Raw genomic sequence first — 72089 nt, forward strand, 5'->3', positions numbered from 1 at the left:
TAAGCATATCTCTCTCTTAAGGAGTCCTTGCTTATATGCCTATATTTAGGTTGTACCCTCTTTCTGTGCATCTTTCTTATAGGCAGAAGATTCCTGTTTTGGAGCCACTCAGTCCCAGATACTCAGAAGCCACTTCTCAAATTACTACACAGGGGCTTAATATTACTTATTACCAATAGCTCAGGCTTATTATTAACTAGCTCCTACATTTTAAGTTAACCCATATTCCTTTTTTACACTCTGCAACGTGGTGGTACCTTTTCTCAGCACAGCATGTCCATCTTGCTCACTCTGCATCCAGTTGGTATCTCCTGACACAGCCCTTCTCCTTCCCATTATCCTTAGTTTGGTCACCCTATCTATACTTCCTGCCTGGCTTCATACTGACTCATCTCCAAATTCTTGTCCATAGTGAAGTAAAGAATCCCAGTTTTGTTGTGGGAGGTTGCTTGTTTGTTCCCAGCTGCCCAGAACCAAAATAATCACACAGAAACTATATTATATAAATCATTACTTGACCAATCACTTAAGTGTATTGCTAGCTAACTCTTATATCTTTGGTTAACCAATTTCTATTATTTTACCAGCAAGGTTCTGGTTGGCAACTCACATCTTTCTCCTCTGGCAGCTCTATGGTGTCTTACAGGCCCCGCCTACTCCTAACTCTCTCTCTCTCTCTCTCTCTCTCTCTCTCTCTCTCTCTATATATATATATATATATATATATATATATATATATATATATATCCCAGCCTGGCTATATTCTGTTAAGCCATGGCCAAAGGCAGCTTCTTTATTAGCCAATAAAAGCAACACATATACAGAAGACTTCCCACACCACAGCTTCACTCTGCGGCTCAGCCCTGTTCCCTCTCCCTGTTGCTAACAGATCAGCACTGCCAGGCCACAGACCTTCATTTGTGAGTGTGTGGTTGATGCAAGTAGATCTCATGTGTAGAATTGTGCAACAGCGCCATCACCAGGGTGTAAAACTGCTCCTGTCGTTATGTGGAACTCCGCCTTACTGACCCTTTGTAGTCCTAGTGACCTGCCTCATTCCTGCTGGCAACCGTTAGTCTGCTCTTTGTCTATATAGCTTTGTTACTTTGATGTTGTTAAATACATGGAAACATGTGATAGGGATCTTTTCCATTATGTTGTTGTTTTATATTTTAACAAACTTTATTTTTAAAAAATAAAGCTACGTACAACCTTTTATACAATTCAAGCCTAAGGATTAAGCAGTGAACCTTCAGTATAATAAATCCGCTTGTACTGAGGGTTAAAGAAGTCATAATGTTTCACCCTTGTAAAAATGGCATAGAGTCCAAATCACAGGTAGGATTCTCAATGATTCTCGTGTTTTCTCTTACACAGTGAAAGTTTGGTCAGTTTTAAGATAAATCCTTCCATGGGCACTGTGCTCAGCTCCTTTATCACGGAGGTCCATGGGCTCACACAGTGAACCAGCTGGCCACAGCAGCTCTTTTGTTTTCCTCTCTGGCTGCTGTGCTGCAGCCTTTGAATCCCATTCAGGACCCCAGCTGCTGTGGACAAGCGGGCAGTTACCACCCTTTGAATTTGCTCATTCAGCGGGAGCCAACCACAGAACACCATGACCTAGATCCTTGCTGCTCTAGGCTGGATCATAATAAAGGCCTGACTTGTCGAATTGAAAGGATGCAGTGCCTGTATCAATAGCAACAGTGATGGGCCCCATGGTTGCCACAGCCATCGTGAATGCCCTTTCCCTTTGGGGAATGTCCCAAATCCAGTGCCATTAACCCCAGAAAACTTGGATCTGTAGTCACAAATTTTATTCTTTCCTTCAGGTGGCTGGAAACTCCCTGTGTTTCGATCTCTGCATTCTTTAATATATATTTTTTATTAGCTTTCTTGTTACTGTAGGAAATCACCTGGTAAAAGCAACTTAAAGAAAGAAGAGTTATTTTGGCTCTGCCAACCAGACTGTACCCTGGGACTTTGAGCCAAAATGTCACCCACAGGCTGGGTATTCGAACTGTTTATCCCCAGCTAGTGGTGCTGTTTGGGAAGATATGGAAGCTTAAGGTGAGGGAGCCTTGGAATAAGTGCATGAGGGTGGGGCTCTGAAGTTTTATATCCTGGCCCACTTCCCATTTGCTCTCTGCTTCCAGACTGCAGACACAATGTCACCAGGGTCTCTCCCTCCTGCTGCATTTCACCTTCAAAGCACAGAAATGAAAGGCATGCGCATGTGACTTCACTGCTGAACCACTGAATGCTTTCACCAGAACCCCTGAGGGCCTTCACCAGAATAGCCCGTGAGGTTCTGCTCACTCCCCAATATCAGCCTGCCCTTCTGTGGACACCAGTCCTGTCAATGCTCCAGACACTCTAAAAACCCGACAACCCGTCTCCTTGGTTCATCGCTGTAGGCATGTTGCGGGAGCTCCTTCTGCTCCTTCAGCCAATAGCCGCTGAGATACCAGCCCATTGGGGCGTGGTCTCTCTTTTTAAAAATGCAGCCACTTCCCTCCTCTGCTCAGGCTCTGGCTTCGGGCTCTAGGCTCCCTTCCTGATTGCGCAGAGGGCTGTTGTCTGGGACGGTGATCTGTAAGTTTTTCCCCTTTAAATAAATAACCATTCTATTAATCATAATTCCAAACTGGTGTGGGATTGTTTGTGATTTACGCCATCATAGGCACACAGCTTGGCTTTCTCTGATCCACTAATCTGGGCCCTTAAAGATGTTCAGTCTCTATCCTGAAAGTCATTTGTTGCCCACCTGTCAGTGGGTTCTGGTCCTGTAACGGAATAAGGTACGGAGCAACAGGCAGGGAGGCAGTGGCCCAGACCCAACGTGAACAAAAAGTAGAGTATTGAGGTCGCACCAGGAGGAAGGTCTAAATGACAAAGCGCAGGAGGGAGGTTGTCACGAGGATTTTGTCATATCTGAGGAGAGAGGTTGAGCATCCAGGGATGAGCAAGAAGAAATGGGAGCAGGAATGCCCACAAGATTCACAGTAGTGATCATTCTGCTTAGATCTGGAAGGCGACTTTTGTAGTGGCCCAGCAAACTCTGGTAAAACCAAATAACTGGCTCCTATATCCAAGGAAATGAGATAGCCTTACCAGCTAGCATTACCTGAGGCTCCTTAAAGGTGGTAATGATGGGCCAATGATCCCTGGTCCCAAGCAGTCAGAAATAATCAATCCTAGGAAACTCACCAAGCTCGAATTCCATGTTTAGGACCTTGTGGGAGCAGAAGCAGGGCACAGAAACTGGAGCCTCTCTGAACACTTGATTTCCAGTGTGCTCCCTCTTTTTTGACATGGGGGACCAGGGCAATGTGACAGCCATGGATTGGCGGCAAGCTCTTGCCCAGTGGCCCAAATGAGTAGAAAGGACATCACTCCTTTGTTTAACTTACCCTGTAGTTACCCCAGAAACAAGGGTACAGCTAGCATTTGATATTTAACCTGACCGCATTTGAATGTTGGGGATTTAAGATCCTTCTTTTATTAAAGACCTTGAAAGTTACTTTTCTACATCTGAGCAGTGTGGGGTCTGCCCTCTAATCCTCGAGGCTTTTTTTCTCATACTGGGTACTGATTGAAAATTAAAGTGAAGCTTAAGATATAATTTCCCTTTCATCACTGCCTGACATGAGGTTTGCATAGTTAGTCATGGTTCCTGATAAACTGGAGGAAAATAAGGCCAGATTTTCCTCGGCATCCTGGGTATCCTTTTGGTTTTGTCAGAACCAAGTGACTCAGGAGTCTCCTTTTCCATTTCTGCTGGGAGACAAGCATCATAAAGCCGTGGGGGATTATCTAAGTGGGTTGGTAATGGGGTCAGTTGGTGTACGGGTTGGTAATGGGGTCAGTTGGTGGATGGGTTGGTATTGGGGTCAGTTGGTGGATAGGTTGTAATGGGGTCAGTTGGTGGATGGGTTGGTAATGGGGTCAGTTGGTGTACGGGTTGGTAATGGGGTCAGTTGGTGGATGGGTTGGTATTGGGGTCAGTTGGTGGATAGGTTGTAATGGGGTCAGTTGGTGGATGGGTTGGTAATGGGGTCAGTTGGTGGATGGGTTGGTAATGGGGTCAGTTGGTGGATGGGTTGGTACTGAGGTCAGTTGGTGGAGTTGCCCCCAGCACCAGCAGGCTTATGCTCCTACCCCCAACACAGAGAGAGTCAGCATGCACTAGGGTTGCTCTCTAGATCTACTCCGTGTCTTCAGGCAACACAGCAAAAGCCATAGTGACACAGATGTCATGCTAGGTTAGGTCAAGGCGGGAGATACAAGAGTCAGATAGCTCCCTGGGAGATAGACAAGGAAAGACAGACAGACAATAAACAACTTGGCAGGCTCTTGGTTTCTTCACCCAGAGGACATCTCCCATCTCCTTGCTGCTGATTAGTCCAAGCATATGCTAGGCTGGCTCACCTAGGCCAAGAGTCAGTCAGCTGCCTCTCCTTCAGACAAGGTGACCAACCCCAAATGGGAGAGAGCATCCCACCACAGGCTACCAAAACCTATAACGAACCCAAGTCCTCTGGATCCCCTTCCCACCTGTGGAAGCCTGTCTTTATGTTCTCTCTCTCTCTCTCTCTCTCTCTCTCTCTCTCTCTCTCTCTCTCTCTCTCTCTCTCTGTGTGTGTGTGTGTGTGTGTGTGTGTGCTTCTCCACATGGAATAAATTTAATTACTTTCTGTGACTGCAACTTTTCCTGCCCTTTAATTCTTTAACAGCAAGGAAATGAACTGGACCCAGTACCTCTAGACTGCATATTGGGGGGTGGGGCATTGTCTGAGATTTCTTCTGAGGATCAGCAACTTATTAAGCTCAGCATAACCCAAGATAGACTGTCAAAGAGAGGTGACTGTTGCGTTGTCCGGGGCTTCTTCTTTAATCCCAGAATGGAGACTCCCCCCAGCCCCCACTGCCATCGAGATGAGTATTATGAAATCCCCGGGCTGGTAATTGTGTTTCTCCATTTTCTCTGACGGGGAGAGCCCCCTTTGGAAGATTTAACTCTAAGATCTGGGTATCAGAGAGAAAGATTTTTTTTCATACAGTTCTTGTTGAAATACCACACTGGCAACCTCCCCACTGGGACTTTTGGGGCTAATGACTGACAGCCGGCTCTAGAGAGACTCCATCCTGAGCTTTATTCCCATTGAGATTCAAGTTTTGCCTTCATCCTGTTTATCACAGTCTCTGACAATCAACTGGCATTCCATCAGCAATTCATTTATCTCTGCGTCCATCACTTATCTAACTCAGAATGAAAGGCGCTATTAACAAAGGAGCTAAAACTATTTAAGATTTCTTTAAACAGATTGAGACGTTTGCTGCTCTAGATGCTATCTGCCCCTTAATCCTGAAACTTGCAACCAGAGACCACATAGCGCCCCCTTCTGGCCTAAATGCCACTTGAAACACAATTCTGAGAAACTAGCTGTGGGAACCGAATTAATGGAGATGTTTTGGAGAATACTCTCATATGGTATTGATCCATCTATATCATTCCTGAGTTTTAACAAATCAACTCAAAATGTATCAAAGACTTTAGTGTAAGATCTGAAACTTTGAAACCACTTGAAAAAATGTAAGGAAAAACTTCAAGGCACAAGTATGGGAAAGAACTTGCTGGATATGACTCTTGAAGGCCAGAGCTGAAAGATGGGATGATATTAAATCCAGAGGCATCTCCACAGCAAAGGGAACAGAAAGGAGTATTTGCTAACTATTCGTCTGACAAGGGACTAATTGCCACAATACACAAAGAACTTTTTTCAAAAATCCAATAAATAAATAGACAAAAAAAGTTCTCAAAAGAAGTATAGCATTCAGTAAATATCTGAAACTATGTCCAGCATCCTTAGTCAAGAGGAACATGCAAATGAGAGCCCATCAGTAACATGGCTACTGTAAAGAGAGCAAAGGAGCATGGGTAATGACGTGGAGAATTGTTGGTGGGATTGTCGATGAAGGCAGTCACAATGGAAATCAGTTTAGAATTACCTCAAAAGCTTAAAGATAAAACTGTCTTATGACCCAGCTATCCCACTCCGAGGTGCATGCCAAGAGGAATCAAAGTCAGCATAGTGCATCCATACATACATGTTTAATGCAGTACTTTTCACAGTCATCGAGTTGTAGAATCAACTTAGACATTTGTAACAGTTGGATGGATGAGGAAAACCGTGCCTATGCACACAACAGGGTACCAATTAGCCATGAAGAAGAAGAAACTGTCATTTCCAGGAAGATATATGGAACTGGAGCCCATCATGTTCAATGAAATTACCCAGGACTAAAAATACAAATATCACATTTAAAAATCATTTCTGAAATCTAGAATTAAAAGAAGAGCATGTGAAATTGGGAGCAGGTGGGCCTGGAAGATAAAGAGGGGACCAGAGAGAAGGAAGGTAGAGAGGGTAATGGGGGATGGACATGATGAGACTACATGGTACACATGCATGTGACTGTCACAATAAGTTCCATCAGTTTGTACAATGCATAAATGCTAATAATAAGCGAAACTATTAAAAGTTTTAAAAGACGCCCTGTGAGAGTTCGAGGCCAGCCTGGTCTACAAGAGCTAGTTCCAGGACAGGCTCTAAAAAAGCTGCAGAGAAACCTTGTCTCAAAAAACCAAAAAAAAAAAAAGAAAAAAGAAAAAAGAAAAAAAAAAGACACCCTGTGGGTCCAGAAGATGACACTCAAGCACCTGCCCCAACCCATGGGCCAGGACAATCAGTGCTATTGCAATGAACAAGTCATGGGCCACGTGGCAGCAAGTAAAGGAATAGAAATGGATTAATTTAAAATGAAGCTATCAGATGAGCATTTATAATTAATAATAAGTCTCTGTGTGGTTATTTGGGAATGGGTTAGCAGAACAGAAAAGTTCACACCACCGTGGAGGATAGATGAGTTGGCCCCAAGGGCATGAGCTTGGAAGAGCTGTCCCTGCCCCTCACCTGGGTAGTGTGGGAGAGCTGGCCCTGGAGGCCTGAGAGCCTGTGAGTTGGCCCCACCTCTTGCTGGCCGCAGCACTAAGGAAAGTTGACCCAGCACCTCGCCTGGGCAGCAGAATTGAGCTTGCCCTGGCATGGGCACAGGAGAGCTGGTCTACTCCCCACCTGGGCGAAGCAAGAAAGCAGGCTCTGGTGGTGTGGGTGAGGGGAGCTAACCCTAAGGTCTGAGAGGGAGAGCTGGTCCTGCCCCTTGCCAGCTGTCACAGGAGGAGAAATGGCCCCACTCCTCACCTGAGCAAAGCAGAAGAGCTGGCCCTGGTGGTGTGGGTGCAGGAGAGTGGACAGGCTGTCTAACTCAGCTACAATCCAGGCCCAGATTCGGGGCTTTGAGTCGGTCCACCCTGACATCTACCCCTCCATGAACTGCTAGACCACGTGAAGGGTCCGCTCCTGCAGAACCAAAGCGGAAGAATGTCCATGATACAGGACAACAGCAGGACATCTGAGAGGAGTTCGGCTGAGGATCCAGTATTGATAGTGTAGCAGAAGCCAGATGCCTGGAAGCCGTCCAATGACTCATTACGATGAGCATTTGCAAGTAAAGCTTTTGGGGGAAAAGGGTCTACTGTGTGGCATGCCATGATACACCGTGGAGGCTTCCGTAGTAAGACTTTTTGCTTCTTTGATTTGTTTTTGGGGTGAGGTTGCAAGGGCAAAGGGTGAAAATGGTGGGGCAGGGAGATGAGTGGGATTGGGGTACATGATGTGAAATTCACAACGAATCAATACAAAGTTAATAAATGAATATAAAGAGATGATGAAGAAGCCGATGCATACAAAGCACAGCTCTTTGGGGGTCACTGTGAGTGCTAAAGCTGGGAGCTGTACTTCCCCAGCTGTTAGGACACAAGCCAGTGAGTCCCACCAGTCACTTCCCACTCTCTGTCCTGTAGATCATGCTTTTCAATCCGAAGGAGGCAGATTGAGTGTTGGAGAACACAGGAGGCTGCTGTCCTTTATCTCTGAAGTGTACGGTTAGCCATCTGCATACACACTTCTCAATAAAGCCTTTCATTCTAAGGCCAGATGGCTTCCATCCCAGCGCCTGTGGATTTGGAGCTGGCCGAGTGACAGGACTGACTCCGGGAAGCTTGTCTTCAACACTCAGGAAGGGTCTTCTGTGGTGGGGGAGAGGGGGCATGGAACACAGCTGTCAGTCAATCTCCCCTCCTCACATTGCTGAGGTCCGGGTGTGCTCTGTCCTAAGTTATCCCTATTGTACATAACAGCAGTTGCCAGGTTATGTCTCATCCCAGGAGCATTATTTGATTCCATTTTGGATTCAAACACAGAGGCACAATGAAGACCCGCTCGCTTGCTGAACACATAATCACCTTTTGTCCACTATTACCCATGAGGCACAGACTCATAATTTAATATCACAACCTAAAGCAAGTTGAGGAGAAAAGAGTTTATGTGGCTTATAGTTCCATATCACTGTTCATCATTCAAGGAAATCAGGACAGAAACTCAAACAGAGCATGAACTTGAAGGTGGGAACTGATGCAGAGGCCATGATGGTGGTAGTGGTGATAGAGGTGGTAGAGGTGGTGGTAGTAGTGGCAGCGGTGGGGGTGGGGTACGTGCTGGCTTGTTCTCCATGACTTCTCACCCTGCCTTTTTTGTTTTGGTTTGGTTTAGTTAGTTTGTTTTTTTGAGACAGTGTTTCTCTATAACTTTTTGTGCCTGTCCTGAAACTCACTCTGTAGACCAGGCTGGCCTCGAACTCACAGAGTCTCTGCTTCCTAATGACTAAAGGCATGTACCACCACTGTCTGGCTCACATTGCCTTCTGATAGAACCCAGGCATTGTTTGTTTTGCTCTTTTTACTCTTGTCTTTTAGGGGACCTACCACCCAGCTCCTAAGTAAATCGCACATAAAGAAGTCTTATTCTTTCTTATAAATGCCTGACTTTAACTTGGCTTGTTTCTAGCCAGCTTTTCCTATCTTAAATTATCCCATCTATCTTTTGCCTCTGAACTTTTATCTTTTTCTATTTCTGCATACCTTTCTTTATTTCTTTCTATTTATTCTCTCTGCCTGACAGCCACACCTATCCTTTCTCTTGCCTCTCTATTGGTCACTCAGCTCTTTATTAGAACATTAAGTGTTTTAGACAGGCAAAGGATCACAACTTCACAAAGTTAAACAAATGCAATATAAAAGAATGCAACATATCTTTGCAACATTAAAATAATTGTTCCACAGCATAAACAAATGCAACATATTTTAAAATAATATTCTACAACATTTCCCCCTTTTGTCTAAGTGAAAAGAAAGGTTTTTACTTTAACATAGTAAAACTACATACAACAAAATGTTATCAACTAAGAATTACATTTATAATATTCTGTCCATTTGGAGCTAGCATAGTCAGAGAAAATAATGTATTATTTATCCTATCTTAGTGAATCCAAAGTTTCACACCTAATTTACTTTCTATCATAAGGAAAACTGTAACTATAATTATCTAGTCTTCAACTGCATCGAAGACCCCCAGAAGGATGTAATATTGCCTAACAACAGAGACACCTTGCTGCCTGGACAGTCATCCAAAGTTCCTCTGCAATGCTGGGGCATCCATCTTCAACCTACAGGCCTAGAGTATCTGGCAGACTTTTCAGGGATGCAGAAGGTATAAAGGATTACCTTGTATTGGCAAAGTTCATCAGTCACTTAGCTCTGTGTCCTGCAGGATGTCTGGAAGACTCTTCTATGAAGCACAGACCCTGAAAGACTGACCCACCTTGTTTTGCAAATTCAGCAGTAAATTTTCTGTGGGTCTTGCATGTCCAATTTATACAGCATACTGTCAAACAGTCAAGGCAAAAGCAGTTTCTTGTCCAAATGGCTAATCTAGCTACAATGAAAGCAATTCCATATGGAGTTTCTTCAGTATCCGTCATTTTCTCTGAAGTAAATTGGTACTGTCAGTAGCAGATGTGTCTCATTGTGTTGGAAATTCCCAAGTAAATAAAACATTTTAAACTCTATTTGAAGTCTTTGAAGACCATCTATCCAAAATATACCTGTTTAACCTGAAAAACACACATAATGTGACTATAAGTTTGATTATTACAGATTAACTACTAACCTCATTTCTAATTTATACATTGCATTTTTAAATGAACTGCATAAGAACAATACCCCAAACAAGAGTATATATATATATATGTATATATACATATATGTAAATATATATGTATACATATATGTACATGTATATATGTATATATATACAGTTTAGGAAAAAATAACTTTAAATTTGTATCAATATACCAAAATCTATGCCAATCCAAAGTATCTGAGAATAATAATTATCTTTTTATCCTATATTTCTATATTCCCCTAAATTATAACAAATATCCATAACCTACAAAATAACCAAAAGCCTTCCACAATCCAACTTTTGGGACTATAGATGTCATGTTCTCTAGACTGCTTTCTGTGGTCTGTGGGTGAAGCATCTTTAAGGATCCCTGAGAAAATGTGAGATAATGTCCAAGTCCTGGGAAGACCTGTGGTAACCTTTGTTGATAGGTATCACCTGCCAAATTTCAGGAGGTCTCCCTTGATCAGACCTGATCCATGTTATTCCTGAATGAACCAACAGCCTCTTGTTTCCTATGGAAACAAAAGCAAAATCTCTTCTCCAAAGCATTTTTAATTTCCATTTGACAAATTTTCTGACTTCCATTTTAAAGTTAAGACCTCCATAAAGTTTCTAGTTTGGCTCAGTTCTGCAGTCCTGCTCACAATCCCATGTCTCCCAGCAGCTATCTCTTGCCCATCAGGAATAAAAAAAAATTAAAATCAACACAGTACTAAACAGGATCCAGACTCCTTGTGTATTTTCCATTTTTTGTAGCTTTTTTTCTTTTTCTCCTACTGTCTCTTTAAAGACTTTACTTTATTATTTTTAATCTATTTATTTTGTTGACTGTCTATACCCATTTGTTTCTTTCTTAAGCCTACACACATTGTAAAACACATTGGAACCTGTTTACAGGTTTTTCCAACTGGATCTGTTTTACAATGTATCTTTGAGCCTCTTTTGTCTGAATGAGCAAAACACTACAGGATCTCTGCACAGTTTTTGTGGCTGGCTTAGCCCACTTCTCTGGTCAGGAAAGCCAAGCCTAAAGTTCACAGTCCGGTCAGAGGTTTGTGACCAAGAACTACATTAACTCTTCCTAGATATGGAGGCTGGCACCTGTGTTGCCACAAATGGCTTTTACTTAGCTTGCCGTTTCTAGTTTCTATTTAGTGCTGCTGGCTGAACATCAGCACTTCTTAAAGGAGTTGTGTCCTTTTTCTTTCTTTTTTCTTTTTTTTTTCTTCCAGCTTTCTTAAGCATGGAATTTTGGCCCCACATTGGGTGCCAAGATATTGTTTGTTTTGCTCTTTTCACTCTTTTGTCATTTGGAGGGCCCACCACCCAGCTCCTAAATAAATCACACATGGAGTCTTATTTTTTCTTATAAATGCCCACTCTTAGCTTGACTTGTTTCTAGCCAGTTTTTCTTATCTTAAATTACCCCATCTATCTCTTGCCTCTGGGATTTTATCTTTCTCTACTTCTGTATACCTTTCTTTACTTTTTTTTCCCCATGACTTGCTGTGTAGCTGGGTGGCTGGCCCCTGATGTCCTCCTCTCCACCTCTCTTGCTCTTCATGTTCTTCCAGATTTCTCCTTCTATTTATTCTCTCTGCTTGCCATCCCCACCTATCCTTTCTCTTGCCTTGCTATTGGCCATCCAGCTCTTTATTAGACCATCAGGTATTTTAGACAGGCAAAAAAATTACAGCTTCACAGAGTTAAACAAATGCAGCATAAAAGAATGCAACACATCTTTGCATCATTAAAACAAGTGTTCCACAGCACAAACAAATGTAACACATATTAATCTTCTACAATACCAGGGCCATTTGCTCAGGCGTGGCCCCTCCCACAATGGGCTGAGCTCTCCCACATCAGAGAATACCCTTCAGGGATTGCCTACAGACCAATCTTATAGAGACATTTTCTTAATCAGGGCTCACTCTCCCCAGATGACTCTAACCTGTGTCAAGTTGCCATAAAATTAGCCAGCATATGCATAAAGGACCAACATGCAGAGAACGCCCAACTTGCTAGGGCTTCAGTTTGTTTTGAGAGAACTTATCAAATGACCATTCATTTGCCCTTATATTTGTCCATCTATATCTGCTGTCTGTCTACTCCTCCCACCCATCTGTCTGGATTTAGTTCTGCCCTTTGCCTCTATAGCATCCACAATCCTCTACCATATTTTTAAACATTGATTAGAATCTGAGGCTCAACACAACTCTGGCCTGGGACTCAACTCTGTACCAACACCTCCAGCAGTATCCATCAGCAAATCCCCACAGAGATCCCCTTTGAATCTCTACCAGCTTTCTGTTTGCTTCTAGTCCAGCCTCTTGAACTTCTCTTCAACCCTTTGTAGCTATTCTATAAACACACACACACACTTTGTGTAATGTGTGATCTGAGAATTAATTAGTAATTAAGATTGGACTAAAAAAAAACCTGTGTTTTGCTTGGCCAGCTATGAAGGGAAATTGGGACTATTTGGCAAATTAGAGGCAGTAAAACTGATTTACTTTGTAAATTAATTGCTGCGTAATCTGGCAGTGTGCATACATTGTGTAAAGACATAAGCATGTCTGATTTTTGTCAGCAGGCTCATAACTGGCATGCTGGATAACATTACCACTTGACGCATTTCTGTGGGCATCTTCAATTGCTCACGTCTAGCATAAAATAGAAGGGTCCAGGTTGCTGATGACTCCAGGCCTCTTTCTATTCCCCAGCAAAGCACATCAGGTTGTAACCAGGTACGTGACATTACTGTTGAGATAATCTTCCTATTCTAATTTCTTTTGTAAAATTAAACTTTTATTTTAACCTTTTATTCTTCCATCCCAGAACAGTAGTGGGGTTACAAAGTTTCCTTGGCTTGTCTTTCATCCTGATCAAGAAACACAGGGGGCTTTGATGATCCAGACATCCCATGGTTTTCCAGCAGGCTTGAAGTAAGTAGGATCTTGGTATTCTTCTGATAAAGGTAAATAGGTTGTAGCTCAATCATTGAAAGAAAGCAGTCCTAGCTAGTCCTGACTCAGAGCCCATAACCTCCCCCGATGGCTGTGGGCATCCTTAGGCAGAACGCACTCCTGTCCCCGCCCATGACAAGGATATGCTGCCTATAGAACTTGTCTGGTCGGCAAAGGTACTCATCACTCCGTGCTTCTTTCTTGGAAGACTCAGTGCAGATCTCAGAATGGTTTGAAATCCTCCCTTCCAGGAACACCACTGTTGTGGCTTTGGGAGAGACTCCAGCTTCTCTCTCTCTCTCTCTCTCTCTCTCTCTCTCTCTCTCTCTCTCTCTCTCTCTCTTTCCTGCCTTCGTCTTCCCCTTCTCTCCTTTCTTCCTCCCCCTCCCCCTCTCCACGCTTCCTAGAATAAAGACTGAGATGAAAGAAATGCCTCAGGAATATCTTTAATATGGACTTGCACACATTTCTGAATTTAATCATGGTGTGTGTGTGTGTGTGTGTGTGTGTGTGTGTGTGTGAGTAGCATTATTTAAACCCCAGCTGTAGAAAAAGAAAGCCCAAGAGCATTTGGAGTACAGACACATGTTCTAATCCTGTGTGGCTAGGCTCAGGGGTGCCCCAAACATGCTGCTGATGGAAACTGAGGACAGGAAGGGGGTGCTCTACTGCCTGGTCTCAGGACTAGAGGAGTATGCTGACAGAGATGTCCCGAGGTTCCGGTACTGTCCCTCTTTCCTTAGGAGCACATGAGAAACTTGCTTTCAGCTTCCCTGAACTCCTTGGATGGAGCCCCAGGAGATGGATTAAGTCAGATCCCCAGGACCTAATTAAAAATGAGGCTAATATTTTGCTATACTACTCTCTGCCTCAAATACAAGCTGAGCGAGGGGGAAATTAGCCATAAGTTAAAACCTTAAATTCTAAAGCCATTTTACAATAAGCTGATCCTGTAAAAGTTAAGTATAATAACCTAACCTGCCTTATGTATAGGCCTTTATGACTCTTTACCAGGATGGGTAACTATACAGAAAAACAAAAGAAAGAAACTAGGTCTTATGGTGCAGATCAGGATTGAAACCTTCTGCTATACATATCTGCTGTCTACAGCATGCCACCTAGAGTGCTTGAGCCTTCAGGAATAACCAGAGCCCATGCTACCTTTCCATAAGCCCTCAGCAATGCAACAAAAAAGACTGGAAGCTTTTTGGGCTTCCATCTCCTCCCTGACTTGCTCTCCATCTCACGAGGACTTCCCCAAACCCCAGCTCTCTAACTGTATTTTGCAGTAGGCACTTGTCGTCCTGTTAGCTGAGTCATACTTTTCCCGAACACCAGGCCTACTGCTCCGTCTCTTTCTTTTTGCTGCCAAAGATGATTCTAAAACTTACTAAACCAAATAACTAAACTAGCCCAAGAACCTTCCATAATTCAGGAATCTCAACTGCTGAAGACTCGGGAACTGAGACTGGAGAACCCACCCTTGCCTATGATCACCTTGCAGGACTGAAGATACTCAGGACAGACTGACATACAAACAAAAGAGTCTTGCAGATCTTCCAAGAGCTAACGATGTTCCCTCAAAGAGAGAGATGTGAATATCTTACCTTGATGGAGCTGTGCCACGTGTGTTCACATTTACTTCTATGTAATCATTTGTGTGTTACTTTATGTTGTGGCACCATAGGATGGAGCTCAGTTTGTCTCTAAAGTTCCCTAAAATAACTGAGTTATTCTAAAATAACAAATCCGTGGCCATCTAAATACCCCTTTCATTTATTATCTCTATATGTTGAGATGATAATAATGTCATCTTGAGATACCTACTGTGATGGTTAGCTTAATTGTCAACTTGATAAGCTAGAGTCACCCATCTGGAGGAGGGGATGTCTACAATGAAGTATGTTCTAGGTGTGTCTGGGGTGGGTTGTCTTGATTGCCTCAATTGATGTGAGGAGACCTACTCTGAAGTTCCTTCAGGTAGCAGCATGTTGAGGAACATGAAGGAAGCCTTGCCTTCTTTGTTCGATCGGCCTTCACTATTGCCGGCGAGTCTGTCTACTGTGGCTGCTGCTGATTTCCCCACTCATGCTAGAACCATGTTGGGATTTTTTGGCAGGGGAGGGCGTGGGGTGCTGATGTTGGCTGAATCCTTCAAACATTCTCGGTTAGACTGGAAGTACTGAGGCACATGGCATCGTGGACTGAGAAACTGCAGGGCTCTCAGCCTCTCCAGTGTGAGGGAGACATTGTTGGGCAATGACACACCCTGTAGACCAATTTAATAAATCTTCTTTTAACCCATGTTAGTCCTATCAGTTCCGTTCCTCTAGAGAATCCCAACCATAAAATTATTTCATTGCTAACTGTAATTTTGCTACTGTTATGAATTATAATGTAAATATCTGATATGCAGGATAGCTGATATGTGACCCCCACAACGAGGTCACAACCCACAGGTTGAGGACCACTGTTATAGGCTCTGCTATTCCTACAGTCTGAAGATTGGAATTGTGACTTAGCTCTTTTTAATTAATAAACTGAATCTCAAGTCGGTTTTATCTGCAAATCTATCTCTATCAAGCTTTATCTTGGTGTGTTACAAAACAGCTAAAATTTTAGAGTTTGTTTTTCAAAATACTAACATAACATAACATAACATAAGTGTGGAGGTCAATGCTAAAGTGGATGGAGATCCAATATGTTGACTCCTATGCTGAGTCAATAAGGTACCAGGAGACTGATGTGTTTCTCAAAGCATCCCAAAGCTTTGATGAACCATCTGTCTTCTGGATCAGAGAGGCTACAGAGCCCCAGATGGTGGACTTTATCCAGGGTACAATTCTATGAAGAGGAAAGTCAACACAGGAGGACATGCCCCCTGTGCTTCCAAAGGACACAGCATGGTCACTAAACTTTTAAAGGAAAAACAATTAAGGCCTTATACAAGACTTCAGTTAAACCCTGTATATGAGCAACTGATACACTAGATAGAATAGTCACAGAGCCCTCAACTATCAATCAAAAAGGCTACCGTTATGCACGTGTTTTCAGGTGAAGCTATCCAAGTTTATCCGCGTTGCAACCTTACGTCAAGTCTTGCTGTTTCATTATTTCTGGCAGACATTTGTGCTCCATGGTTGGGACCTTACACAATAGTCCCTTTAGTCATTTCCACTGTCAATCAGTTTCTTACTATAAGTATTCGCTTGCGGCATGGAAGCTGGCCAGCCTCCCCACCCCCTCCCGGCCTCTCAGGCAGACGCCATTATGATGAATGAATGTGCAGTGGACAGGCAGGAATGACGGGGAGCGGAGCAGAGCATGTGCTGTGGGGGGAGGCGGAACTGGAGATGTGATATGTGCAGAACAGGTGTTGGGGAGGGCTGAGGTTGACGGTGGAGCGAGTCATTGCCTGTGAGGGCTGGCAGGGTGGTGTGCAGCAGCCTGCAGCAGCGTATGCAGACACAGACTTGGCCCCTGGAACAGGCTGCCTGGTCACAGGGTCACCCTGGCTCTGAGCAGTGACAGGGGCCTCTAATGAGGAAAAGTTCACTTTCTGGATTGGACTTCCTCGAAGGACTACTGTTGTCTCTGATGCTGCTGAGGGACGTGAGTGGGTCTGGGGTCCTACTGCTGCTGGGGTCTATGTTGCTGTCCACGGCCCATGTCTCTGCCAAAGGCCACATGGATGTCTGTGGTCTGTGCTCCATTCCTGAAGCCATGTTGATGTTTGAGGACCTGTTACCCCTGGAGGCCACACTGATCTGAATGTCCCACACTGCCACCTAAGGCCATGTTGACATCCGTGGGCCCTGTCTGGGTTCATGGTCCTACTGTGGCAGGTCCATATTCATGGCCTGTGCTGTCACCAGAAGCCCATGACCCAGGCTCCCCTGACTGTGAAGAGCAAGGGAGCTACTTTGGCAGAAAGAGGCACATGGAAGGTTTCAGTGATTACCCCCAACCCCCACTTTTACCCTCCAAAAAAGTAACAGCCTAAAAAGGAAGCCATTCAAGAGAATTCTTAAGAATTGAGGGAAGGATGCTGAAGGGTAGCTCTTCACAACTGATGGCTTCTCTTGGGGTGCAGATGGAGAAGAACTCAGTTTTCTTTAGGGAGCTGGTCACTGGGAGTTTGACCATGCTCTGGTGAGTATATAGACAACACGGATAGGACTTATTTGGGGGAATATCATAAGGGTGTGAGGGGCGTATGTGGGAGAACTGGGAAGTGAGTGTGGTCAGGGTGTGCGGTGTGAAACTCTCAAAGGATCAATAAAAATGTTGTTTTGGAAAAAATGTTCCCTTGTATCTTTCCACATTTTTAATATTTCTCTCTGTCTGTCTATATCTTGGTCTCTGTTTCTGTCTCTCTGTCTCTGTCCTCCTCTGTGTGTGTGTGTGTGTTCCCCCCTCTCTCCCCCTCTCTCTGTCTCTTGCTCTCTCTCTCTGTGTGTGTGTGTGTGTGTGTGTGTGTGTGTGTTTTAATAACCCCTGAGAGCAAAGTACAGAATGTGTCTCTTGGAACAGGCATAGTCACAATTGTCACAGTCCTGCTAATTTTCCCCAAACCTTGTATTTTAATATTATAAAATTTGTGTTTTCTACAATACACAATGATTTCAGACTAAACTTGTGATACTATGGTGATTCCAGGCAGTTCTTACTACTGGAGATCCAGAGCCTCATCTCCAATCATGAAGAGAAACAGGAGAAGAGTCTGGTGGTCTCTCACAGGCAAGGACTATGCCCGCATCAGCATGAAAGTAGTTACGGAAGACTGAATGACCATCACCCTTCTGCTCCCCACAGTTCTCAGGGGAATATTGAGTCAGGAGAATGGGGCACAGGGTTGTGCTGGCTAATTTTATGTCAACTCGACACAAGCTAGAGCCATTGGTGAGGAGGGCACCTTAGTTGATAAAATGCCTCCTCAAGATCAGGCTGTAGGCAAGCCTGTAGAGCGTTTTCTTACTTAGTGGTTGATGTGGGAGGACCCAACCCACTGTGGGTAGAACCACCCCTGGGCTGGTGGTCCTGGGTTCTATAACAGAGCAGGCTGAGTATGTCATAGGAAACAGCCAGGGAACAACTGCACCCCATGGCCTCTGCATCAGCTCCTGCCTCCAGGTTCCTTCCAGCCCTCACTGCGTTTGATGACGAACTGTTACGTGTAACTGTGAGTGAGATAAATCCTTTCCTCCCCAAGTTGCTTTTGGTCACGGTGATTTATCAAAGCCATAGTAACTGTAACTATGACAGGGCAGAAGAGGAGATTCCAGAGATCAGCCCTTAGCCCAGTGGTTCTCCACCTTCCTAATGCTGCAACCCTTTAATACAGTTCCTCAGGTTGTGGTGACCCACAACCACAAAATTATTTTCATGGTTACTTCATAGTTTCATAAGTAGTAATTTTGCTACTGTTATGGATCATAATGTAAATATCTGTGCTTTCTGATGGTCTTAGGCAGCCCTGTGAAAGGGACAAATTTCAAATAAATCACGCCCTACGGGTTGAGAACCACGTCCTTAGCCTATCTGGATTTCATTCAACTGAAAGAGCATGCTCAAAAGAGGGCCCATGTTGTGTGAACTTTGGAGAAGTGGGTAATATGTAAATGACGCATGAAATATCATTTAATCCCCCCTGTTATTTTCATTTGCTTGCTTGAGGCCAGCCACCTCCAAATTCATCTGAATTTCTCTAGTGAGCCATGTCCTTTTCTGTAACCATTCACGCCTGTGCAATTCATTGTAAAGAGACTCAAGGAGCTAGACACTCCAGCAGCTGCACTATCGACTCAAACCCACACACCTATGGCATGAGGACAACTTCCACTCCACCATGTGGGTCCCAGAGATGGAACTCAGGGTGTCAGCACCGGCAGCTGCTTGAGCCATCTGGCTGGCCCCAGGAAATGTTCTTAAAGAGCAAGAATGCATTCCCTTTCCCCTGGTTGTCTTCTTGGTGATGATAATGCAGACAGATGTCTTCAGAAAAGAGCTATCTTGGCCATCATGCAGGAGTTATAAATTAAAGAAGTCAGACTCAGAGGGCGGAAGAAACCTCACTCAGGAGATCAGAGCTGTCAAGAAGATAGCACAGCTATTACACTGGAGCGATGATTGATTTTATGTATAACTTGGCAAAGCTACAGGGCCAAGATGTTTGATGAGATATTTTTCAGAATGTTTCTGGGAAGGTGGTTTTTATGAGATTAATACTAAAACTTATGAATTTTTTTTTTCCTCATGGTTTATTTTTTTTATATTTAAAAATTTCCATCTCCTCCCCTCCTCCTCCCCCTTCCCTCCCCTCCTCCTCCCCCTTCCCTCCCCTCCTTCTCCCCCTTCCCTCCCCTCCCCTCCACCCATACCTCCCCTCCCTCCCTCTCAAGGCCAAGGAGCCATCAGGGTTCCCCACTCTATGCTAAGACCAAGGTCCTCCCAACTCCCCCCAGGTCCAGGAAGGTGATCGGCCAAGCTGAGAAGGCTCCCACAGAGCCCGTCCATGCAGAAGAATCAGAGCCCAGAGCCATTGTCCTTTGCTTCTCAGTCAGCCCCCGCTGTTGGCCACATTCAGAGAGACGGGTTTGGTCGCATGATCCATCAGTCCCATTCCAACTGGAGTTGGTGAAAACTTATGAATTTTAAGTGAACAAAAGAAAGTGGTGTATTAATTCTTTATCTTATTGTTATGGCAAAGAAAGTGGTGTATTAATTCTTTATCTTATTGCTGTGGCAAAGAAAGTGGTGTATTAATTCTTTATCTTATTGCTGTGGCAAAGAAAGTGGTATATTAATTCTTTATCTTATTGCTATGGCAAAGCATTTTACAAAAGCAACTACAGGAAGGAAAATGAAGAAAGAAAGGAAGGAAGAGAAAGAGGGAGGGAGGAAGGGATGAAGGAAGGGAGAGAGGGAAGGAAAGAAAGGAAGGAAGAGAAAGAGGGAGGGAGGAAGGGATGAAGGAAGGGAGAGAGGGAGAGAGGGAAAGAAAGGAAGAAGGAAGAAAGGGAGAGAGGGAGGACTGTATGGTGATTCACAGTTTGAAGGGATGTAGCGCATCACATGGGGAAGGCACATCAGTGGTGGCTGGTCACATTGCACCTAGAGTTGGGGAGAGAGATGAATGTTTGTGGTAAGGTCACCTTCTACTTTTTACTTTTGTACTCATCACAGGCCCCCAGCCCATAGAATTATGTTGCCCAAATTCCGGTGGGTCTTCCCTCCTCATCTAAACCTCTCTGAAGACGTTCTTTCATACATCAGAGGCACATTATCCTAGGTGATCCAACCGAGTCAAGCCAACAGTGAAGATCAAACATCACAGCAGGCTTCACCAACCAGCTGAAGACCTGGATAGAGCAGCAGTTGATTTCTGTGAACAAGAAATCACTTTTCTAGCAGATGGCATTGGCCCTGGGTCTGGAATTAGACCTCGAGCCCAAAGCCCTGCCCTGCATGGTTTGGATTTTCCAGACTACATAATACAAGCCAATTAGTTAAAATATGTATTACACACACACACACACACACACACACACACACTTACTCGCTATTGGACTATTTCTCTGAAGAACCATAAAATATAGATTAGGTGGAAGGAATTGGGTGTTGTGTTACTCCCAAATTATACATTGAAGTCCTAAACTCAAAGAGGACTGGATTGAGATGTGAGGCCTCTGGAAATAACTAGAGTATGAGGATGTGTGTCTTTGTTATAGGACCAGGTAAGATCCCATTACCCTTTCTGTTTGAGGACATTTGAGATGATGCTATCTATAAGGCAGGAAGAAAGCCCATACCAGAAACCAAATCTGACTTTATCTTGTACTCCCTAGTCTCTAGACCTGAGAGGGTTAAATTCTGTTGCTTATAAAGCACCTGTATGCTATTTTATTGTGACAGATTCATAGACTATAGTACAACGTACATGGCATTGTTCTGTGAACCAGTCAACAGGCGTTAAATCTTTAGGATAAGAGAGAGGTGGTTGGTAAGAATAATGTTGCCCTGGTTTTCACTTCTGATTCCAAGCACCTATGCTCTATGCTTTGAACACGCGTGTTTACAGCCCAGCTTTCCTCCCAGTAGAGTATTCGATTCCCTTTTATCTGCTCCAAGCTTGGTCTCTCACAACCGTCTCCAATCCCATCGCGAGGTCTAGCTCCCGCCACTGTTCCTTGGCTGCACTTTTTAGTGCAGCTGCCAAAAACCTCTCCCAGGCTTAGGGGACCTTACTCATTCATGTCTGGGGATCTTGATGAAGCCAGACTCCCTGTCAGCAGAAAATAGGCAAAGTCCGAGAATAAACTTGCAATCTCACTTAATCTTCGCCAAGATCTTCTTCTTCTTTCTTTGTGCCACCTTCCTTCCATTCTGCCCTTGGACACCCAGTTCTCTCTACCTCTCTTCTCCAGACGTTCTGACTAGATGGTAGGCATCCCCTTTTCTCCATATGGGGATCAAAGCCAGAGCCTCACACTTGCCAGGCGGGGGCTCGTCCCCTGGTCTACCCCCACCCTGGGCTTGTTCTCCTAAATACAGAGCCATTTTTCTTAAACTCAGATATTGGCACTCCCTTGATGTTCTTGCCCCATGAATAATCACACTCAGACCACCTTTGACACATATAGGTCCTTTATGACAGGGGGTGTGCTCCCCGCATCCCTGGATTATGTTTCCTGCATCCCATGACTTTTGCCGTGGAGGATGATTGATGTCGTCGTAGGTCTTTTCTGCATCTGTTGAGGTGATGGTGTCATTTCTGCCTGTGAGTTCATGTATGTGATGAACTACGTTTGTTGATTTACATCCCTTTAACCATCTCTCTGTCTCTGGAATGGAGCCTGAAATTGTTTAGGGAAAATGGTCTTTTTGATGTGATCTTGAACTTCTTTTGTGAGTACTTTATTGAGAATTTTTGCATCTATGCTCATTATGGAGAAGGGTCTATAGCCTTTTTGGTGTCTTTTTCATAATATTTTTATTGATTATTTGAAACTGTTTTGGTGTCTTTATCTGGTTTGAGTTTGTAAGTGCATTTCAAGGCCATTCATTGTTTCCCTTTTTACAGAATAATAAATAGTATTGATGCTGGTTCTTCTTCGAAGGTCTTATAGATTCTGCAGTGGTCCTAAACAATTTTTTTCTTGGTAGGGATCTTTTTTCTCACTTTTAACATTTCATGTGTTGTTAACAAATCAGTATACAATAAAATAATTTTAAAGTCAATATATAGCCAATGTATAAAGTTACCTTGAAGTCATATACTTCTTCAATGGGTTGGAACCTCTTGTTCATGCAACGTTTCCAAACAGATGTGATTCATACCCTGTAAAGATTTTAATTTCTTATTTGGCAACAGGTGAGTAAAATTAACAATAAATGTTCCAACAATAGCTTTTAAAAATACTAAGCAGCGTGCCCACTGGGGTTGTGGTGATATTCAGGCCGTGCGCCATGGAGGGGGCCACATCTGGGTCTAAAGCCCTACTGCAGCCATGGTCTGTGTGGATGTCTGTGCTCCAAGTCACCACCAAAGGCCATGCAGATGTCTGTGACCTGTGTTGAAGCCTGAAGCCATCTGGATGTCCATGAGCCATGTTGCTGGCAGGTGCCATACTGATCTGAGTGGTTACGCTGCCGCCTGAGGCCATGGTGATGTCTGGGCCCATGGTCCTACTACAGCAGGGGACTGTGTCTGTGGCCTGGGTTGCTGTCACCAGACACCAAGTGGAGGCACTTGGCTGTGAAGAGCAAGGAGACTATTTTGCAGTGATACCGATGACTACAGACACACAGTTGAGAAGGAGAAGCATGGAAGGCTGCTGTGACAACCCCCGCCCCGCCAACACTCCCCCAAAGTAACAGCCTAGACAGAAACCTCACTATTTGCTGATGATATGACAGTTTACATAAGCGACCCCCAAAAGTCTACCAAGGAACTTCTACAACTCATAAACCTGTTCAGTAATGTAGCAGGATACAGGATTAATTAAAAGAAAAAAAAACAGTAGCTCTCCTATGCACAGATGATAAATGGGCTGAGAAAGAAATCAGAGAAACATCACCCTTCACAACAGCTGTAGATAACATAAAATAGCTCCAAGTAACTCTAACCAAACAAGTGGAAGACTTGTATGACAAGAACTTTAAATCTTTGAAGAAAGAAATTGAAGAAGACACCAGAAAATGCAAAGATTTCCCATGCTCTTGGGTAGGTAGAATTAACATAATGGCAGTCTTACCAAAAGCAATTACAGATTCAATGCAATGCCCATCAAAATCCCAACAGAGGATGCAGCAGTCACGTTGCCATGGAAAATGCTGATGATCACCGGCAAAGTGCATCCCATGGGTCCCGTTGTTGATGTGTAAGTGGTAGGAAATGAGCTTTTCAGTGGGGGAGCAAATGGCAGACAGGAGGTCTACCAAGGCCAGACTGCCCTTGTAATCCACAGCAGGGTGGGTGATTGTAGTGGTTGTTCGGAAAAGGAAGATCCAGAGGGCTGTGCCATTACTGGGCAAACCAATCACAAATACGCTTGTGTAGACTATTGGAAGAAAGGCAGTAGAGAAGACGGATGTAGAAAACTCATCCAAGACAACACCTCCCATCATCAGCTGAGCTCTGACTTCTTATTTTTACAACAGCCCCTACATCAGACGGGCTTATAATCAACCAACCCTGGTTCAAATCTTGGAGAGCACGTGTCTCTTGCTCCTAACAGGAGTCTCTGTGTGCTCCTCCAGGCAGGATTCATTTCAGTCAGAGGGTTGTTCTGTCTGCTGTTGTTAGTTTCTTCAATCTCATGCTGGTTTCAGGTCTGTCTAAATCTGTGTTGTCTTAATTTCATTTTGGCAGGTGGTATGTATCTAAAAATATATCCGTTTCTTTCAGATTTTCCAGCTTAGTGAAATATAGGTTTCTAGGGTATTTTCTTGTGATTTTCTAATTTATTGGTCTCACATTTCATATCTAAGCTTATTAACTTCTGTTTTTTTCTTTCATTTTGGATAGTTTGGCTAAGGATTTGTCAATCTTAACTTTTCAAAGAACTGATTCTTAATTTCACGATTCTTTGTGTTATTTTTCATTTTTATTTCTTTAATGTCTGCCCTGATCTTAATATTTCTCCCCTCCTACTGCCTTAGACTTGGGTCGTTCCTGTTTTTCCAAGGCTTTAACACACCGCATTAAGTTATTTATTTGGGTTTTTCTCTTTGTCTCTTTTTTTATGCACTTAGAACTAACTATAAACTTTTCTCTTAGGACTGCATAGATTGGGGTATGTTGTGCTTTCATTTTCCTTCAATTCTAGGAATTTTCATAGTTCATTTATCAGTTTCTTCAGTTGACCCATTCACCACCCAATAGTGTGATGTCACACTGCAGACCCATTCACACCCAATAGTGTGATGTCACTCTGCAGACCCATTCACACCCAATAGTGTGATGTCACTCTGCAGACCCATTCACACCCAATAGTGTGATGTCACTCTGCAGACCCATTCACACCCAATAGTGTGATGTCACTCTGCAGACCCATTCACACCCAATAGTGTGATGTCACTCTGCAGACCCATTCACACCCAATAGTGTGATGTCACTCTGCAGACCCATTCACACCCAGTAGTGTGATGTCACTCTGCAGACCCATTCACACCCAATAGTGTGATGTCACTCTGCAGACCCATTCATCATCAGTAGTGTGATGTCACTCTGCAGACCCATTCACCATCCAATAGTGTGATGTCACTCTGCAGACTCATTCACCATCCAATAGTGTGACGTCACTCTGCATGTGTTTGTGTTTTCTATAGTTTCCCATGCAGTTGATATCTAGCTTCACTCCACTGTGGTCAGAAAGATAAGATGAATATTTCAATTTTCCTCTATCTCTGGAGGCTTATTTTGTGTCCTAAAATATGATCTACTTTGGAGAAAGTACTTGGGCTGCTGAGAATGTGTATTGTTGAGAGTTTGGGCAGAATGTTCTGCAAATGTCTATTATATACATTATAATAAATATAAATTATATATTTATTATTTAATTCCAGTGTTTCTCTGGTAACTTTTTTGTTTAGATGATTGAGATATGGGTGACTGAAGCCTCCTGCCTCATTGCGTTAGGCTTGACCTGGTAGTATTTGCTTTATGAAATTGGGTGAAACTGTGTTTGGCGCACATATGTTTAGAAAGGTATCTTAAGATGCCTCTATGTTTAGAAACAATATTAATGGAATGTTCATTCAGGGACTTTGAAGTGGCCTTCCTTAACCCCTCCTGGCCACCTTTGGTCTGAATTCTATTTTGTCACTTTTAGAAGAGCCGTGGCTGTGGGTTTCTTAGTTTTTACTTGCTTGGAATCTTTTTTTGAATCCGTTTACCCATAAGTGATGTCTGTGTTTGGTTGTGAGGTGTGTTTCTCAAAGACATCAAGAACACGAATTCTGTTGCCTAATCATATCTGCTAGTCTGTGTCTTTTAGCTGGGGAATTTAGATCAGTAATAGTCAAATATGTTACTGAAAGATGTGTTTTTATTCCTGTCACTTTCCTGCTTGGTTTTTTTTTTCCCATTCGTTGTCCTGGTATTCCCCCCCCCACTCCATAGCCCCTGGAGGGTGTTTATCCTTCTCGTCAGTCTACAGCAGTCCTTCCGGTGTTGGCTGTAGAGGTGCTTAGTTGTTGTAAATTCCTTTAGTCTATTTTTATCATGGAAAATTTTTATTTCTCTTTCAACTGTTATGGATTGTGTTGCCAGGTATATCCTGGTTGTCACTTGGGATGATTTACAATTTGGAAGCCAAATTTCCAAGTTTTCAAGTCTGGCATTAAAAGTTTCTATCAGATAATTAGCTTTTATTTGTTTTTTTAATATCCAAGCTGTCATATTTATTGGCCCAGGAGGCAAAAATATCTTTTTTTCTCTTTTGAAATTTTTGAGCTATATATTATTCTTTACTCTCTTCCCTTACTATCCTCTCCCCATGATCCCCATGCTTCCAATTTACTCAGGAGATCTTGTCTTTTTCTACTTCTCATGTAGATTAGATCCATGTATGTCTCTTTGGGGCCCTCATTGTTGTCTAGGTTCTCTGGGATTATGAATTGGTAGACTGTTTTCCTTTGCGTTATGTCTAAAAGCCACTTATGATTGAGTAATATTATATTTGTCTTTCTGGGTCTGGGTTACCTCACTCAATATGATGTTTTCTAGGTCCACCCATTTGCCTGCAAATTTTAAGATGTCATTAATTTTTTCCACTGTGTTGTACTCCATTGTGTAAATGTACCATATCTTCTTTAACCATTCTTTGGTCAAGAGGCATTTAGGTTAATATGAGCCCTTTAAACCACTAGAGGAAAATAGCTCAACATGTAAGCATAAACTTCCTGGATAGGACTTATATATCTCCGGAAATTAAAGCAAGGATTGATGTGCAGAGTTGCATAAATTTAAAAAAGACTGTGCAGAGCAAAACAAACAGCAGAGTGAGAAGACAGCCTTCAGAATGGGAGAAAGCTTCCACTATGAGCTTAATATATTTATTATACGAAGATCTAAAAAATTAAGCATCAAAACCCAAAGTCAAATAATCCAAATCAGTAAGTAGGCAAATGACTTGTACAACCAATTTCCAAAGAACTGCAAGTGCCTAGCAAACCATATAAGAATATTGAACATTCTTAACTATCAGGAAATTGTAAGTCAAAATTGCATTAAGATTCCATCCCATATCACTCAATGGCAATCAATGACTATCACCAAGAACATAGACACTGCTGATGAAGACCAGGAATGGACCTTGTACACTGGAGCCACAAGGAAACCAGTACAGAGGTTCTCCAAAAATTAAGATATAACTACCATATGAGCCCACTGTGCCTCTCCTGAGTCTATACCCAGAGAATCTATGTCAGTATATCACAAAGATTCCTATAATCCCGTGTTGCAGCACAGTTCACAACAGACAAGCGTTGTATCAGCTCAGGTGTCCAACATGCAGAGTTTTCATCTACAAAAAACAAATCTGTGGGATTTTGGGGGGGAAATACTGGGTGGAACTGGGGATCATTATATAAAGCAAAATAAGTCAGACTCGGGCAAATATTGCATGCTTTCTCTTAGAAGTGGAATGTGGATTTATTAACTAAAAATATGAAGATATAATAGGGCAGGTAGTGGCTCTGGTACAAAGTGGAGGTCATCTTGGGCAGCACATTTAGCTGACCCTGTAGCGGCGAGCTTGGGTGGGCTTGGGTTGTGTCTTGGTTCTAGCACTGTTGGCTGTAACTTACAACCGTTTCTCAGTGTGCTTTCATTTCCTTGTGTAGAACGAGAGGCAGGAGACAGTAGTGGCTACATCGGAGGGGGGGGGTTATCCCGGAAATGGGGTTTGCCTCAAATGAAAATTGCTATCTCACAAAACCCCTAGAAGGACTTACTGGAGATGCTTGGGTTCAGGACGCCTCATTCCCTGCCTCAGCAGGGATAGCCTCAAACTCATGCTCCGGAGCCCATTTGGGATCTTTGCCCACGTGGTGGAAGAAGGCTGCCTGGTGGCTCCATGCAGCCAGTTCTTGTCTCAGCCCACTCTCCCGTGCCCAGGTGTTGGGATTGTACTGAAAGGTCTCAGTCATGCAGTCCCAGAAATGTCCACTGGGTGTCATTGCTGTACCATCTCCCTGCCCTGTTCTTTCTGTTGTTGGTCCTCAGCCTGGGCTCACAGGTCTCCCTAAGGCCATTCCATAGCCCCAGACTTTCATGCAAGTGCCTTCTGGTACCCCTTCCTGCACCCAATACCCAGGCACCAACTTTCTCTCTCTTACAAATTTAAATTACAGTATGTACGTTTTAGAAAATTTCATTTTCATTGTAGAAATCAGAGAATCAAACGGGAAAACAGATCGCACCTTCACCTGCAGAAGACTCATCGTTGTCATTGTGGTGTAATCATCTTCCCCTGCGTAGCTTTTACATGACGGCACATATTTTAAAAACACAAATGCTGTTATTGCTTTGTGCCCGCAAGCACAGATCTATTCCACCGTGCCCCACTGTGAGGCATCCCAGTTACACGGGTACATTTCACGGGCACTCCTGTTTCGTTAGTAATTTAGGCTGTTACTCCCAACATTTCTACCATAAACATGAACAGCCCTCAGCTGGTGGTCGTTTTCTCCCTTCCCATGCAGGCTGAAGGGCATTGGATTGCTGGCAGAACTTTCAGATTCTCAGTCGTGATTCCTGGCCTCCATCACGCCTGTACCTTTCTTCTCTGAGCGGTAGGATGTTCCTGATGCTAAAATCAGCTCAAACTTGGCTGGTAGGAGCCCCCACCAGCACTCTTGTCCTTCCCCAACCCCTGCCAGCTCTGATACTTTGGACGGGTACCCACCTTCTTGGAACGATCCCATTTTTGTCTCCCGTGTAGGATCAGTCCTTTTTCGAGGTACTTCGCTGCCTTCGGTGTAGAATCACGTGTAGGAACTTGAGTGCCGGGACGACTTTGGCTCCTGGATTATCTGTTTACAGGGCATCTCAGTAGACAGGCCTGTGAAATGCGGGTTCACAAGCCAGAGTCTTCACTGATATTTCAGAGTCAAGCCCAAGCATCAGTTTGACCTCGCCTGTCTTCGTCTCAGCACAGCTGCCTGCAGAGGAACGGTGCACCCCGCCTGTAGAGGAACAGTGCACCCCGCCTGTAGAGGAACAGTGCACCCCGCCTGCAGAGGAACGGTGCACCCCGCCTGCAGAGGAACAGTGCACCCCGCCTGCAGAGGAACGGTGCACCCCACCTGTAGAGGAACAGTGCACCCCGCCTGCAGAGGAACAGTGCACCCTGCCTGTAGAGGAACAGTGCACCCCGCCTGTAGAGGAACAGTGCTCCCAGCCTGTAGAGGAACAGTGCACCCCGCCTGCAGAGGAACAGTGCACCCCGCCTGCAGAGGAACGGTGCACCCCACCTGTAGAGGAACGGTGCTCCCCGCCTGTAGAGGAACGGTGCTCCCCGCCTGTAGAGGAACAGTGCACCCCGCCTGTAGAGGAACAGTGCACCCTGCCTGTAGAGGAACAATGCACCCCGCCTGCAGAGGAACAGTGTTCCCAGCCTGTAGAGGAACAGTGCACCCCGCCTGTAGAGGAACGGTGCTCCCCGCCTGTAGAGGAACAGTGCTCCCGCCTGTAGAGGAACAGTGCACCCCGTCTGTAAAGGAACAGTGCACCCCGCCTGTAGAGGAACGGTGCACCCCGCCTGTAGAGGAACGGTGCACCCTGCCTGCAGAGGAACAGTGTTCCCAGCCTGTAGAGGAACAGTGCACCCCGTCTGTAAAGGAACAGTGCACCCCGCCTGTAGAGGAACAGTGCTTCCCGCCTGTAGAGGAACAGTGCACCCCGCCTGTAGAGGAACGGTGTTCCCCGCCTGTGGAGGAACGGTGGAGGAACAGTGCTCCCCGCCTGTAGAAGAACAGTGCACCCCGCCTGTAGAGGAACAGTGCTCCCGCCTGTAGAGGAACAGTGCACCCTGCCTGTAGAGGAACCGTGCACACCTACTGATGAGGAAACAGGCCGAGGACATTCTGTTGCCAAGGGACCACATGACTGCGTATCACACCAGCGTCACTGCGGTTTGCCCTATTCCACTACACTGGAAAGTTTCAAAGTTATTACTTCTAACAGTAAATGTGGAACCCGTCTCTTCGTTCTTTTCTTTTTTGGTTTTATGAAGTTATAAAGCTACCAGGAACCAGGCTGTTCTCTGTGTACTTGTGTTGATGTCTGACATACGGCTTTTCTTTTAGGGGGTGGGGAGCTTATTTTCAACTTCAGAGTTTCTTTTTTCTCTCTAGATTTAGTTCTGTTTTTCAAACATGTAAACATTCATAATTATCAAAAGTTAAAAAAACTTTATTGGCAAGATATCTTCAAGGAAGCCTTATGCCATCATCCCTCAACAACTTGTCCTGGGCCCACACACCCAGGGCTCTGTTTTCCTAGTGGTTTTGTTTTGCTTTTTTATGGCATCAAAGGCCCCCCTGTGCTGCTGGCCAGTTGTTGGTTTTCTGCTTGTCCCGATCTCCCCTTTGGGCCAGCACACTTAGCTGCTCCTGGTGTTCATTTGGGTGGATGGAGTTGGGCTCATGCCTGCCACAGCCTCTGACAGACGGCCAGGCTGCCTACTGCAAACAGCTTCCCAAGAGAAATCCTTGCATGTGTTGACTGGAGTCTACGGATTGAAACTTCTGGGTAAAGCTCAGGTTCAGGACAGCTGCGTTCAAGAATGAAGCTATATCTAACTCATGAAAGGCTGTCAAATTCTGCCCTTGAGACAGGGGGCCCATTTCAGTATCCTGCCAGCAAGGTTTAAGAGTGGCAGTTCTTCAGAGGGGTTAAACTTTTGGATTTCTGGGGACTTTACAGACGGGAGCCTCAGAGGGTCTTTTTGATGCATGTGCAAGTACATACAAAGGTGCTTGGAAGTGGGAGGCCAGCCCTAGATAGCATTCTCAGGGACGTCACCCACATCAGAGACACCATCTCTTATTGGCCTGGAGTTCATCATCTAGGAAAGGCTCTCTGGTCAGCTAGTGCGGGGGCTCCCTGTCTCTGTCTCCCTGCTCTGAGATTACGAGTGTGTACAATACCCACTGTTTTCACATGGCTTCTGGGACCAAACTCCAGCGTTTTCAAGGCCAGTGATTTCCTGACTTAGCCATCTCTATAGCCCCTGGAGAGTCTTGTTTGGAGGTTTGGGCTGGGGGCTGGCCATGTATATCTTTTAAAAACCCTTACTGATGACTTTCACGCATAACCGGAGTTGAGCATCTTTGAGTCAAATACGCCAAATCTCTTTGCTGTTTAAATAAGCGTGCCAACACTAGATGTCATTAATAGTCAGGCAGGTTGATTGATTTGTTGGCTGGTTGGGAAATGAGGGAGTATTTTTCATCTTGTTTTGATTTTTAAGGCATGATCTATATAGCCTAGCTGGGCTGGGACTTACTATGTAATTTAGGTTAGCCTAGAATTCCTCAGCCTCCTGCCTCTACTTCCCAAAGGCAGCTCTGGGCATGTGCCACTACAGGTGACTAAAAAGTCCTTTTCTTTCTTTTAATTTGTCATCGGTCTTTTCTTTCAACTCTTTTCCTGCCACACATGCTTGACACCTCTTAGCCTAGGCCTGCCCTCCCTTCCTACAGAGCTACTTTTCTGAGGTGTCACAGTCTTGACTTATGTGGCTTTGGGGAAGCAGTTGGTTTGGAAGTTGAACGAATGCTAGAGTTTTCCTATGATGAAGACCTGTGTCCAGCAGGGGACGGGCCATGGGCCCCACTTCAGCCCTGGTGGTCTAGAACCAGCTCTTGCCCACTTCTCTCTCACTGTGCCCTGCCATCTGCGTTGTCCACATTTGTTATGGGCAGATGGGTAAGGGTTGGAAATTGCTGTTCCTAGCCCAGGAGGTTGTTTGGTGAAGGACCCTCATTAGACCCTTCCTCCATGCTTCCAACTTCTCCCTGGGTCTTACAGGTCACATGCTCCTCCAAATGATATCTTGGCCCCCATCCTTTGCAGCTGCCTTTCCAACCAGCAGCTAAGATTCACAAACCAGAAAAGAGAACTGTCTTCAAGGATTAGTGCCAGCCAGCAACCTTTCCCCATCTCCTCAAGGGCAGAGGAGAGAGTGTTGGCCAGTCCCTGCATTGAGGAAATCGGTCATCGCTGGTACAAGATGAGTAGTATCCACCCAGCTGTTACCAAGGAAGCTCAAGGCTACCCCCACCCTCATTCCTTAGGCTGTTAAGTAAGTTTTCTGTTGACCTCCAGGTCTTCCCTTAGGACACAGCTGGGGAGAACACATTACTCATGTCTTTGAGGTCGATTCTATCAGGCCCTGCCCCAGCAAAAGTGCAGATCTTAGGGTACATCTCCAAGGACATCCTTAGGGTACCTAGTACCTAATTCATCCCATGTGGTGCCCATCATGACACTGGGAGTTGGGATGAAGGGCTCTCAGTGGCATGCCACACTGCACTCTATCTCTAGGATGCCTGCATTGGCGCGTGTATGGTAAAGGCATTGAGGTACCAGAAGCACCAGTTGGGTGTGTTTAGTGGAAGAGTGGCACACTCCATCCCATGGAGGGGAGCCACTTAGCTGTCATCCTTCTTTTGGGACCCAGCGGCATGAGAAGCTTCATTCATGGTTTTGAGCTCCAGTAAAACTGCTTATGCATGTGGTGGTAGCGCTTCCCCCCCGGGGATTCCTTGTCTGCCTTCTATAGAGATGAGTTTCATTCTCTGTTGACGGTCCCTGGAGAGGGGACGTGTTTCTTTCACTCCTAAGTACCAGCGCCAGCCAGCTCTATGTCTGCTGAGACAAGAGTGGCATTCTGCAGGCCATCATGAAAAATGTCAGGTGGCCCTGTGACTTGCCACTGCTTATGACTTGCCAGTGTGCTGTTCCCTGCTGCTCTTCTTGGGAGTCTCCGCCCTACAGAACAATCCCTTTGTACACTGTGAGAACTCTGCTTGCATCTCTGTGCTCGTGGGGTCAGAGTCTGGCATCTCCTGGCTCTTTATCTTACTACGTCCAGCCTGGAGTTAGGACCGCAAGGTGCCCTAAGACTCGACTCTGGGAGACTGGCTCCAGAGTGTAAAACTCAAGACCCGGAGCACACTGGGGAGCCAGCATTCCAAAGCCTTTTCCTGGAAGTGTTCTGTCTCTCTCCAGATATTCAGGGAGCCTGAGAGAGTGAGCTAGGTGGGGGCAGGTGCTAACACATAACCCAAGTGCATTACTATGAAAAGTGGGTCTGGGTCTGAGTCCCAAGAAGTTGGGAATAGTTTGAAGCCTCCCAGCTCTGGCTCAGCAGCCCTGGGCTGGTCTTGCTCACAATGCTGTCTCCAGGCTAGTGGCATAGTGACGGGGCCTTGTTCCTCTCTGCCATTGGAGGGAAAATGAACAAAGCGATAGACTTTTCTGGCAACCTGGGCCGGTAGGTAGTGTCATCTCTATTGAAACTGAGGCTCTCTGGTCCCACCTGCAGTGTGCACTGCTTCTTGCTCGGGGCCAGTGGGCATCTCTGGGTTTGGTTCTGTGCGGCAGTAGGAATTAGGAAGTTATCTTTGACCCAGGTCCTTGGCCTGAGTTGCAGCAGCCTTTCCAGGTGGGAGGTGAGAAGTGGAGGTAAGTGGATGAGCTAGAGGCTCAGTGGGTGGAGGGAGAGTGCAGTAGAGGTGACGATGTGTGGTGAGGATGCTCAGGGCCTGACCCCGCATGCCCGTCATCCCATGTGTCCCACACCCGCTGTGTGGTGATGGCAGACATTCCCTACCCTGTATCTAGTCTCCAGAGCTACAAGAGGAGATATGACCCTTGTGAGTGTGTCCAGTCTTCCAGAGGCCAAGAGGAAGAACTATGTTACTCTGAGAGCTGGAATAGCATGACTCTCTGCCAGCAGTTCTCAACCTGTGGGCCATGATCCCTCTGGGAGGGTCAAACAACCTTTTCATGGGGCTCACCTAAGACCATGGGAAAACACAGATATTTACATTACAATTCATAACAGCAGCAAAATTACAGTTATGAAGTAACAGTGAAATAGTTTCATGGTTGGAATCACCCCAACATGAGGAACTGTGTTAAAAGGTCACGGCATCAGGAAAGTTGAGAACCCCTGCTCTATATTATGACTCTCCACTGCGGTCATGTTTTCTGGCCACTCTGAAAGTTTTGGGTTGTACCCTCTGCCCCGGATAATCTACATATCATCACTGATTAAACCAGCCACTTGCCTGAGCCCATGAAGCGCCCTGTCCTTTCTCTGAAACCAGGGACAGCAAGCAGGTAAAGATCAGTTCTGGTTAGCTGTCCCCCTTTGTCCCCACCACTTAGAACCACGAGTCATACATTCCCTGCACACCTCCCCACCAAGGGTGTTGATGGAGGAACCTTGTGAAGACGGATAACCAGTCCATAGGTAAGCCCGGACTCTTGGTGGCAGAGGTGACTAGCTGGTGACAGCTGAGTGGCTGGAAGGAAAGGCTGTCCTGCCACAACTGTCATCTAAGAGCCAAGGAAGGAGGTGGCTAAGGGACACACACTGTGGGGGAACAGGTTTAACTCAGAGCCTAGCTGCCATGCTCATCCAGGGCATCAGGCAAAAGAAGGTATTGTGGGAGCTCCTTCAGCCAATAGCCTTTAAGATACCAGCCTACTTAGGGCGTGGTCTCATGTACTATAAGTGCAGACAAAAAGCGTATGTGGTCCTTTTTCCTGTTGGATTTGGTTCCAGTTCCCAGCACCTGCGGAGGGCTGCAGATCGCTACCCTTACTGTGAGTTTATCCCCGAATAAATAAATAAACCTTTGTTATCCTTCATTCCGGGATATGGTGGAACTCTTTGATACAACTCCAAGAAGGCCTTTGCTAAAGTCATGCTCCTGGGATACAGGCATGCTCACCCCATCCTGCCATAGCCTTGATCAAGACCATGTGATCAAAGTCACCTTTGACCCTGCCTTTGCTGCTATACAGAGGTTAGGGCTTTTTTTTCCTCCCCATGAACTGCTCTGGCACAAAATATGGTTTCTCACAGCCTTCCTGATGGCTGTGGGCTCTTCCTTTACTCTGTACGCTTGCCAGGGCCTTTATCTTGATCCTATGAAGGTAGAGTCATTTGCCAGTGCTCGTCAGCCTGCCGGAGGCACCAACCACCAGGGTACAAACTTACACAGAAAAACAATGGGAGCAAATCCACTTCACCCTGCAAGAATAGCAGGGCCTGGCTTTGTTTGCCCAGGTCAGTATGGCTGCCCCTGGAGTAGACTCTCCTTCCTCATCATGACCCAGGGTCAGCTTCCAGCTACGGCCTACGCAGTAGGCTATGGGAAAAGCAACCTCTCCCTTCTCAGAAGTCTCCTCAGCCTGCCTCTGTCTTTTCCAGCTAAACCGAGCTGCTCTAGACGTTTCACACCCTACCTAAGCTGAGGTGTCCCAATTTCTGAGTCCCTGGCATCCTAGGGTGCCACTCACTCCAGCGTCACTGTCACTGTCTCACCCCAACCCTGGCCCTCGTCTGTCCACAGGCGTTTGAGCTCCTGGCTTGACTCCAGTCCCACTCTGGAGCCAGTGGCACCTCCCGCCCTCAGCCACTTGAGCAAATGCCAAGACTCCTACCCTGACATCAGCAATTACGCCAAGGGCCATTAGCCTCTCAGCAGGACTATTTTTAGAGCCCCCGTGTCTATCACGGATACATTCCCCCTGCGGAAAAATAGCCTTCCTTTCTTCCATCTGCAATAGCTTCCCTGCCCGCCTCTTTTCACCTCTAGTCAAGAAAGGGTCTTGGTCCCCTCAGATGTTTTGGCCATTGCCTGGAGACTACTTGGTCAGCAAAGACTGGGCCCCAAAGAGTCCACTGCACCCCCACACAGCCACAAATACTTGATTTTAAGTGTGAGATTTGCTTGGACTCAGTTCTTACATTATCCTTCTTTATCCATTCATGTTGCTGTTTTCTCCTCAAATCTCAGTGAGAGAAGCACACCCTGACTGAAGGGCATGCAGGACAACCACAGCAGAGCCAGGCAGATGGCACACTCAGCCTATCCCATAATGAGGGACCAGGCAGAGGGCCAGACAGTTGCCCAGAACCCAGGTTACCATGAGCAGCTGGAGCCGGCAGGCCCTTTGGGAGGAGGGGTCCTCCCAGCTCTTTTCAGATGGTCAGGAGGGAAGAGGGCTAGGTCCCCCTGCTCCTGTGCAGTTTGCCTTTGCCCATGTCTCTAGCTTGGCAGTGGACTCCTGTTACAGCCCCCCCCCCCCAGACCTTAGCGCAACTCACGCCATGATGGAAGTGACCTTTAGGCCTTGAAACCCATCATGTAGGTAGCACCACCAGTCAAAACAAGAACAAAGATGTAATCCATCAAGCTCCATACTTCTGGGAAAATCTCTACATGTTCTAACCTTACTTGTTTGGCTTCTGTAACTCTGCTTCGGGTTAACTGTTCCTGCTAACTGAGGTGTGTCAAACCACAAACACCCAGTGTAGTTACAAGCCGGCTAATAAAGACTTCCTATTGGCTTGAATCCATGTCCGAGTGGTCTTCTCTGGTGGGTATCCCACAACACTAGAGCAGAGAGGCCTGGGCACAGAAGGGGGTCAACTACTCCCCTGGGAGCTCTCTAGACTATAGCCAGGTGAGGAGAAGAGGACAAGCTGCTGAGGAAGGCCTGAGTGGGAAAAGCAATGCCTATAGCCTAACACGGGGGATAACTCCGGAACCTGGCTGAGGGCAGACACCTCTTCTCTGAAGATGAAGCCAGCGTCTTCTGTAGCCAACAAGCTCAGGGGACTTGTGTGCAAACACACTGAGTAACTTTCGGTTTCCTCCCCTGGGTTAGGTATTATCCTGAAAAGGTGGCATCCATGAGCCCCTTTGTCATTAATGTCGCAAGTGACGTACAAGCTAACAAAAGATTTTATGCTCCTAACAGGACATGGGCTAAAAACAATACTCAAGCTGAGTTCTGGAATTTGAGCTTTTGTGGGCCCTTTTTCCTGCCATTTAATTGGAAGTGGGGGGACACAGAGTTCCCCTTTTCCAGGCTCTCTGTGCCCTGGAGGTCAGAAAGCCAGCTGTACACACAGTGTGAACTGCTCCTACATCAGTATTATGGGGTGTTAGAGATGGGAACTGCTCTGAAGACCCAGGATTCACAACACGTGGCCTGCAGAAAGCCTTTCAGGAGGCTGGGCATGGTGGTGCACACCTTTAATCCCAGCACTCAGGAGGCAGAGGCGGGAGGATCCCTGTGAGCTTGAGGCCAGCCTGGTCTACAAAGAGAGTCTCAGCACAGCCAGAACTGCTACCCAGAGAAACCCTGTTTTGAAATACCAAAAAAAAAAAAAAAAAAAAACCAAAAACAAAAACAAAAAAAAGCCTTTCAGAGATCCAGATATGGGCCAATCGGAGGTGTCTTCAGGGGAGCAAGGAAGCCCCACCAGCCAACTCAACACTGAGCCTACCTGAAGAGGTATCCAGGCAAGCCAAAGCCATGACAGGTGATGGGGCAGCGATGGCCGGCATCTTAAGAGCTTCGGGAAGTCTGAGTTCAACTTCCAAGTTCAGAACAAAACTGAGAGTTTGAAGTGTGGGGCTGGAGATGGACCAGGGAGTCCCTGACCCTGCTCCATCCTAGTCCCAGGGCCCCCGGGCTGAAAGGCTCATCCACTCTGTGGAAGATGATAAGTTTCAGAAAGGTGCCAGGGTTAGAGTCTGCCATCCTGGGCCCAGGCTGGCACCTGTCAGTACTGCCAGACAGATAGGATCTCAGGCAGTGGGCCCAGATCTGACGTGTTGAAGTAGCTCTCTGCATCCTGCAGGACTAGGTAGGGGGACATGAGTTGGAGCAGTAATTCCTATAGGGTTATCGTCTTCCTATTCAGTGAAGGCCTTTGAGCATTGGACCCATGAGGGGCCAGTGTAAGTTGGAAGCCCAGGCACTGAGCAAGCAGAGGCCAAGGTTAATTTATTAGAAAAGGAAGCAGTGTGAAAAAGGATGTCAGAGGGGCCCTGGGATCATGGAACTCTGGGATTTCTCTAAAGGTTAAAATGATCAGCCAGGCATCCAGACCAAGCCTGCTGGGCTACCCTTCCCCCCAGAAAAAAGCTACAGTGCTCATGCCCCACCAATCTCGATCTTATAGCCATGGATCCTATGAACCAAGTTCACTGGGGTAGTAGAGCTGGGGTGGGCACTAAGAAGCTGGATTCTCCTTGATAGGCGGGTCTGAGATGGGTAGCAATGCAGAAAGGGAACAGGAGTGGTCCTGCTTCCAGGGATTCCCAAAGCTCCAGTGTTTCCAACAGTGGGCATCTTCATCCATAGCAATGGGACTCAGCTACACCTTCCTCCAGATCCCAGCATGCCACACTCTGCTAAAGCACCGTTGGTGGAATCAGGTGCCCCACTCTGGAGCCCACGGAGGGTGGGAGGACATGGGATGTGAACCATGCCTGCACAGTGCCATCAAGGAGAGTAGAGAAGGATGATTCTTTTATACAAGCCTTGGCAGTATCTGGGATGATTTATTAAATGGAGGTAGTGAAGTGTAAGCACTGAGAAAAAGAAAAAGGGGAGTTCTGGGGACCAGTACCAACATAAATCAATTGTACCTCCTTTCGACAGGAGCTATATTGGACTCTATAGTCAGTAGACAAAATGAAGCCAATGTGCACGCAAAGAGGGAAAAGTTCAAGCCCTCTGTGGTGGTTTGAAAGAAAATGACCCCATAGGGAGCGGCATTATGAGGAGTGGCATTATGGCCTTGTTGGAGCAGGTATGACTGTTGGAGGAAGTGTGTCACTATGGGTGGACTTTGAGGTCTTCTGTACTCAAGTTATACCCGATGTGAGACACAGTTCACTCCCTGTTGCCTGTGGATCAAGATGAAGAACTCCCAGTTTCTTCTCCAGCACCAAGTCTGCCTGCATGCCCCCATGTCCCAACATGATGATAATGGATGAAAACTCTGAAATTGTAAGGCACCCCAATTAAATGTTTTTATTTACAAGAGTTGCCATGGTAATGCGTCTTTCCACAGCAATAGTAACCCTAACTAGGACAAAAGTTGGCAGCAGGAGTGGAGTATGGCCGCAACAGGTCTGCTCATGGTTTTGTTTGGAGGAATATGGACTGTGGATTAGGAAAGCTGTTGAATATTTTAAGTGGGGCTTAATGGGACATCCTAGTAGGAGCATGGAAGACAGTGCTGTTGAGGGTGACGTAAACTGTAGGGGCCTGGCACAAGAGGCCTCAAAGGAGAAGAACATTAGTATATGGCCTACAGACAGAATGTGACATTTTACTAAATAATGTGACTGCTTTTTGCCCTTGTCCAAAAAGTTGAGGCTAAAGTGGAGAGTTTTAGATTGATTTTATTCGCAAAAGAAACCTTAAAACAACCTAATATTGACTCTGTCATGTGGTTTTTAGTGATAACTCTAATTAAGATTTAGGGAAAGATCAAGGGAAAATACAAAATGTACAATTTGAGGAGAAAAGAAATACTAGGACATGGAATGGAGCTGAGTCTTGTGTTCAAGGAGATAAACAAATTAAGAAACAGAATAAAGGAAGTGGTGACCTTAGTATAAGACCCATCCAGCTAAGCTTCCAACCTATAAAAAAGGAATTAAAAAAATCTTAGCACCAGTGTAGTTGTGCACACCTTTAATCCCAGCATTTCAGAGGCAGAAGCAGGCAGATCTCTGAGTTTGAGGTCATCCTAGTCTACAAAGCAAGTTCAAGGACAGTCAAGCTTAGGCAGTGAAGGTAGCCATCAAAAACAAAAAAGCTGGTGAAGAAGCATTTGAGCAAGGAGGCCATGTTCCAGCCCCAGAAAGAAGTAGAACTTGACAGTTTCAGTTACTTGGTTCTGACTTTAGAGTAAAGGATAGAAGAAAGGAACTATGAAATCTTCCTTTGCAACTAAGGGGAGCAGTTGAAGCCAGGCATGTGTTAGTAATGTCCCTGAGTGGAGGTCTAGAGGGGCCATTGTATGAAGCTATGAAGGTGAATTGCCTTGGAAACTCCAAGATGTTAGAGATGTCAGAGCCATGCAATACCTGCCAAGGAGAGCTGCTAACATGAAGTAGAACCAGCCCAAGGGAAAGAAGTGTGTTACAGTCAACAAAGCTGAAAGAAGTTGGCAATCTAAAGAGTGTTTCAATATTAGACATAAAGATGCAGAGTTTGGAGTTCTTCCTAGCTGATTTTTGGTCTTGCTTTGGTCCTGTATTTCCTCACTATAATCCTATCCCTATATTTTGAAATAGTAATGTTTATCCTATGACATTATATATTGGAATTATGTGATCTGCTTTTTGATTTTGATTTTATGGGGGATTATAGGTAATGACCAATAACAACTTGTAATTAAAACCCCTAAATGACAGCAAACATCTATAACACATTAGATGGTCAAGTCATTCACTCCACCTCTTGGGAATGTATCATTTTCTCTAGTCTACTTCCTGTTGTCTAGGGGCACTGGCATCTTTAGAAGACCCTGGGAAAATTGGGATGAAGGTCAAGTCCTGGAGAGTTAGCTGTATTATTTGTTGTCTAGTCTCTGTGCAATGGGAAAGTGCAAGGCTTATCTGAAGTCTTGTCTATAGTAGTCTGCAAGGCTGGACCATTTCAGCCAGAAGCCTTGAAGCTTTTCTGGAAAGCAGAACTCTGAGGAAACTGCAACAGAGGCATCTGAGATGCTAGATCACCTGCGCCACCCATTTTCATTGGTGTCTGGTTCCCTTTCCCTGTCTTGTAGTTTTTCTAGGTTTACTTCTTTATGTCTGTAGCCAGGATTTCCGGGGGATCTTCCCGAATCAAATCTGATCTCTGTTTATCTGGAAAGAATCCACAGCCTTTGGTTTCTCATGGAAACAAAAGCATAACCTCTTCCCAATGCAACATATTGTCTGACATCCATTTTAAAGTTAAGACATTTTTTAAATGTATAGATTGGTTTAATTTAGCAGCTTCCCTAATCCAATGTCTCTTAGCAGTTATCTTTTTTATACATTAGCATTTAAAAATTCAAAGTTAACAAGACACCATATAGAATCCATATTACCTGTGTATTTTTCCAACTATACATGGCTTATTTTTAATTACTTTACTCTCTAAAGGCTTTCTTATTTTTTGAACTATTTATTTTTTCTCTGACTGTCTATACCCATTTTTCTCATAAGCATATACACATTGTTAAACACACTGTAACCTGTTTAGAAGTTTTTTCCACCTGAACATGTTTTACTGTGCATGTGTAACCTTTTCTGTTTGCATGATCAAAATCTTAAACTGCCTCACAGCTTAGCTCATAGTGAGCTGGTAGCTCAAGACCTCAAGCTTCAGCAAGGAGACATCTCTGTACCTCAGCCTACATGAGAGACTGTGAAGCTAGGAAGCTGCATTTGGCTCCATTTTTGTGTGTTTGTATGTAGTGAGGAGATGTGGGCCATGTTCCCGTCACCCTGCTCCCGGCTCCCAGCCACCTGGCTAGTTTTACACCTGAAATAACAACACACAAACTGTATTCATTTAAACACTACCTGGCCCATTAGTTTCAGCCTCTTACTCACATCTTGATTAACCCATATTGAATAATCTGTGTAACACCACGAAGTGGTGCCTTACCGGGAAGATTCTAGCGTACATCCATCTTGGGCTGGAGCTTTATCACGTCTGTCTCTCTGAGGAGAGTCATGGCAGTCTGACTCAGAGAGCAGAGGCATGGTGATTTATTAACTTCCCTTCCCAGCATTCTGTTCTGTCTACTCCGCCCACCTAAGGGCTGGCCAATCAAATGGGCCAGGCAGTTTCTTTATTAACCAATGAAATCAACTCAAACAGAAGACTCTCCCACATCATTTGTATGTTTGGAACCTTTTAAAAAAGCTTTCTCAAGCCTTATATGGAAATATGTGCCCAGACATTGGGTACCATTTTAGGCAGATTTTTCTGTCCCACCAACCAACTCCCACATCACAACATGGAGACTTATTATTAATTATTAAAGCTTGGTCAATAGCTTAGGCTTATTTCTAACTAGTTCTAATTTCTTTTATCTTTCTGACTAGCTTTATTTATGTTACTAACATTCTTTTACATGGCTCAATTACCTTTACTTTGTAATGCCTATGTTGCTTTCTCTGCACCTAGCTGGTGACTTCTAGTGTCTCTGCTCTTCTTACCTTTATTCTCTCTGCCCTGAAAAGTACTGCCTTGCCATTTGCCAGTTAGCTTTTTATTAAACCAGTCACACACATATATATTCATGCAGTGTAAAGGAATATTCTGGTGTGGAATTCCCCTCTGTATGCTGTGAATATGTTTTATTACCATTGGTTAATAAAGAAACTGTTTCTGCCAATGGTTTAGCAGAGCAAAGTCAGGTGGAAAATACAAACAGAGATATAGAGAGTAGGCTGAGTCAGAGAGATACCATGTAGCTGCTGAAGGAGAAAGACGCCTACTGATAGGCCATAGCCTTGTGGTGATACACAGATGAACAAAAATGGGTTAATTTAAGATATAAGAGCTATCTAGAAATACACCTGAGACATTGGCCAAACATCATTGTAATTAATATAGTTTCTGTGTGATTATTCAGGTCTGGGTAGCTGGGAGATGAAACGTAGCCTCTGCCTACAATATTCCACAACACAATCTAATCTCTTTGGCCCCATACCAGTCATCAGGAGAAGATAGGCCCAGAATAAGAAAATGTGCAGTCCCTCTGCCTCTCAGATGATTGGCAGTGGCTGCTAAGTGTTGTGTGATATTTGTGTGTGTGTTCTGACAAATAAAGCTTGCCTGGAGATCAGAGGGACTGGTTGACCATAGACGCTTGGAAGTGGTGGCTCATGCCTTTAATTCCAGCACTTGGGAGGTGGAAACAGGGCAGTGATAAGGTGGGGTGTAGCTAGAATCTCAGTCTTTTTGGATGCAGGGATGAGAGAGGAAGGCAGCAACTAGTAGCTGCTCGTGGTCCTCTGATCTTCCAGGTTTTTACCCTGACTCCTGGTTTTGTTGATTAAGATTAATTAGAGTTAAGCTTCAGCTAAGTGATTGTGTTAGGAAGGAATCCTGTGACACAGTAAGCTAGGATGCTGATTAATGAAGTGGACCATAGGTGAAGTAGACAGGGAGCGTGTGAGCAATGTGTGTGCCTGGTGGCCCACTTAAAGGCAGGCTCACTTTCAAGCTTATAGCTGAAGCTATATGCCAGGAGCACAGTTGTCCAGACCTGTGATGACAGAGACTGGTCCATCTTCTGCCAATGCATCTTCTACAGGCCCTGGCTGGCAGCTTTCCCAAGCATCCCTCTCATTCCCCTCTCCACTCACACTGTTCAACAAGGAGATTGAGTGTGTTTTTAAACCCATTCGTGGTGATTTGGGGAAGTAGGGGATGGACAGAGGTGGATAGACAATATTCATCTGCCCTCCAGCAAATCAGGTCAATCATAGAGAAAAAAGAAGGAGACACGAGTGACCACAGTGTCCCATGGATTGCACATCTGTTTTGCCATGGTGTGACCTTGGGAGAGCATCATGGCCAGTGCTTTAAGGTACAGAATGTGAACTAAAGCCTTCAGTGAAGCAATGGCCATGAAGGTGAGTTTTCATGGATAGCTAGCGCTTCTTTGCCAACTTCCAGGCCTAAGTTCTCACTTCATGCAGCCTGGGAGGACTCAGCTCTCAGAGGAAAGCATGTACTCCTTCAGGGGTACACAGGCTGAACAGGCCAGTCTCTTGAAGAGAGTGTCTGGAACACAAAGGGACTCAGAAGCTCCAGGCCGAAGAAATACCTTCATAAGAGAATAATATGGAGACTGGGGGTCAGAAGGACTGGCAGCCGTATGGCAGAGGGAGAGGGACAGGATGGACTGAAGGGACTGACACCCTCCTCCAAAACAGACTTTCATTTCTTCCCTGAGGGAATTTTCCCATGTAGCTAGACAGCCCTGGTCCTCCCAAGCCTGCCCTGGCCCAGGACACCGCATTCAGAATCCCAGACCTGAGAGACAAATGGGCAGGGAGAGCTGTCTGCTCTCCACTCCCCATCATGCTGCTACCTTTCCAGCTACTACAGACCCAGCTAACTAACCCTTGGCTCCAGCTTTCATCCATCTCCTCCACTCTCTGGAAATACAGAAAGATTCGCCAACTCTTTAGATTACAACTGTTGTTGCAACCTTGAGACATGGGGGTGAGAAGGGAGCAGGTAGACCAGAGGAAGTGAAGACAAAAGGAAAGAATGGGAAGGTGAAAAGGAAGGAGGGGGAGGCAGGAAAAAGGAATGAGGGACGTATGACCTTCTCCCTGGAGGAAGCACTGGGTGCCACCTGCTGGTCACACCTGGTAACTTCCGCGACAAAGTGACCAGATCAGAACTGTGAAAAGGGCATTCAACAGTGTGCATACACACCCACAGGCTCTGCCGCCCATCCCGCATGTCATCTGAGTTATAAGAAGCAGGCGGCACCTCTGAGTAGATGGCTCTTGGGTCACCTTCTGAAGATGGGCCAAAGGCACAGCTAAGAGACCTGCAAAAAAAAAAAAAAAAAAAAAAAAAAAAAACTGCTAGAGGGAGCCCTACAGGAGCTGGTCTTTCCCTCCAGCCTGCCTCACTGGGCTGAAGCAGAAGGGAACATGGAGGCCAGCTCTAAGTGCTGACCTGCCTACACTGCACCCAGGTTCCTCTGAGGCAGGGTCCTGCCTGGGCTAGAGACCAGGGGCAGTGAGATGGGAAGATCATTTTTTCCTCCTCCAGCTACCTGGAGTTCCCAAGCAAGCCAAACTTGAGAAAGGGGTGGTAATCCCACCCACAAGTTCACCCATGAGAAATAAAAGGTCCATAACCATAATGTAGTTTTGTTGCTGCCTGTTGTGTGGTTCCCATTTCCTGGGGGCAGGGAGTGGGAAGATGCAGAGACAACAGCACAGACTCCGGAGATTTCAATACAGAAGCTCTTCATTGTACGCAGGTTGAGGGTTTTTATGAGCTTGGGGAAATTAAGCTGCTGCAGGAATGTTTCTGGTTGGTCCTTTGGAAACCGGTGGTCACTGCTGGCGTGTTGTGATTGGCTAGGAGCGCCCGTCATTAGTTACCGTGCTTTTGGTCTGCTGACGGGTTGTTTTGGCCAATTTTGTTTATTCATTGTGAGTTTGCATGTGTTTAATTGTGCTTGCGCCATTACCCTACCTCATCTCACCCTTTTTATTTTTTTTATTTTTATTGAGCAACCTAGAGGGAGTTGCAGATTTTCATAACCCCACCTCCGGACCACCCCAGCATTTTGGGCTGTGCCTGTCTTAGGTTGGCCTGCCAGACAGGCTCATACCCATCTTTGACTACCAATTCTAGAAGAGTTGGGTCCCCAGAAGGCCCCAAAAAGTCAGAAACAAGGAGAGACTTTTAGGAAAACTAGAGCTTTAAATGGCCTCCTGTATTTACATTAGCCAAGCATGGACCACATCCCTCGGAGGTTTTGGTCCAGCGTGCTCCATAGCCCTTAAGGCCTGGAGTGTTGCCGTGCTCACCCACTGTTGTCAGGGTCTTAGCTTTAGGAGACACTTCAGCAGAAATATTAGAGCCACCACCACACCTCCCATAAGACACCACGCAGCAAGTTTAGAGGGGTCTAGCAGACTTTTTTTTAACTTTTTTAACTTTTTTAAACTTTTTTGTGGTCCCATACTTGGCCAAAGAATGTAGCATAAGTTGTATAGAATTAACAAGCTTTTGATTCCATAGTCCCAATAAGCTATCTCTTAGTTGCTGTCTGGCCAAGGACATGTTAGAAACTTGAATTAGAGTTAAGCAAAGGGTCTGAAATTGAGGATCACTATTGACCCTTACCAAAATAGTGAAAGGCTTTTATTTTTTTCATCTAATAAATCAATTTGTTGTTGTAAATGTATAATGGCCATACGAAAGTGAGCATTAATTGACAACTGTGTGCTGAGGGTTGCAGCTGATTGTTCTATTGCTGTGTTTAGGGCATTGACCATGGCTCCTGTTTAAATAAGAGAAGCCTATAGCAACTGCTCCTCCAGCTACTGCAAGCAAGATGGCTGCAGTTGATTGCTGTAGTTATTCCAAAGTCTCTCTTTATTCTAGTGGGACTCGTAAGCTCCACCTTGTGATAATGGGAAACCAGGACCACACGAGAGGCTTCTTTAGAATTCCAGCAGGTGTCCAGCATGCAGAGGCTTGCTGTGCAGTTTACATCTGCTGTACTGGCATTGGTTAGTGAAAGGAAGAGTGGGGCTTGACACAGACGGGCGTGCCTTTGAAAGTAAAATTTGGTTTTGGTGTTATTTGGCCAGAGCCCTCAAATGATTTATTGCCCTTAAAGGTTCCATTATGGCAATTGCCCCCTCGTAAGAATAGGAGGGGTCTACAGTCTATGCAAGCATGATTTCCACAGAGGTGCCAATTGCCAAACACGGGCCTATTGACCTGAGCGTGATTTCTGTAGGTAACTTTGCTAGGGCTTCTTGAATCATTAGCCCAGGGTGCTCTCATCCAAATGAATAAATTCCTTTTTTCCCCTAACAACAAATGGCTAGATATGAGAAATACAAGGATACCAGAATGTGGGTAGTTTGATTATTGTAGGGTAGTAGCGTTAGCATAGTGAGGAGTCATCTGGGATGTTTTCCTGATCTGTGACTGGCCGAATATCTCAGCTCGGCACCCATATTGGTTTGGTTTTTTTTTTTTTTTTTTTTTGGTTTTTCGAGACAGAGTTTCTCTGTGGCTTTGGAGCCTGTCCTGGAACTAGCTCTTGTAGACCAGGCTGGCCTCGAACTCACAGAGATCCGCCTGCCTCTGCCTCCCGAGTGCTGGGATTAAAGGCGTGCGCCACCACTGCCCGGCCGGTTTGGTTTGGTTTTATGGAAGCACACAAGCATAATCTCGCCCTGTTGTTAATGGGGGGGGGGGGGTGAGTGGTTTCCAGACATAAGTTAGGGGATCCCTCCATCTTACTAGTGGGAGTGGAGTCTCCCTGGGAAGGGAAGCAGGGCTAAGGACCTCCTCACCAAAGGCCAAGAAATTTTGTTTGAAGAGGACCTCCCCCAAGGCTTGGTGAGGATCCTTTTTATTTTCTGAGGAGACCTTGGCCAGTCAGTTTATTCTTTTAGGGATCAGTTTATTCTTTCCATAATAGCCTGGCCTTAGGGATTATAGGGAATCCCTGTTGAGTGTTTGATTTTCCAGCTCTGTAAGAAGTCCTTAAAGGTTTGAAAGGGGTACACTGGATCACTGTCAGTTTTTATTACCCAGGGTACCCCCATAATCAACATGGCTGTCTTTAGTGTCCTGATAGCTTGTGTGGCCTTCTCCTCTGTTTCGGCCAAAGTATACACAAAAGAGGAATGGATGTCAATAATTACATGTGTATATCTAAGCTTGACAAAGGGGCATAATGAGTGACATCCATCTGCCAAAGTGCATTGGGAACCAATCCTCTGGGGTTTATGCCTGCCTTATTCAGAGGTCCCAGTAGGGCCAATGGGGCACATTCGGTGCAAGTTCTAGTTAAATGCTTACAGCTGGGCAAGGGTAAGTCAGGTAAAAGCTTCCCCTTCAGGGAAGGGGCACCATTCATGATGGGCCCCAGGAGGAGCCTGTGAGGAAGGGCAGCAAAGAAGAAAGCAGCCAGAAGACAAGGAGTGAGTGGCAACAACTGCAACTCGGTCCCCATGCTCCACTCCTGGGTCAAGCTAGTGGAAGTAGCCGCTGTCTGAGGAGAATGCACCAATCCCAGAAGGGAAAGGGGATTCAACCACAGTCGAACAGCCAAAGCCTTTCTGTGAATTAATAGACCAGCCACTGCCCTGATGGCTCTTTAATAGGCGGTCACATAACCAAATTGAAAAGAGAGACTAGGAGAGGAAGTCCAACAGTCCACGCTCCGAAGAGTGGTTGGGACTCCCAGTAAATCAAGAGAGCCTTCGGACAATCCTGGAGAGTGGCCCCCGGGACAAGTCAGCTGCTCAAAAGCTGCAAGTGAGTCCAGCAAGTTGTGTTCATGGACCAAGTGTGATGCTTATAGTGAGGGACTTACATGGTTTGTTAGGCCACCACCGTATACTAAGTACACAATGTCTCCAGAAAAAAAGGACTGGTGGGGGGGGGGGTTCTACCTCCTGGGTGGTCGGCCCTTATGTGGAGGTACTGTGACTAACCGAGTCACGACCTAGAGTTCTTAACCAGGAAGACAAACAGGGGAAAGAAAAGAAAATGTAGGGTTAGGAAAAAAAGCACCAGCTCACCAAGGGCTTAGAAAATGAAAATAGGGGTCAACTCACTGAAAACAGCCGAAGGGGGAAGACACTGGCAGAGAGTTGGGACTGGGACTACGGAAGCTGGTGCAGCAAGCAAGCAAGAAAAATGCCCAAAAAGGGTAAAGAGGACCAAAAAAGGGAGCAAAAGGAGAAGGTCGCTCGACGTCGGGTACCAATTGTAGTTTTTGTGGGTTTGTTGCTGCTGCCTGTTGGGGGAGGGGGTGCGGGAGGTGAGACGACACTGGGGCAACAGGCCCAGACTCCAGGAAATCCCTATACAGAAGCTCTTGACTGCAAACAGGCTGGGGCATTTTATGGGGTTAGGGAAATTAAGCTGCCGCAGGAACGTTTCTGGTTGGTCCTTTTGAAACTGTCAGTACTGGTGACGTGTTGTGATTGGCTAGGAGCGCCTGTCATTAGTTACCGTGCTTTTGGTCTGCTGACAGGTTGTCTTGACCAATTTTGCTTACTCATTGTGTGTTTGATGCGCTTAATTGTGCTTGCGCTATTGCCCTGCCTCACCATAAGAGTGTGGACTGATGTGGGGGGAGGGGTGATGGTGTAGCAGCTGCTCTAGACTCCCTGCCCACCCCTTGCTCCCCCTCCCTTTCCTGTTCTTGTGTTCCCATCTCCTTACAGTTTGTCATTACCTCTGCTATATTTGAAATGTCTCTCCAGTTTCCCCTGCCTCTGAAACCTGGGACCACAGCTTCTCCTGTCAGGGTTGACTCAAGTGTCCAGGGTGGCCCTAGGACCCAACTTTTATACCCCTTTGCCTTTTTAGAACTTTCTGTCCCATCATTTCTCCACCTACGGACCTCATATGAAACTCCTGGACCCCATGGCAACCATTGCTGCTTAACAAAGCTCCTGCATTTCAACCTTGGGGATCACAATTCTCTAGCATCCTTTAACCTTCATTTTTAATGATTCTCTCTACAGGTTATGGGATTTCTAAGTCCAGGCCCACTACGCGGACCCCAAGTTCTTGATCCCAGTTTTGGGTTCACAGCTCTGTCCCCTCCCACATCTTCTACTGCAGTGTATCCCTATAGCAGACAGAGAACATATAGAGGAACATGAGATACACCTAACCACACAGGAGTTCTACACTCATGCTCAGCAAACTTCTACTCCATAGGCCACTGGGGCCCCCACCCTCACCTCAGCCCATATATGTAAGGTGCCAAGTGCCAGAATGGGAACGATTGATGTGCCAACATCCAACACTCCCCCAGGCGAGGGTAAGAACGAGGTCACAGCCTCGGTGAGGAAATGCGAGCATTTCTCAGGGTTTCAATTTTACATTCAATCCAAGCACAGCCATCATCTGGGGCTGATGGCTCTTGGAGGCCAATCTCCTCTTGCTTATGTGCCACTTGGGAGACATTAAGTACCAAATAACCACAAAGGAGGCTTCTTACTTTCCTGTGATTAATGGCAGCTTGATGTACGGCCACCATAAGGTGCAGTGAACAGAAATGGTCTCAAAAGACAAGAGCTAACACTTGCTGAATACTTATTTGTGCTGGATGCTGCCTAGTTCTCCTGGAGGCTCTAATTTATTCCATCTTTCCAGTAGTCCCACAAGGAGGAGACACTGCTATCATAATTGGTCAGAGGAAAACAGAGGCTTACGGGGGTTAAGCAATGTGCCCAAGATTATAGTACAAGTCAGAGGTAGCAGACTTGAGCCAAGGCATTGTGCTACAAAGGTGACTTCCTTTGCCACATCAGTAATACCCCTTGCTAGAGCCACATTTGGGGAAGGAAGTGCTGGGGAGTCAGTCTGGGCTTTACAGCAAGTCCAGATGGACCACATTGACCTTATTTCCTCCCCTGGTGTGAAGGGCTTCCAAGAAGAGGTAGAATTTCATATGGTGAAGGAGGGGATGCGTGAAGAACTTTCAGTTCCATCTGATATACCACCATAGATGGCATAGAAGCCCACGAGGACCCTGAGTCCATCTGCCGAGTACATCACACAGAGTTTAAGGAAGGGTCCTCCTGTGCGTGGTGTGGTGTGGGTTTGCAGACAGGAGACCAAGCCTTGGCTCACGGAACTTCCCCACAAAGACAATACCTGTTCCTGAACAGAACTGAGGCCTCTGCAAGGGAACAGCAATCACCACACATGTTAAATGTTAAATGATCCGGGGATGAGAATTCGTCTTTGCCCAAGGACTGAGCTGGCTAAGTGTTGGTTACCCAGGAAGCAGCAGTTTTGTGGCTCTGCTGTGGTCAGATTTGGCCAACTGGAAGGGGTGGAGGTGGGGGGTTAGGGGTGGAGGGGTAGGGGGTGAACTCTAAGAGGTGAAACCCAGGGGAAAGAAGTTAGGTCTCTGGGAAGTGACCTTTAAGAGGATAGTGGGATCCCAGCCCCTCCCACTCTTTCTTTCTTTCTAATGACATCAGTAGCCAATACCTCCCCCCCACACACACACTCACCTCAGCCTCCTTTCCCTCAGGGTTTCTATTCATGGCCTTCTTCTACCTTTCTGGAAAATCCTTTCTTACTCCTAGATTGATGGGGAAGCTCAGCCAATCACATCCGGCTTGGGTGTGGCCACCTGGAGCCAGGTAGATAGATAAACGGGGGTAGAGGGGTGCGCGGGCTCTCTGCACTTGGTAATCGTCTGGCCCGTTTGGACTTTGGACCTTCTCCAGTAGCGGTAGCTTGAGTTTCCCGTTTTTTCAATTATTAAATTATATCTGTTGTTTTGAGCTGGTCTGGTTATTTTAGCGTCCGAATCGAATACGTTTTCACTGACACTAGATTTTTACCACGAAAGGAGATTTCTTTACACACCTCTTTCTTGGTCCTTCTAGGTCAAGCCACGGTCCCTACTACAAGGGTCATTGTATACCATCTGGCCTTCAGAGATGGTAATGTCCCAGAAGTTGGAACCATAGCTGTGGCCTGGGATCCTGGCTTTGTCTCCTGGCTCAGTCTCTTGGTCTTTTCATGCCTCTTTCTTTGTCAACAAAGGCTGAATAACAATACCTTCCCACGAAGTGTAGCTGATGGGGTCACGTGGTGGCACAGCCAGTCTAACACTCACTGCCACACCCTGTGGATTTGGGATGCTGCACCGTGAAGCCTGCTGCATGGCCAGAGCTGGAGTGTGACCGAACGATGACCCACCACATGAAAAGCCCTGGACTCGATCTCTAGCACCACAGCAATGTAAATAAACAAAGGTAAGTCAATAACTGAGTCGTGTACAATGGCGCACAGTACAGAATGCCGGATCCCAGTAGCAGACATGCTGGTTTCTGCACTGCCGATGCTCTGCTTGCTGATGTTATTCTATTCTACAGTGCACGCCTACCGAGGTCTCCTGTGCAGTGTCCTGGGTTAGTGGTGCAGCCACATTCTTTTGAGGTTCACAGCATGTGTTGATCAAGAGACCACACACAGTAAGTCTACCGTACACAGATGTCTACAATAGACTTTGAGGGTCACACAACAAAACCATGCGAAGAGACATTTTCCAACCTGGTGTTGAGCAAGGCATGACAGTATTTGGGCCTGTCTCTCCTGTCAGAACATACTCTCTAGGTGGCTGTGGGTGCCCGCCCATGGCTGTAACTAGAGCTAAGCACTGGGTCCTATGTACCTACCCACACCAGCATGGTAAAGCAGTACTGACCAAGGGAGTCGGGGAAGGAAAAGACTCCATCCAGAGGGAGGAAGTGTAGAGCCATCATGGAGGCCTGTGGACCTTCAGGAAGCCTAGGGGCATTATAGAGAACACTGAGTGAGGAGCTCTGTGTGAACGGACTGCTGCCTGGAACCCCTTTCTCAGGAAATAAGTTGGGTCCCCTAGGGCAAACATCACTACAGGGGCAGTTCCTGCAGGGTACATCTTTGGAAGTCAAAGAAGTCTGCCAAGCCAGGGTCGGTCCTCTACCAGGGTAGCAGGTGGCTATTTATACCCACTAGGATGTCTCTGGAAATGGGAACTTTCTATAGGATACCCCCATCTTCTAGATGGGTGTCTCTCACTACAGGTGCACAGATCAGAGTGGATGAGATCACTGTGGAAGTCTAGGAGTGCTGGGTCCTCACAGGAACTGGGGTGCCTGCGAGTGGAAACCAAAACCTCAGGACAGTGGCATGGTGGTGCTCAGGAGAGGGACCTGGTGTCTTCAGAGTCGCAACCTGTATGTGGGAACAGAGGCAGGGGGGGCACCTAGAAGCAGGCTAGAGGCTCATGGGAGATGTGGCTCTGCTGAGGCTGCTGGGTACTGAGAAGGTGCTGGCAGCGTAAGCGGAGAGGGCAGAAGGTAGGGCATATCCTAAGCTCCCTGTCCACATTAGCTCTGTTCACCCTCCCATTCTTGGACAAACACAGAAGAGGCTTACAGCAGAGGGATAGATGGGAGAAGGAAATTACCAGTGTAGACTACCAAGTCCTGGAAAAATGGAGGCCACCAACACTACCAGACAATCAAGAACTGGCCTGAGGCAGGCAAGACAAGGGCCACTGCCTCTAAGAAAAGGAGTGTCCACGCTGTGCTCCCCCAGGTCAGTGTGAAGGGGCCAGAAGGAAGGAGGCACATGTGGAGGTGGAGGACAGGAAGGGAAAACATGCCTCTGAATTGCAAGGCGCGGGCAGAGTCTATTTATATTGGGTTTAATTAACTCCGCTCCCTGGTGCCACTAAAGCAGCAATCACACTGCAGACGGCAGTGATTTGATTGGCAAGAGATGCGCCAGGCAGAATATTAAGACACCGGGCCCCTATAAATAGGTCTAATCACAGCCCCTCACTGGAAGACGGTGAGGAAGACATTAATCAGACCTGGCACCCACCCCAGACTTGCTCTTAGGTGCCGCGTCAGGCCCCTTGCTTGCAAAGGAGGTGTGAGCGGGGCTGTGCTAAGTGTGGCAGGAAGGGCTGGGAGGCTCCGTTTGGGCTTCAAGTGCTGTACAACCTTAGTTAATTGCTCACCTCCTCTCCTCAGCCTCTGATCCTTGCCACCTCCCATTCTGCAAACTGGGGACTGGCATTGCTCTCTGAGAAGCTATTAGCCCCAGAAATACAAATGTATGTATTATGCGGAGCATCTCATTGCAACACCTTTACTAAGAGGGAGCTTGTTCTTGGCTTCTCTTGTGGCTCTCCCAAGCTTTTCCTTCTGTGCCTCTAGCTTCTTCCTATACTCCTTGGGCCAGCATTCTCCCAATCTGCGTCCATGGGTCTGGCCTTCAACTATGTCTCATGGGTAGGCTCATCCCTCAAACTCCCATTTTTAGAAACTTCTTGGCTTCCCAGAGCTGTGAGCACCCATCTCCTTTCTCTTTTCAGGTCACCAAGGTGGAGCCAGCTGCTCTCCAACCATCCAAGGAACCTAAGTCCCTGAGACCACAGTCTCAGCCAGGAACATTCCTCGCTGTCCATCATTGTGCTGAGCCAGCTGCAAATCTGCCAAGCTGACTGGGTTTGTGTCTCACGTCTCGAAGCTGCAGGGTCCTGAAGGGGACATGGAGGGGACTTTCTGTGCATGGCATGTATTGGGATGAACTCATTAGCCACCTCATCTGTATGTATGTGGTCACCCAGGTTTATGCACCATTAAGGAGTACAGATACAGCCCCCAGATCAGGAAGCAGCAAGGTCATTGGAGAATTACTAAAGATACAGCTAGCTAGTGGTTTACTATTCTGTCTGTGAACATCTACTGATCAGCGTGATCTCCACGGGCCGAAACAGTTAGGATGCTAGGCAGGCTGAGCGCCTCGAAAACAATCAACTCCCCCTTGATAAGCACTCTAATCCAGCTGCGAGTGCAGTGCCTAGGAGGGGGAAAAGCCTCTTGCAACAATCAGTGCCTCTCCCTGACGTGGGAGTCCCCTCTGTGTGCCGTGATTACCATTAATGAATAAAGAAACTACCTTGGCCTGTTGATAGGGCAGAACTTAGGTAGACAGAGAAGACAGAACTGAATGCTGGGAGAAAGAAGGGCGGAATCAGAGAGACACTATGGAGCCACCACCAGAGGGAGACAGACATGCCCAAACTTTGCTGGTAGGCCATGACCTTGTGGTGATGCACAGATTAATGGAGATGGGTTAAAGTGAGATGTAAGAGCTAGCCAATAAGAAGTTAGAGCTAATGGACCAAGCAGTGATTTAATGAATACAGTTTTGGTGTGGTTATTTCAGGTCTAAGCTAGCCAGGCAGTTGGGCCAGGATGAACAAGCGGGTCTTCCTCCAACATCTTCCCAAGGCTTGAAGCCAGCATAGAGAGCATTCTGGGTAGCAGGAATGGAAGTACCCCCACCTGGAATGGTAAGGGTGGGTGAACATCCATAGTCTGTGCATAAGCATCCATCCTTGGAGACGTCTATGGTGAAATACGATGAACTCCAGCCACAAGGGAAGCCCCTCACAAGGTCCGTGGTGCCCAGAAGAGAGGCTAGAGCTGCTCACTTCTGTGGAGCTTTGGAAGTGTGGATGGATGGTCAGAACTGGGTATGGCTTGGTTTCTCTTCCCACTGCTCTGATAATAGGCTGATGGTGGGAACTTATGGGAGAAAGGGCTTTATTTTCACTCACAGTTCACAATACAGTCCAGGGTCAAGGCAGTGGGAGCTTGAAGCAGTGGGTCACACTGCACCCCCAAACTAGAAAGAGGGAGTAGCGAATGCCAAGGCTCAGCTCACTCTCTGTCAGTTTGGATCCCCATCCAGAGAATGGTGCCACCCACGGTTAAGACGGCCTTCCCCTCATCAGTTAATTCAATCAAGATAACCCTCACACACACATGGCCAGAAACCCATCATCTCCCAGGTGACGGCAGCTACTGCCTGACTAACAAGAAACAACCATCGCCGAGTTCTGTAAATATAAAATGCACACCCAAACCCAAAGCCCTCATTGGAAAGGAGAGTGCCGATTATCTCCCAGATTTCCTACTGATGGCGCATTGAATCTATTGATCTGACAGCCCTATTATCAGGTATATATGTGCGTGTGTATATAAATATATGTGATATATATGATAACACATATATACACCTGATTATAAACACACACACACACACACACACATACACATATGGAAAAAAAGGAATCTAGTCTTTTTCTTTAAAACATAACTTCACAGTCAGGAGGTGGAGGAGCACGACTTTAATCCCAGCACTCAGGAGGCAGATGCAGGTGAATCTTTGTGAGTTCAAGGTCAACCTGCTCTACAAGAGCTAGTTCCAGGACAGCTAGGGTTATTACACAGAGAAGCAAATATATATGTAAAATATATATGAAAACCCAAACATATATGTATATTTGTATGTGTCTGGGTATATATATATATATATATATATATATATATATAGTTTCACTCTTTGACTGTCAATCCCTATTATCACAAAGAAAAAAGGAATCTAGTCTAAGTCCCTCTGTGAAGTAAGCATGTTCTAGTTACTTTCAATGGTTTATCTCAGGACATATTCTGGAGTGGCACATGTATTAGTATTTACTTTTCTAGGAGAAACTCAAGCACAGGGGTGGGTAGGTGGGGGAGGCTCATCTAAGGCTAATGGAAATTCTGTACTTGTTGAAAAGAAGCGATAAACAGGAAATGCAATGAAAGCTAGAAGTTAACCATGTCTGAAGAGTCCCTTTCTGTGGAGCTAGGAGCCCCACTCCTCCGCTCTGGGCCAGCTGCAGTTCATCGTGGGCCTTCGCTGTTTCCTGCTGACTCATCTTCACTTTTCCATGCATTCACAAAAGAATGTTGTTGAGTCATGCTGTTTCTCCATTCCCATGAGAGCCGTTTCCTTCTACAGCCCCTAGACCTGTTGTACTTAGAACAGGCTTCCCTCTCGCGAAAACCTCTTTCCTCTCCAGTGTTAAACTTTACCAAGATGCCCTGCTTCACAAGAGGAGGGGCCTGCAAGACGGCTTAGTGAGTGAAGGTGCTCACAGTCCTGGGGTGCAATCCTGACAACCTGAGTTCCATCTCTGAGACCCACAAAGTGGAAGGAGAGAATCAAGTCCCCCAAAGTGGTCTTCTGGTCTTCATATATGTACCATAGTATACACATGGACTTACACACACACTAATAATATATAAACAAATAAAGTAAGTAAGTAAATAAAATACAAAAGCAACTTTTAAAAACTCACGTGGCACCATTTGTTGGCTTGGATGCTTCATTGGTGAGAAATAAATGATCATCATACTTAAGCCCTTATCTATCTAATTTACCTGTCTACTGTGTAGCTGTCTATGATTCAGTTGTGCTCCTAATCACCTCTACTCCCTCCTCACAGCACAAATCGCATTCTAATAGTCCGAGTTTGAAGGCACAGGACAAACAGTAAGTGGGCACCGCGAGAACAGAAGCATGGGAAAACACCCTGGCCCCAGCGCTACAGGAGTTATCTTAGCGCAAAAGGCTTGGCTTCGGGAACCCAGAGAAGCTGGGCTCGACTTGCTGTCTCACCGTGCCAGTTACTGAGATGAGTAACAGTGAAAAAGGCGAGAAAGGAGATTGATGTATCGTGGCCACGTTGGGGGGAAAGGAACAAACGAAGGGGTCCACGGCCCCAGCACTGAGATGAGGTTTACACAGAGGGCAAGGGGTATGCATAGCTAAACAATCCTCTCCTGGAGCGGCCCCGCCCCGCCCCGCCCCGCCCCGCCCCGCCCGGCACAGACCCATCCGTAGTTCAAGTCGTATGAGAAACTGTTTCTGTTCATTACTTGAGGTACAGCCCCAAGCTCATGGAAACTTGTCTTCTTCTGGGGTATGGGTCTGTCCTGTGAGATTTTGCTCTTCCTCGAGTTCAAGGTGACAAAGGCTAAGAACAATAACGTATCTCCATACCTCCAGCCCCAATGCAGGCACAAACTAAGGGCAGAGACAGCAGGCTCTCATCCTGTTGCAGCTGTCCTGGGTGCCCAACTGAGGCGCAGATGCTTTTTAGCAAAAGCAACTTCTAAGTATCTGTGTCAGTCCCCTTCTTCTATCTAAACCATCCTCAGTCCAGAGGGTGTTAGGGTGTTGTGGGCCAGTCTGGCTTTGAAAGTCTCCTGGCCTATTGATAAACTAATACAAGAGAAGATGACAGGTTGTGCTGGCTAAAATGTGCCAGTGTAAAACAAAGGCAGATGTTTGAGTCTATAGCACCACTATGAAGCAGGTTATAGAAAGGAAAAGTCGAAAGACACCTATTAAATAGAGTCTATAATGGGTCATTATACCTCTATACATGCTCTGTACATGCATAGCTCATGCATACGTAGCTCCAAGTATGCACACCACTAGACTATCTTGGATGCATGTCCGAGCAGCCACACATAAGAACAATTTACCCATAACCTCTTGAGTTTAGTTACTTTTGGAAGGGCTGGCCCAAGTGACTCCATTTTTGTTGTTGGCAATGAGACAACGTCTCCTTATGAAGCCCAGGTAAACAACAGAGAAAAACTAGTTTGAAAACGGAGTGCACGTTACAGTCATGTCTTATGATTGGACTGCACATTCTTTAGATAAGGACTCTAAGGGAATAACGAAAACCTTTGAGACGCCACGGTTAGAATTTTACAGAAAGCTGAGCAATGGACGAAACCGTGCAGTTACCTTTTTCTTGATGGTCATGGTACAGCTGGGAACTCAGAAACATGAGTGGAGGAGAAGCTCAGCATCACTGGCGATTTCTGGCTGGAGGATGCCAGTTTGGTAAAGCGTTACATGGCACTTAATCCGGTCAATTTGACGGGATTTAGAATTACTCAGGAGGCAATTCTGTGAGGATGTTTCTAGATAGGGCTAGTTGAAGTGGGAAGATCTACCCTGTCTGTAGGCACTGCCGGTCCATGGGGCAATGGCCCCAGACTGAGTGAAAAGGCGAGCAAGCTGGGTGCCAGCATTCATCTCCTGCTGCTTCTTAACTGTTTGTTTACACCGTAGACCTCTGCCTTGGGCTGTGGCTCCTGCTGCCATGGTTTCCCCCCTCCCAGACTGGAGCCGAAATGAACCCTTCCTTAAAGGGGTTTTGTCAAGTGTTTTTCACAGCAAGGGAGAAAAATAATTAAGAAAGTATTCCCTTAACTTTTCCAGTTAATTTATGCACTTGAATATTTATGCACTTGAGGAACATGAATATTTTCAATATATAAATAAGTCCACTATAATATTAGCAACACAACTATACAGAAGTCTCTCTCTCTCTCTCTCTCTCTCTCTCTCTCTCTCTCTCACACACACACATACACACACACACACAAAATCTCACCCTAAATGAAAGTTTAAATGAACCTTGATTTTTGTCAAAAGACTGATAATATGAACATGAAATAAAACATTAAACTATTATCTTCTAAAATTAGCCCTTTATAAACTATACTGGGCCAAAAGTATTAGCAAATCTAATTTCTTTAAATATAAATCATTTAAAAACACTTTATTAGCAATTTTGATTATAGTCAACAAAACTGTACAAAGAAAAAGGTTTTTGTAAGGTTTATTTTTCATGAACCTCAGTTTCTAGAATTAACATTGGAAAGCACTGGTTTCTAACCATTCCACCTGGAAGTTAAAAATAAACATTTATATTTTAGTTAGACCTGGCTTAGAAATGTCTTTGCATAGCCAGTTTTTCAAGGCACAGCAAAAAAAAAAAAAAAAAAAAAAAATACAGACAAGAAACAAAACCTGGTCCAAGTCCAGAAAGATCACAATTTAAATTAGGCATTTCAAGAATAAAAAATTAGCATAAATGAATCTTTAAATGTGCAAAAAATTGAAGTTGCTACAGGTACATCAGTGAGTAACTTTTAGAAGTTCTGATCTGAGGTCAGATGAGTTTTGGGTTCTGGTCTCATCTTGTTGACTGAAGCAAGAATGAATGCTTAGCAGTTTGTTCTATGTCAATAACGTGAGCTGCTTGGTGAGGATTCCTTCCCAGGGTGTTACAAGCAAGTCCGTGTGTGCTCTTACTTGTGTTGGGAAGTTCCACCATCAATGGGTGTAGGGAGATCATGTTAAGGGATGGCCAACCCTGATGGGTACCTGCTTTTTCATCCCGGTCTCCTGGCTAGCTTAGCCCTGAAATAACCACACAGAAACTGTATTAATTAAATCACTGCCTGGCCCATTAGCTCTAGCTTCTTATTGGCTAAGTCTTACATCTTAATTTAACCCATTTCTAGTAATCTGTGTATTGACACATGGCAGTGGCTTACTGGCAAAGCATGCCTATTTCCGCCAGCGGCTCCATGGCGTCTCACTGACTCTGCCTCCTTTCTCCCAGCATTCCATTTAGTTTTCCCTGCCTACCTAAGTTCTGCTCTATCAACAGGCCAAGGCAGTTTCTTTATTCACTAATCAAGAAAAGAAACACACAGTCAAAAGAACCTCCCACACCAGGTGATAGTGGCATTCCTTCCAACCCAGGAGTGAGATAAGCTCTCTTTACACACTTCCCCGTGACAATGCTCCATTTGTTAATGCCTGGTGACTTATAACCAAGTGGAGTAGACCAGAGTGAGCATTTTCTTTTCTCTTCAGAACCCGGGGAGGCCGGGGGGGTGGGCAGAGGGGGGTCCATGTAGAGAGCATTTAAGTCATGTCTTTCTAGTGTGACTATTGCTACTGTCAAAAGATTTCTTTTTCAGTCTCTACCATACCAGTCACAAAGGCAGACAAAAATGATGCATAAGAACAATTAAACAGATTCAGAGTGCCTCTTATATAAATCATCATGCATTTATAAAGACTAGTCAGCTGGAGTTCTCCCTAGCAGGCCCTGAGATGCACAGAGTTACTCTCACTCTGGACTCCTTCAGCTCCCCGGTTCTTGCAACCCCATCAGAAGAATCAGCTGTGACACACACACTGCACAGTGTCAAAGATAGATAGGTCAATGCAGCTAGTTATCTGTCCTTTCCCAGCTAGTTACCCCCACAACACTGCAGAGTTCAATTTACAGTTTATTCAGAGTGGAGGAGGGGATTCTCGAGGGGCAAGAGTGGACAGCGGACAAAGAGACCATTGTGCCGAAAGACACTTTGGGTCAGTTTTATACAGTCCCTAAAACCTCTAGAAAAGCAGTCTCTGCTGAGCGGCAACTCCCTACCCAGGCACTAGCCAGGTCCACGTGACTGACTTTTATGGGAGGGGACAATACAGTGTCATTTCCCATACAAAGCCTCTGATATATCATGATTTAATAGTTTAAATAGTTGTGATGGTTGGTATTAGCTGTCAGTTCAATTGCCAGTGAGGAATTGTCCAGATTAAGTTGCGCTGTGGGTGTGTCTGTCTTGATTATCTGATGTGGGATGACCCATTGGATAAATGGGTGGTGGGTTTGGGTTCTAGACTATTTAAAAGTGTGTTTAAATAGTCTAGAACCCTGTGTTTGGGTTCTAGACTATTTAAAAAGAAAGGAGTGAGCTGAATCTTAAGCATCCATGTGTACAGTCTCTCCCTGACCTTCGCTGTGGATGTGACAGGTTGCCTTGAGTTCCTGCCTTGACTTCTCCACAACGATGGCCTGTAACTTGACACTGTGAGACAAAGTAAACCTTTTCCCCACAAGCAGTGTTTGGCAGGGTGTTTTATCCCAGCAAAGGGGAACGAAACTGAGCCAAAAGTTATCTATTAATGACCTTCTAGGCAGTTTGGAATGTCATTCTCTCCCTAGGATCAGCGACAGGAATTAGATTCCATTCTTCTGAATAATAATTCAAGTCCTGCCATGCCAGCTCCTGTTTTTACCAGCTGTTAATCATAAAAGAACAGTCCATCCATGATGACCTTCAAGCCTGCTCCTTAGCGTCTGTGAGCTACACAAATCGAATCGTCCTTTCACGTGTTTTATATACTTTCCCCACTAGTTATCCACACAAAATTTCAGAAGTCAAGAGTTTCTTGTTATACTGGCAGCTTCCCAAATAATCCAATAGGACATCAAATTCGTACAAAGGAAATCCTAAAGACAAGGGCTCTGACACCAAAGGCATTTGCCCAAATGATTACATAGAGCTCTAATAGGCAAGGAACTCTGCTTCTCCATCAGACACAATTTAGAAATCCAAGTTAACCTAAAGAAAACACAAGCAGCTTAAAGGACCACTCTCCCCCCCCCCCCCCCCCCCCCGCTACTGACAACAAAGAGAAGAAAGGCGAGACTTGGGGTCCACTAAGCAGAGGTTCGGGAAAACTTACCGAGGTTCAAACACAAGGAACTGAAGAGCCCCCAAACGTACTTCTCTGCTTTATCCAGTACTGGTAGAGAGAAGCCAGTACTGGCCAAAGTGGACAGATAGGAAAACATCCCTGAAAGAAAAGCGACCCAAGCAGCTGTGCAGAACTGTCCAGTCCTTCCTCGCCACCTAAAGCTGACCTGTTGCAAGTTGTTGGCACTGAGGGTGCCTTTTCTTCTGGCTGCGTAACTGTGTTCCTGGCGCCTGTTAGCATAAAGCCCTGGGCTCCGGCAGCTCCAGCATTTGACTCCACGTTTCCATAAACCAGCTGAAGAGATGAGTGTTGACAAAAAGCCAGAAGAATTATGCAGTGTGTCCATGTTGGGACAAGAACTAAATGAAGGGGTCCCACTGACCCCCCCCAATTTCATTTCTCTAGTATTGATATAAGATTTAGTTTTAGGGGTAGGAGAGGTGATTCCGTGGTACCCCTCTTGTGGAAGATCTGAGTTCGGTTCCCAGCACTCACTGGGGTGTCTCACAATGCTGGTAACTCCAGCTCCAGTGAATGCAATGCCTTCTTCTGGCCTTCACAGGTACCTGTATCTCATGCTCATATCCATACAGAGATATACACACAAATGCACATATACACAAATGAATATGAATATAACATAAGTCTTGAAAGAGGGAGAATTGGGTTTAAATAAATATATACATATAATCAAGTAGTCCTGATCAAAGTGTTGCCCTGCCTACCACTGATCCACTGGCTCCGGTCCTAAACACCCATCCACCCTACAAGCTGCTCAGCTAAATTGTCAATCTGTTAATTACGAGGCAGCCTCACCTAAAGGATAATTGTCCTCAACTGGGTTGGGGGCTGGTTTGTCCTTCAGGTTTTAATCTTTTCCAAATTCAACAAAACTAAAGAGGAAAAGTTAAGGACTCGTCTTCACCTTCATCCAAAGTACAGACATAAAATGAAAGCAGACATGTCAGGCATTCACCCTGCTTTTACGACCTCATGGGCCCAGGAGGAGTCTGCGAGTTTGGGTTTGGTTTTGTTTTGTTTTTAGATCCTTAAGAATTTTGTGCAATTAGTTCCCTCCCTTAATTCTTCCCAGAATCGACACCCCCAACCCCACTTCCCTTCCCACCCATTTTGGATATTTTCCCCTCTACCAAGGCCCATTTGTGCTGTCCAGATATTCTGTGATGTGAGGCCTTACCACCAGAGTGTGGTTTTTTAACGAAAGCGGCTTCTCACATGCCTTCTCATGGAGATTGCTATCTGTTTGGAAACAGACCCCCCACCAAAAAAAATGAGCCTGTGAGGAGTCTGTAGAATCCTGCCTAGAAGCACCATCTACCTCTCTAAACCCTTTCCACTGACTGTGGCATGTTTAATGGCTACTTCCCATTCCAAGGGATCCTGGGAATTGTAGTCTGGCTATGGACCTGGAAAGAATTGTGGCCATGTTCTACCACAGTCATCAGGTGATGGGAAAATGTGCAAATGTGTGTGTGGAGTGGGAGGAGACCAAAAAAAAAAAAAAAAATCTGTTCCATGATAGCCGAAGACAGAGAGGTGGGTAGGAAATGGCAGATGTGGATGGGAACCAGACTGCAGTACTAGACAGCTCCCTGGGAGAGCTGACGCTGACAGGCTATTCGTAATTTACACATAATTTATTTGCAGTGAAATTAAAGTGTCTGCACTGTGAGAGAAAAGGTGGGACGTTCGTGTTCACCTATTTTACTATTGACCTCATGTCCTAACAGGCTTGATGACTGTGGCATCAAGTCTCGGGGCTCCAAAAGAACGGACCCGGGGTTGAGAGTGCCCCCAGAGAGTCTGTTCAGAGAGAGAATGTAGGATGTCACCTGGCAGCAGAGCGGGAGGATCGTCTTGCGAGCAGAGGCGTCACACGGCTCTGACTCACAGGTACGCCGTGACTATTTCCTGGCTTGTGCTTGTCTTTTGTAGAAAGCTGTAACATTCCTGCAGGAAAGGCAGAGACAGAATATTCCTTCCCTGGGTTCTGGCCCTGTCTGTAAACAAACCTCTCTGTCTTTACCAGTTGTTGTCCCTTGGTTTGACTTTGATACAGCAACGGGCTACAGGCCTCCCGACCTCCGAAGTCTGGAGCATGTCAAGCCTTTTCTGTATAAACTATGTGTCCTGGGCTTTCAAGAATTGGTAAGGAAAACACTATCTTCATTCTCTTTTCAGTTGGAGAAAAATGGGACTTTGAGGGGTCTAAACACCAATCCAAGGTCAGCACTTCTTTGTTTATTTATTTTTTATTATTTTCATATTTTATTACTATTGTTCTCTCTATCTCCCTCCCTCCCTGCCCCCCTCTTTCTCTCTTTCTCTCAGTTTCTTTCTTTATTCCTCCCCACCCCCAGACAAAAATCTCACTATTCAGCTCTGGTTAGCCTGGAACTTACTACAAAGACCAGCGTGTTTCAAACTAAAAGAGACTCTTGCTTGCCTCTGCTTCCTGAATTCCGTGATCAAAGGCATGGACCAGTAGACCCAGTCCTTTATTCTTCTATTTTAAAATAGAAACTATGGGCTGGTTTTGCAATCCTCACATATACACTCCTGCCTGCCCCAACCCTATCTCTTAATAAATACTCTTGTTGACTACACGAAGAAGCCATGCCTCAGGGCTGTTCGGACTTATTATGATGACTGGAATGTGGCAAGGAGGGAGGAGGGAAGAAGAAGGACTTCCCAAAGTCACAATACAGCCTTCTGGGGGCAGCATCTGGCCTTCCTGTGAGTCTCCTTTTATCTGACCTCTCTGAGCCCAGAATGACCCAGCTGAGGATCATAGGGCTCTTCTCCCAGCCCCATTCCGACCTTCTGTACGTGAGCTGCACATTAAAGCGGGGGCCATGAGCCAAGTTGACTACTCCAATAGGCACAGTGCCTGAGGCCTGCAGCAAGATTTTAATTAAAATCAGAAGGACAAAAACAAGCTTTGGATGAAGAACTATGGCTCAATATATAAAGTTATTTATATATGCTATCATAAAATATAATTTAAATGGCATAAATCATTAATGGCCATTCCATGAAGTCAGAGTGAGGTTGGGTTACTCAGAGTGAAGGGGACAAAAAAGGAGTACATATGTATGTGTTTGTGCATGCAGGCATATATGTGCATGTTCAGGCAGAGACTGGGGACCTTTGCTCTCAGCTCTCTGGCTCTCAGACTAAAGGTCATACTTAGAGTGGGTGGTTGACAGAATCTATCTTGCTGTTCTCCATGAACCCGGGGAATCCTGCTCCCAGGAGCCTAGCACCATGCCCAGATTTACATTACAGATGCTTGCCCCTTCCTTGCTAGTTGAGCCCACAGTCCAAAAATCCTACCTATGTGGGAGCTGGGCACAGGGTAACAGGACTAATGCTTGAAACAGCTCCTGGAGGATTAGCTGAGCTTCGTGAAGCACAGAGGCAGAGGCAGCACCAGCATGGCTGAGCTCCTTCCCAATGAGAAGGCTTTGGGTAGCTGCTGGAAAGGGCTGCCTGGAGCCCTAAGGGGTGGGGCTAAATGTCGGAGGTGGGATTATGTAAATCAAGCCAATTCTAGCCGGAGAGCTGAAGCTTGAAAGAAAAAATACCAACCTGAAGGAAGGATTTAAATTATGAAAATTCTGAGGTGTGAAATGTGAATTGATGCTTGAGGCTCTTATTTAGCAACCAGACTGTTCCGACAGAGTGAACCTCGTGTGAAAGTGGGCCCCCCACAGGCACCCACACTATCTCACTCGCTTATCAAAGGTTTCATTGTGTTTCTCAGTGGTTAATATAGCCCCTGCCTTGTGTGTTAAGGGGACCTTGAAAAGACCTCTATGCTCAGGACTGAGGAAATCATTTTTCTGAGGTTCTGAGGTGTCAGTAGGTAAGAGGGATTATCCCTGATCCTAGCAATTCAGGTTTCTTCATCATGAATAGTCTATAGTGATTTTCTTTTCTTTGTGTACAGGTGTTTATGCTGTCCAAGTGGCAGATGGTCTAGACAGGAGGATCACAAAGTCAAAGGCCTATTCACTATAGCCACTTGTCACATTTGGGTGTTGAACACTTACAGTGAAATTGTGACTAAGTATCTGAACTGTCCTGTTAATTTTAATTAATTCTAAAATAAAAATTAAAACTGATACTCCACTGAGTCATTGGGACATTTTAAGTGTGTATAAGACAATTTAGATTTGTTAGTCTATATTTTCAATGTAACTCATTTGCAGTCCAAATGCAGACCATCTATTTCCAATAAAAGCTTAACATACACATTAAGATGTGCTATACTTGTAAAACAGACCAAAACGTCTTAGGATTTAATATAAGAAATATTTTCAAGTGCCTCATTAATGTTTTCGTATGATCACATTTTGGAATGATGATGTTTGGGCTGTATTGGGTTAAATTATTGAACTTAATTTCACTTAAAATTGTGAGATGTAACTCTTAGAAATTTTAATTACACCGTTGCTCATATCATCTTTATATCGGGCAACACTTCTCTAGTCATAGAGAGAGAGACTAATCCAGTCAGAAATGGGAGAAAAGAATTAACAAGGCAGGGAGAGGATCCTGGCTTGAGATGGTGAGGGCACAGGGACCACATGAGCAGGACAAAGTTAACACTCTTACATCTTACCACGACCTGTCAGCTTATGTGGACGGCTCCAGGGCCTATTTGAATAAACTTAACTACTGCCATGGTAGGCATTTCCCCAGGTTCCCAGTATTAACACCACGCTTTACTCACAGGGCTCAATAAATATGTTGTCAAAGAGTACTAGTTGCTTTCTTATAACTGCCACAAAATACCTGACATTAAGCAACTGAAGGGAAGGAAGTTTATTTTGGTTTATTGTTCGGGGGATACAGTTCATCACGGCAAGGTGGCAGCAGGCGTGTGAGGCAGTTGGTCACCTCCCACCTACTATCAGGAAGCAAAGGGAAATGAATGCTGGGTCGAAGGTCATTTTCTCCTTTTCCCTGTTTTATTCAGTTAGAGGTTATTCACTCCAGCACATGGGATGGTACCATACGCATTCAGGGGGAAGCTTCCCTCACAGACATACCCAGATGTGTGTCTCTGTAATCTGCCGGCCTGGTCTGTCTCGAGGGTACCCTGTCCCTTTAAGAGATAAACCCTGCCCACTCCCAACCTCCCCCTTCAGCCAAGGCAAGTGGATCTCCCACTCTCTCTCCTTTTCCCTCTCTCTCTCTCTCTCTCTCTCTCTCTCTCTCTCTCTCTCTCTCTTTCTGACCTTCTGGAGAGGCAGCTTCGGTCCCTCTCTTTTCTCCCCCCTCCTCCCCTTACCCCTTCCTTTTCCCCTCCATAATCCACTAAATAAACTCTATACCCAAACTCTCTCTGCATGATGTATCTATCTGCTGTCTCCCCCCCCTCCCGAGGCCTCAGGCCACCCACCAGGGGACCCACCAAGGGCTCCAGTAACCCACCACCGCCCCTCGTAGGACTAGTCCCCCACCATCTCTTTACAAATGATAACATTGGTACTGTGAACTCAGCAGGCTATCCCTTGCAGCTGAGGACTGCTAAGGGATCCTGTAATCTTCTAACTCTTCTTCTATAAGGTTTCTTTTCCAACTTAAAATCACTGGAATTCTATACCGAACATCAAATGGTAGGTTCCTCCCACACATCTGGCCATGTCTCCTTGAGTGTATGATTGCTCAGCAGTGGTTCCCCCACACAAAAATGGCCCAGTACTGGTCAGCCACTTGCCCTTCAGACTTTAAGCCCCTTGCTCGGGCCACCGACTCCACATGGTGACATAGGGGTTTGGTTTGTGCTCACCTGTTCTCATGGCCCCTGGACTTTGAGTGACAATCCAAAGTCAGCTTGAGCAGGTTCCATGCTGAACTTCCAGGACACTGAAGTTTGGTCTCTGGATCTTCTTGCCTAACTCATGGAGACTGTGTCAACCCCCCCCCCCCCCACCCAGATATCAAGCTACATAGCTTACATTCTGCCAGTGATTGTTAGTTGAAAATCCAGCCTACTTTTTCTATCGCTTTCCATTCCCTGCATGCAATCACACCATGCTAAACTGTCCTGTTGCTGCCAGGTCCTGCTCTGTCTTGTGGGCTCAGCTCTGGCTCTTGGCTTGGTAGCTTAATGGGCACTCTGTTCCGCCAGCGCCCCCCATGCCACCTCACACCGTAGTGGCGGCATCTGTCTCTCTTCCATTCAGGGAGCCCTGTTTCTAACACTGTTGCGCAGCAGGTGAAAACCCTAAACCTGAACCTTCCACCAGCCACTTGGCAACTTTCTCAGTCTGCTGGCACAATTGGTAAAATCACCTCTGATACTTCTCACGACCCAGGTTCTCAGGCTCTGCCCTAGCACTGCACTCATTGAGAGGCGCATTTGTTTTTAGGGCCCAAGGTTCCTCAGATCTGTGGACCTTTTTTGGGATAGTGTTCCCTTCCAGCCCTGGCCCCCATTATCTTGTGGACGAATGGGTAAAGGCCTGAGCCAGATGTTTATTTTCCTGCCGCACCCATGGGAACAGGCTGACATTTCTAATTCCTACCATCAAACCGGCAGATTATAAAGTTCCTATCCAGCCATGCTCCGCACTGCCGGTGGGACCAGCATCTCATGCCTGTCTGCTTTTCCTTTCCCTGGGCAGCCCCACCCCCACCTGCCTGTAAACACCCTTTTTCTCGTTCCTATTCCTTTTCTCGCTCCTATTCCTTTTCTCGCTCCTATTCTGTCTCTGCCGCTGCTACAGCTGCTGGTCCCGCAGTAACCAGCAAAACTGGCTGGATCTGAGGTGGCTGTTCCACTCCCAGCCCTCACTTCCTGCAGTGCCTGGCGCACAGTGGTTAGTGACGGCTGGCAGTGCTGAGTAATTTTCCTGTCTACTTCATGAAAGAATGTGTGAATGGTGTGGCCACATGGATATAATTTTGTTTTAAATGCATGTTCTACACGGTTTCTATGTCTCTCTTGTTATTTGTATCTGTTTAAAATTTCCGCCACGGCTCTGAAAACATGTTTTCTCCCTACAACACATGACCACCGCCATTTTGACTAAGGTCAGGTCAGATGACCTCACCACCATCTTGACTAAAGGCAGGTTAGGTAACCAAGTTGCCATCTTTACTGAGGTATTCCTTGCCTAGTCTCGTGGTTTACTCATGTTTTGTCTCTAAATTCCTCTTACTAACTCTGTTACATATGTGTTTTGCGCAGTGGCATGCTTTTCGCAGGGACCACCAAAGCATCCCTTTGCCCAACTCCTGTTTTATGTGTGTGTGTGTGTGTGTGTGTGTGTGTGTGTGTGCATGTGGCTTTTGAGGTAACATTATATACAAACATAAGTTAGCTTTAACTCTGTGTGTTTATGTGTATAAAACTTAAATTCAACTGGGTGTAAATGTGCATATACTTAGAGTTAAATGTTATAATTGCCTTTTTATTGTACCTCATTCCAGACTAAGAAAACAATAAGTCTCATGTTTTAAATTGGCATGTACTTTTAAATTTCTTACAAAAATACTGTATATGTGATCCAACTCTGCTTTAAAATATATTAAGCTGTTCTCCATTATCGTCAGTTCTATTGCTAAGCTTCTATTGCAAACAGTTTTTTATTCTTTGTCTTTCAAAAGTATAAATCTCACCTATTAAAAACCAGTACAATCAAGTTTGGACCCAGCTCTCCAGACAGATTCTATACTGTAATCATAAATTACCTATACCCAATAAACAGCCCTCAAATGCTCAGAGACCTGGAGAATATAGCATTTAAATGTTTAATTATTAAAAGACTTTTCATAACAGAGACAGGTTAGCTCCTAGAGGCATCACTCTATTTCCTCCAAAGAAGACAGAAGACAGATGGATATAGAAGAATGTTCATTGCAATTTGCTTCATTAAGTGAAAGCATTAACCACTGGGACAAACTGCCTTTCATCTAAACTGAAGATCTCCAAACGTAGACAAAGAATCAAATGGAATCAGCTTGCCTAGCTGCGCAGGCCAAGGTAGGCTTGTCTTCCTACAGATTTTCTAGCCCACGGGATCTTCTGGAGCCTGGCAGGCTCTGCTTCTAACAGCAGAAGACAAATACAGTCCTGATGCCCTTGCCCTCAATGACCATGGAGGATGCTGAGGCCTGGTTCTAGGTGGCCAATAGAGTAAGTCCTCTGTCATATTTTTAGTCGATATCTCAAGTAAATTTTATCATTCTCAAAAATCTCTGATGCAGTTTGACAACTGAGAGGTTTTGTCAGTTTAAGAGGAAGGCCTCGCCAAACCAATTTCATAGTCTTACGATATACAAATGCAAGTTATTAAAACATGTATCTGCAAGTTATAAAGGTGTGACGACAAATACAAGTCATCAAATTTCTCTCTCATGCTGCCTTGTCTTTTCATTGTGCAAAAGCATCTGTCAAGTCATTCTGACATAAATATGCTGCTGTTTATAATATATGTGTCTAAAATGTATGGCTTCACAAACTCAAACAATTCTTGTGAGTTCCAGAGAGATGAATTGAAGGATTCACCTTAAACAGGTCAGATACACCCCTCTCAATTCCCTGGTCCTGAAAATTTTTTTTTCTTCCTAAATTTAACTTTGTCCTCTGCTCTGTCAATACCTTGCCAGGTTCAAGAGTCACCAGAAAGTTCCACACCATAAACTGTAGATAGGACCAACCACCCCCGGTTGTGACTAGCACCCAGCTATTTCAGCACCCCCCAAGAAAGATTTTGATGCCCACAAATAAGCAAGACTCAGTCTTGAGAATCCATCATCTCAATTCCTTCAACCTGCTGTGCCTAACTCCCACCTTTTTATTATAAGAAAAAGATGGGAATGTAATCTGCTGGCCTAGTCTGTCACCTGGGTACCCTGTCCCTTTAAGAGACAAGCCCCACCCACTCCCAACCTCCCTTTTCAGGCAAGTGGATCTCTCTCTCTCTCTCTCTCTCTCTCTCTCTCTCTCTCTCTCTCTCTCTCTCTCTCTCTCTCTCTCTGCCCTTCTTCTGGAGAGGCAGCTTCTGCCTCTCTCTCTTCTCCCTTCCTCCCTTTCCCCTTCCCCCTTCCCTCTCCCTCCATAACCCACTAAATAAACTCTATTCCCAAACTCTCTCTGTATGGCCTGCCTGCCTGCCTGCCTGCCTGTCTGTCTGTCTGTTTATCTATCTATCTATCTATCTATCTATCTATCTATCTATCTATCCATCCATCCATCTATCTATCTATCTACCTACCTACCTACCTATCTGCCTCCCACTGCCGCTCATGGGACTGGTCCCCCGCCATCTCTTTATAAATGATAGCAGTCTCCTTTATAATAAACTATGTGTCCTCTCAAGTTGATGATCAAAATAGCCATCTCAGCTTAGAAGCATCCTTGCCCAACTAGGCCCCAGATTAGGATCTAGCTCCTGAGCATTGGTATCCTCAATATGTTCACAAGGTTAGACCACCATCACCTCTAGGTGAATCTAAAACCTGGTTTGGATTTTGAGACAGCCTAGAATTTGCTATGTAACCCAGGCTAGTGTCAAAGTTATAAGCATCCCCAGCCTCTGGAGAGCTGGGGTTATAGGTACATGCCGCCATACCTAGTTCCCAAGCCTTGCCATCGCAGATCCTTCCCCTCTACCAGCTCCTGGCAACTTCAAATCTACTTTTCCCCCTATGGACATGTTTATTAGACCATAACAAAGACCCAGTTGAGCCAGATCCATTTCCTGACCTATACAGAAACTGTGAGAAGATAAATGTATGTGACTTTTAGCCTCTATTTTTGTGGCAAAATCAATGCAAAGCGACAGACACAGAATCTAGATTTAGTCTTTCTGCCCTGACAATATTGCACTAGCCTTGGAATTGTACAAAGGTTGGAGGCTGGAAGATTTTGTTTTATGTATTTATAGGTATTTGGAGACAGGGTTCAGCTATATAGTTCAAGCAGCCTTGAACTCATGATAAACTTGCCTTAGACTCCCAGCAGCCGTGAGGCAAAACATCTTTCTTTACCACATGACCGTGTATTAGTTCCTCATTGCTGTGACCACATATCTAGCCAAGAATAACTTAAGGGGAGGTGTGGCTCTGTGTTAGTGCAGGGGAGCGGACACCCTGTCCCATCATCACAGTAGATGGGAAGTAGAAAGAGATTCCTACCCAGAACCAGAACCAGGGCCAGCTATACCTGATCAGCCTGCACCCTGTGACCCACTTTAGATAGCCAGACCTCATTACTTAAAGGTTCCATGATCTCCCAAAACAGTGCCACAGACAGGAACTAAGTATTGAAGCACAAGTGCCTGTGGGGAACATTTCATGGTAGAACCATTACAGTGGCCTACTGGTGTGTGCATTGTGCAAAGCTGTAGGAAGGAGGGCAACAGAGAAAGCCTGCATCATAGGGCTACCTTGAATGTGTCAGCCTTAAAGGACTGGCAATTTTAATAGAAGCTGGAAGAGGGGTGATTCTTATAAGGTAGAAGCAGAACGCTTAGATAACAAGACCCCAGTGCTTACAGTGAGAAGCCGGCCCTTTAAACAATAAGTCAACTATCAGGCTGAAGAGACTGTAAGCAAGGTGTTGAAGATGCTACCTGATTCTTGAGTTTGTTAATTATAACGTGAGAGGAGAGAGATAAATTAAGGGGGAACTGATTTTTAAGAGTTTTATAAGGAGAAATCAGGACATAATGATTTTGAAAACCCTCTGGGCTTTGTACATGACGTAAGGTGCTCAGATTAAGAAGACGGTTTCTGAGTACTTGACGGCATGGAGAGAAGCCCTACTCTCGGCAGCAGTAGAACCTTTTGCTAAATCACGTAATGATCAAAGGACCAGAATAATTTTGAGCCACACAGAGGTCTGCT

This window comes from Arvicola amphibius, chromosome 2, assembly GCF_903992535.2.
Source record: "Arvicola amphibius chromosome 2, mArvAmp1.2, whole genome shotgun sequence".
NCBI classification, from domain to species: domain Eukaryota; kingdom Metazoa; phylum Chordata; class Mammalia; order Rodentia; family Cricetidae; genus Arvicola; species Arvicola amphibius.